The sequence below is a fragment of the Coregonus lavaretus genome, assembly GCF_964263955.1.
Source record: "Coregonus lavaretus genome assembly, chromosome: 23".
In the NCBI taxonomy this organism is placed as follows: domain Eukaryota; kingdom Metazoa; phylum Chordata; class Actinopteri; order Salmoniformes; family Salmonidae; genus Coregonus; species Coregonus lavaretus.
In genome coordinates this window covers 27,747,037-27,819,125 of record NC_140010.1, presented here as the reverse complement: position 1 = coordinate 27,819,125, position 72,089 = coordinate 27,747,037, and positions in this window count along the sequence as shown.

The following is a 72,089-nucleotide window of genomic DNA, read 5'->3' as shown; positions in this document are numbered from 1 at the left end:
AAGTGGTCTGTGGTCACCACCTGCAGAACCACTCCTTTATTGGGGGTGTCTTGCTAATTGCCTATAATTTCCACCTGTTGTCTATTCCATTTGCACAACAGCATGTGAAATGTATTGTCAATCAGTGTTGCTTCCTAAGTGGACAGTTTGATTTCACAGAAGTGTGATTGACTTGGAGTTACATTGTGTTGTTTAAGTGTTCCCTTTATTTTTTTGAGCATTGTATATATAAAAATACAAAAACAGAACCTGTCTAAACTACAAACCACAGACCAGACCCCTGAACATAGAACAATGAAAGACATAAAGGACGCACATGGGAAGAAGGATAATGCACTACAGTGAAGATGGAGGAAATCCATGTATCTTATATATAAATTATATGTTTCAATACATGTAAAATGTATATTAAATTATAATGGGTATTAAATGCACAGACCTCTGACTCTTTGGGTTGTTTTTATAAAAGTAATTGGACTAAAGGCAGATGAGTGCCCTTTAGAGTCTGTGGCTGGGTCTGAAATGGTACCCTATTCCCCATATAGTGCACTACCTTTGACCACAGCCCTATGGGCTCCTAGGGCTCTGGTCAAAAGTAGTGCACTATACAGTATAGTGAATAGGTTGCCATTTCGGATGTAGCCAGGGTGTAATCTTGTTGAAGTGCTGGTGGCAGTAGCTGCATCTACTGATGGTGGAGTGGAGTTTGGGCTTTAGGTTTTGCTACGGGCCAGGGGCCTTTCTCTGGGTGCACACAGGGAGTGCGTCCCTAATGGCGCCCCACAGGGCTATGGTCAAAAGTAGTGCTCTATGTAGGCTGTAGGCACAGGAGGTTGGTGGCACCTTAATTGGGGAGGACGGGCTCGTGGTAAGGACTGGGGTGGAATAGGTGGAATGGTATCAAATACATTAAACACAAGGTTTTCATGTGTTTGTTGCCATTCCATTTGCTCCGTTCCAGACGTTATTATGAGCCGTCCTCCCCTCAGCAGCCTCCACTGGCAGTAGGGTGCCATTTGCGATGCCCACAGGGAGTGGAGAGCAGAAGCGCTGCTTGAAGTAGAGGTGCTTATGAACGACACACATTGTTGTCAGCCCCAGGGAGAAAACTGAGCAGTTTGGCAACACAGACGGAATTTCCTTCTGTGATGTTATCTTGCGCAAGTGATTTAGATCCAGCAGAGAGAGAGAGAGAGAGAGAGAGAGAGAGAGAGAGAGAGAGAGAGAGAGAGAGAGAGAGAGAGAGAGAGAGAGAGAGAGAGAGAGAGAGAGAGAGAGAGAGAGAGAGAGAGAGAGAGAGAGAGAGAGAGAGAGAGAGAGAGAGAGAGAGAGAGAGAGAGAGAGAGAGAGAGAGAGAGGGTATACCTTTTCAGGCCTCTGACAGAAACACCTATTGACTTGGACTGCCTGTGTTTGAAACCTACTGTATGTTAACTTTACAATTACTACCTGCATGTGATCTTTTGTGAGATGTCATCTTAGTTATTTTTAGTGTCACTCACACTGATTTTGGCCTTACACCCATTTTTGTAACACCCAAATATTCAACCATTCCCAAACTGTCTTTGTCTTGTGTGAATTTTATTTGGAGGGCTTATAAACACCACCATGTTACAGTGGGGAAAAAAAGTATTTAGTCAGCCACCAATTGTGCAAGTTCTCCCACTTAAAAAGATGAGAGAGGCCTGTAATTTTCATCACAGGTACACGTCAACTATGACAGACAAATTGAGATTTTTTCTCAAGAAAATCACATTGTAGGATTTTTTATGAATTTATTTGCAAATTATGGTGGAAAATAAGTATTTGGTCACCTACAAACAAGCAAGATTTCTGGCTCTCACAGACCTGTAACTTCTTCTTTAAGAGGCTCCTCTGTCCTCCACTCGTTACCTGTATTAATGGCACCTGTTTGAACTTGTTATCAGTATAAAAGACACCTGTCCACAACCTCAAACAGTCACACTCCAAACTCCACTATGGCCAAGACCAAAGAGCTGTCAAAGGACACCAGAAACAAAATTGTAGACCTGCACCAGGCTGGGAAGACTGAATCTGCAATAGGTAAGCAGCTTGGTTTGAAGAAATCAACTGTGGGAGCAATTATTAGGAAATGGAAGACATACAAGACCACTGATAATCTCCCTCGATCTGGGGCTCCACGCAAGATCTCACCCCGTGGGGTCAAAATGATCACAAGAACGGTGAGCAAAAATCCCAGAACCACACGGGGGGACCTAGTGAATGACCTGCAGAGAGCTGGGACCAAAGTAACAAAGCCTACCATCAGTAACACACTACGCCGCCAGGGACTCAAATCCTGCAGTGCCAGACGTGTCCCCCTGCTTAAGCCAGTACATGTCCAGGCCCGTCTGAAGTTTGCTAGAGTGCATTTGGATGATCCAGAAGAGGATTGGGAGAATGTCATATGGTCAGATGAAACCAAAATATACCTTTTTGGTAAAAACTCAATTCGTCGTGTTTGGAGGACAAAGAATGCTGAGTTGCATCCAAAGAACACCATACCTACTGTGAAGCATGGGGGTGGAAACATCATGCTTTGGGGCTGTTTTTCTGCAAAGGGACCAGGACGACTGATCCGTGTAAAGGAAAGAATGAAAGGGGCCATGTATCGTGAGATTTTGAGTGAAAACCTCCTTCCATCAGCAAGGGCATTGAAGATGAAACGTGGCTGGGTCTTTCAGCATGACAATGATCCCAAACACACCGCCCGGGCAACGAAGGAGTGGCTTCGTAAGAAGCATTTCAAGGTCCTGGAGTGGCCTAGCCAGTCTCCAGATCTCAACCCCATAGAAAATCTTTGGAGGGAGTTGAAAGTCCGTGTTGCCCAGCGACAGCCCCAAAACATCACTGCTCTAGAGGAGATCTGCATGGAGGAATGGGCCAAAATACCAGCAACAGTGTGTGAAAACCTTGTGAAGACTTACAGAAAACGTTTGACCTGTGTCATTGCCAACAAAGGGTATATAACAAAGTATTGAGAAACTTTTGTTATTGACCAAATACTTATTTTCCACCATAATTTGCAAATAAATTCGTTAAAAATCCTACAATGTGGTTTTCAGGAATTTTTTTTCTCATCTTGTCTGTCATAGTTGACGTGTACCTATGATGAAAATTACAGGCCTCTCTCATCTTTTTAAGTGGGAGAACTTGCACAATTGGTGGCTGACTAAATACTTTTTTCCCCCACTGTATGTTGAAGTGGACGTAATATTTGTTGAAGACATTGACAGGACCTTTGAGCCAGGCAGTAGTAAGAACTCAACATTGCACCCATTTTATCACCCATGCTGACCCATGTCCATGCTTTTGGGTCTGTGTCTGGAAGCCCATAAAAGTTGTGCACATGACTGTTTGTGGCCACACTCCTGAGTGTCATACGCGTGCAGCTGAGAAAGTGTGATATGTCCCTCCATCTTTTACTACATATACATCTCCTGCAGTCCGACACATGCTAATATATTAGCTTGCATACTGTACAAACACATGCAAACACATGGTCTTTTAGGGAGGTTTTGTACAATGCACTTTGTTATAGAGATTGACCTGTTGAGCTCTTGCATCAAGGATATAAAGATATGAAATACATGCTAATAAAACCATGAAGACATTCTTTAATAAAAATTCAAAACACTGCAATAAATCTTGATGTGTCCAATGGAGTGGCTGGATTCCGATGCATGTGCATCATATGATAAATCACCCCAATTTCTCATCAACTACTGGGGTTGCATCCCAAATGGCACTCTATTCCCTATTTAGTACACGACTTTGACCAGGACTCACAGGACTCTGGTCAAACGTAGTGCAGTACAGTATATAGGGAATAGGGTGCCATTTTGGACTCAACCCTGGTTTGGAGGAAGTAACAACAGAACTGTAAATGTTTACACATTTTTAAATGGGACATCATTGTCAGCCAGGGAAAGTGTTCTAAGGCACTGCATCGCAGTGCTAGCTGTGCCACTAGAGATCCTGGTTCGAATCCAGGCTCTGTCGTAGCCGGCCGCGACCAATAGACCCATGGGGCGGTGCACAATTGGCCCAGCGTCGTCCAGGGTAGGGGAGGGAATGGCCGGCAGGGATGTAGCTCAGTTGGTAGAGCATGGTGTTTGCAACGCCAGTATGGAAAATAAAATAATGTATTTGCTAACTGTAAGTCGCTCTGGATAAGAGCGTCTGCTAAATGACAAGAAAAAGAAAGATGACGGTATCCATAGACTTGAGTGCCAGATGTTTTTATGTTAATTAACGATTACAGCAGCATGCAATGGCAATCATTTCACACATATACAGTGCCTTCAGAAAGTATTCATACCATTTGATTCATTCTACATTTTGTTGTGTTACAGACAGATTTTTTTTCTCACCCATCTACACACAATACCCCATAATGACAATGTGAAAACATGTTTTCAGAAGTTTTTGCTAATTTATTGAAAATGAAGTACAGAAGTATCACATTTACATAAGTATTCACACCGCTGAGGTAATACATGTTAGAGTCTTTCTGGGTAAGTCTGTAAGAGCTTTGCACACCTGGATTGTACAATATTTGCTAAATTATTCTTTTAAACATTCTTCAAGCTCTGTGAAGTTGGTTTGTTGATCATTGCTAGGCAGCCATTTTCAAGTCTTACCATAGATTTTCAACCTCTGAATGCTCTTACTTACATTTACTCCTGAGGTGCTGACCTGTTGGACCCTCTATAACCACTGTGATTATTATTTGACCCTGCTGGTCATCTATGAACATTTGAACATCTTGAAGAAGAATCTGGCCTTAATGGCCATGTACTCTTATAATCTCCACCCGGCACAGCCAGAAGAGGACTGGCCACCCCTCAGAGCCTGGTTCCTCTCTAGGTTTCTTCCTAGGTTCCTGCCTTTCTAGGGAGTTTTTCCTGCCTTTCTGTTTGGGGTTTAAGGTTTGGTTTCTGTACAAGCACTCTGTGACTGATGATGTAAAAAATTGCTTTTTAAATACATTTGATTGATTGATATATATCAGTGGAGGCTCCTCAGAAGAGGAAGGGGAGGACCATCCTCAGTGAATTTCATAAAAATAAAAATGGTAAAACATTGAAAAAGTTATCCTTTTTAGATAAAACTATACTAAATATATACACGTCACCAAATAATTGGTTAAAACACACTGTTTTGCAATAAAGGTCTAGAGTAGCCTCAACAGCACTCTGTAGGGTAGCACCATGGTGTAGCTGGAGGACAGCTAGCTTCTGAGAGAATGCCAAGAGTGTGCAAAGCTGTCATCAAGGCAAAGGGTGGCTACTTTGAAGAATCTCACATATACAATATATTTAGATTTGTTTAACACCTTTTTGGTTACTACATGATTCCATATGTGTTATTTCATAGTTTTGATGTCTTTACTATTATTCTACAATGTAGAAAATAGTAAAAATAAAGAAAAACCCTTGAATGAGTAGGTGTGTCCAAACTTTTGACTTTTGATATACTGAGTGTACAAAACATCCTAATATTGAGTTGCACCTACCTTTTGCCCAACAGCCTCAATTTGTCGATGCTGGCCCCTGTTGACTCTAATGCTTCCCACAGTTGTGTCAAGTTGTCTGGATGTCCTTTGGATGGTGGACCATTTTTGATACACACAGGAAACTGTTGAGTGTGAAAAACCCAGCAGCGTTGCAGTACTTGACACACTCAAAACGGTGCGCCTGGCACCTACTACCATACCACATTCAAAGGCACTTAAATATTTTGTCTTGCCCATTCACCCTCTGAAAGGCTCACATACACAATCCATGTCTCAATTGTCTGAAGGCTTAAAAATCCTTCTTTAACCTGTCTTCTCCCCTTCATCTACACTAATTGAAGTGGATTTAAAAGGTGACATCAACAAGGGATCATATCTTTCACCTGGATTCACCTGGTCAGTCTGTCATGGAAATGTTTTGTACACTCAGTTTATATATACATATATATAGCAGGCAGACAGGCATCCAGTTACTGTTTGATTGAATGTTAGAATGGGCAAAATGAGTGACCTAAGCTACTTTGAACGTGGTATGATCGTCAGTGCCAGGTGCGCCGGATCCAGTATCTCAGAAACGGCCACCCTCCTGGGTTTTTCACGTACAACAGTGTCTAGTGTTTACCGAGAATTGTGTGACAAATAAAAAACATCCAGTCAGCGGCAGTCCAGTGGGCGAAAACAGCTTGTTGATGAGAGAGGTCAAAGGAGAATGGCAAGAATCGTGCAAGCTAACAGGCGGGCCACAAACAGACGAATAATGCCGCAGTACAACAGTAGTGTGCAGAATGGCATCTCGGAACGCACAACTCGTCAATCCTTGTCATGGATGGGCTATTGCAGCAGACGACCACACCGGGTTCCACTCCTATCAGCTAAAAACAAGAAGAAGCGGCTCCAGTGGGCAGGTGATCACCAACACTGGACAATTGAGGAGTGGAAAAACATTGCCTGGAACATGACAGCGAGTTCAGTTTTCTTGAGCGGCCTGCGCAGTCCCCAGACCTCAACCCAATAGAGCATCTTTGGGATGAGATGGAATGGGCTGTTCACAGCATGAATGTACCGCCGTCCAGTCTGTAGCAACTGCGTGATGCTATCGCGTCAGCATGGACCAACATCCCTGTGGAACGTTTTTGACATCTTGTAAAATGTCCCGAAGAATCCAGGCTGTCCTGGAAAGGGGGGTCCACCCAGTACTAGATTGGTGTACCTAATAAACTGGTGAGTGTTTATAAATGGTTTGTGTAGACAGTATGGACATTATATTAATAGCGTTCCACAGGGCGGCAGGTAGCCTAGCGGTTAAGAGTGTTGGGCCAGTAACAGAATGGTTGCTGGTTCGAATCCCTGAGCTGACTAGGGGGATAATCTGTCGATTTGCCCTTGAGCAAGGCACTTAACCCTAATTGCTCCTGTAAGTCGCTGAGGATAAGAGCGTCTGCTAAAAGGTGTAAAGCAGTAGTTGTGTAGGGTGCAGTATATAGATATAAAGTGGGTAAACAGTATGTCAATATTATTAAAGTGACCAGTGTTCAATGACTCTATGTACATAGGGCAGGATAGAGAACCTGGTGGTAACCGGCTAGTGACAGTGTCTAAGGTTCAGGGCAAGAGACCGGCTAGTGACAGTGTCTAAGATTCAGGGCAAGAGACCGGCTATTGACAGTGTCTAAGGTTCAGGGCAAGAGACCGGCTAGTGATGACTGTTTAACCCTCCCATTGTCCTAGGGTCAAAATGACCCGCCACTGTGTTGAACCAACTTTATTTAATTTTTATATTTTTGGGATCATTTGTGAGAAGGAGGTAGTGAGACTTTAAAGAAAGTATCACTGCCTCCTTCTCACAAATGATCCAAAAAATATAAAAATTAAATAAAGTTGGTTTAACACAGTGGCGGGTCATTTTGACCCTAGGACAACGGGAGGGTTAACAGTCTGATGACCTGGAGATGGAAGCTGTTTTTCAGTCTCTTGGTACCAGTTTAATGGTACCAGCTTGACCTGTTGAGCTCTTCAAGCTTTGCAACACTTCATCAAGGTAATAAAGATATGAAATGCATGCTAATAAAACCATTAAGAAATCTTTAATAAAAATTCCAGACACTGCAATAAATCTTTATCTGTCCAATGGCGTGGATGGATTCTGATGCAAGTGCGTCATAATATAAATCTACCCTATTTATCACCAACTGGGGTTGCATCCCAAATGGCACCCTATTCTCCATTTAGTGCACTACTTTTGACCAGGACGCATAGGGCTCTGGTCAAAAGTAATGCACTATACAGGGAATATGGTGCCATTTGGGATGCAGACCTGGTTTGCAGGAAGCAACAACAGAACTGTAAATGCTTACACATTTTTAAATGGGACATCATTGTCAGCCAGGGAAAGTGTCAGATGACGTTATCCATAGACTTGAACGCCAGATTATGTTTTTATGTTAGTTAATGATTACAGCATCATGCAGCGTGGAATGGTAATCATTTCACACATATAAAAGCCATGATGTTCTATGGCCATATTTACTGCACCATATTTACTGTTGCTGTAGTTGCCAATAACACAGGAGAGACCATGTGACAAATAACACTTTGTCCTCCATGTAAATGCAATGAGACACACAACTATAGTAAAGCAATAGTACTACTCAAACAATATAACTAGGAGGAACTGGTGTGAATAGATTGCTGTGTTGATGGCCCTGCACTAGAAGAGAGAGACACAGAGAGCCATGTGTTGCAGACAGGGCAGACAGACGGGCTGGCTGGCAGGCAGGCAGGCTGCAGTAATAAGATGACAGGCATGTGCAGTGGATATTCAGCAAGTCTTGGAGAACAGTGGCAGCGGATAAAACTGCTTCTTTATCGTTTAAAGCTTCTTTACTGTTAAAACTGTTAACAATAAAGAAGCCGTTTTATTTAACTTCCACTGCCCTCTAAGAGTTGCTGAATTTCCTCTTCACTTCAGTTTGTTCCTCAATTCATGCACCTTGATTGGAGAAAGAGGTAGCACAAGGCAGGGTTCCCTTCCCTTTGGACATGTATGGGGAGGACAGGACAGACTAACAGTAATGACTGGCCATCCTGGCTGGCTGAATGGAGTGAGGCCCAGGCCTAGTCTATTTAGCAGTGTGATACACGATAGGGTCCAAATCCAAAGTGGAATGGCTGCAGGCTGCAACCTGTGCTAAAGAGGGTCACATGGGAAACAAAGGGGGTTCAGTCAGGAGTAGAGAGGTAGCACACACTAAAAGAACACAGGGCCAGACACTACATCTCAAATGGCAACCTATTCCCTATATAAGGAATACGGTGCAATTTGGGATGCAACCTAGTGTGTGTGTGTGTGTGTGTCTGTGAGTAGTGTGCTTTTGAAAGAGCTGCAGACAGACTGAACTTTCACTGAGACCGTTGTCTCTTCCACTGTTGCGATCTGCCAAAGGCAAAAGATGTGACTGAGAGGGTTTGAGATAAAATAACAGCCAGAAGACTGAAATTACTTTCCTGAATGTCTTGGGATTAACATAGAGAATAATAAATTACTATACTCTACTCTAGTGCCAATCTAGTAAAAAAAACTGAAACCTTCAGCTCTTCACTTCAGGCTTTGGAGTCATCATTAAATAGCTAGCTATATCCTGTGGTAATTAAGGATGAAGTAAAGGACAGTAGAGAATCTGGATTTATTTGATATTGATACCCATCATAGAATATACTATTTTGTCATCATTACCCATAAAGAGCTATAGGCCTACTATATATTATTTTGGTTTGCTGTTCACGTCGATGAAGAATGCATGTGCAACTGGATAGGTTTTCAAGCAGAGCCATTTTACATATGAATTGATAGACAGAAAGTCAAGACAATGACAGGTGTCATTCTCAGGAGAAGTCTGTCTGCCACCAGACAGAGGAAGAGCTATGTATATTTCACACGAGAACTGTTCAAATCACCAGTCCTGAATGAAAGAGAATAATAACATTACTATTCCAGCTGGGGGACAATGCTGTGAGTTTTCCCAGTCAGAGCTCCTCTGTAAAGATGTGAGAGTGTATCCTAAATGGCACCCTATTCCCTATTGTGCATTACTTTTGACCAGATCCCTATGGTCCTGGTCAAAAGTAGTGCTATAATTAGGGAATAGGGGTGCCATTGGGATGCACGATGAGAGACTTTCCCTTCATTATTGCCCGTAGCTCCAACACCTCCTCAGAACCAACCTAGCTTGCTTCCCACACTGTCCTCATGCCTGGAGAACACAGGAACGTTTCCCTCTTGAGTCAGACTACAGGCCGGTCTCAAAGGTCCCTTTAACATGCTGTCTACTTCAGCCTTTCTTTCACTCTCAGAATATACATCACTCAACGTCTCTCCTCCTCTCTCCCCTCCTCTCTCCCCTCCTCTCTCCCCTCCTCTCTCTCCTCTCCCCCTCCCCTCCTCCATCCCCACCCCTTCTCTCTCCTCCCCTCCTCCATCCCCTCTCCCCTCCTCTCCCTCTCCCCTCCTCTCCTACATCTCCTCCTCTCCCCTCTTCTCTCCTCCTCTCCTCCTCCCCTCCTCCATCCCCTCTCGCCTCCTCTCCCCCTCCCCTCCTCTCCCACATCCCCTCCCCTCCTCTCTTCACTCCTCTCTCCATCCCCTCCCCTCCCCTCCGCTCTCCCCCTCCACTCTCTGCTATTCATGGGGGATAGGTACTCAGGGATTGGCTGAGTCCCGGACTCGTAGGGTGCGTAATTAAGTCTCATTCATTCTTACAGTAGTGGAAAGAGAGCCACACAAGGCCACAGCAATTAGAAAGGCTGAGCCCTGAATGGGCAAGCTTAATCAGGCCACAGTGGCTGGGGCTTCCTGCCCATTAGGCCAAAAGGGAAGTGTTGCCATTGTCTAAAAACACAAGGAATGTGTATAGAGACACGGAGGGGGCGGGTGTTGGGGTGGTGGGTGCCTCCATTTAAGGGCCATTGGATGGAGAGATGTGGACTTAAAGAGCTTTTCACTGCCTTAGTCAAACTTCCTGCCATTTCCATCCACAACCATGTCTCTTGAATGTGGCTTTAACAAAGCCAAAGACCCCTCATTAATAGCTGGTTAATACAATGCGTTATACAGTAGGTTCTTTCAGTCCGTCAGTTATTGCTCATTTGTCGTTCTTTTGGTGATTGTCTTTGGTGTACTCTTGGGACTTTGTTCAATATCTGTTGTTGTAGAAGCGTATTCATTCATTGTAACATCCTATGTCTATTTTATCTCATCAGCTAAATGACTGTTTTGATCAACATGCCTTCCCTCTTTCTCGTGACGTAGCCTTCGCATAACCTTCACACCCCACGTATATATATAATGAACAGAAATACAATAGTGATATTCCATACAAACCTAAAAGGGAAATGCTCTGAAACATAAAACTTTTAAAATCCTCTTTAATCACATAATATGAGCAGAAAGTGTGGTGTTATCTCCATTGCATTCCCATTAGAAACTGTGTCTACCCCTCCTTATCTTTGTATGGGGAAAGCGCTGCTATGGATTATGAAGTGGATTATGCAAATGCCTTTAAATATATGCATGTAACAAAGGTTTAAGTTCGTGTAGTGCCTATGCCAGGAATGTATGAATACTCAAATATGATGATGAATATATTATAATTTAATGGAAAAAATATATGCTTGTTTTACAGTAGCATGTTAATCCATACAATTAACCACATTTGTAAATAACTAAAGTCTAATTTACTGTAATGAGAAATCTGTCTAGGTTATATAGTATTTATATCTGCCTATCTACAGGGTTATCATCTAGTCTAATTTTATTTAGGCTTTTACCCTCCACTGTTTCATCTAAAGAGCTAGTTGTTTACTCTGGCATTGTTGGAGCGTTAACATTCAGTGTGGGTTGATATTTGCTATTTAGAGCTTTTTTTATTTATGAATTTGAGAAACATTGCTATGATGCATATATTTATTTCTGTTGTATTTTTGACTTTGTTTTGTTTTACCCCATATGTAACTCTGTGTTGTTGTTTTTATCGCACTGCTTTGCTTTATCTTGGCCAGGTCGCAGTTGTAAATGAGAACTTGTTCTCAACTGGTTTACCTGGTTAAATAAAGGTGAAATAAAAAAATAAAATAAAAATAAATAAAAAATGCACCAGACGAACTAAAGGGAAGATAAGTGAAGTGAGATCAGTTTTCCCCCTCACTAACCAACTCTTTCATGTGTGTTTTCCACATTTATATTTTCGAGCAGATTTTGATCTGCAGTCATCAGCAGGGAAAGGTTGTTCACATCTATCTCCTTTCATTTCATTTCCATGTCACAGATGTTTTTGCCCAGCTCTCCTCAGTGGTTTATATTGAGAGTAGAGCCAAGACCCTCTCATAAAGCAGAGGCCTTGACGGTAGTCTTGTGTCTGACTGACGTTGGTGAAGGGATTACTTATCTGAGAGCCATTTACTATTTATTTGGTCCACTGTCATAGGGCACACATAAAGTTTAGAAGTTAGAGTAACCTGGAATTGAGTTATGTGCATGGATATACTGATGATGATTTCAGTAAAGTGCCTCATTGTGTAGTTTAGCCTCTAAAACATGAATGGATTTTAACAGGATTGCATGATGTCAGTGGCGCAACTTTGGTCTTAGAAGTGGGGGGGATATAATTTTATATTTTGTATTTATTTTATCCAGTCGGATAAACACTCCAAACAGCCTACCCGACTGCTCGGAGACGTCCGCATGGTCCTAAAGCACACTGTTGCCTCGTTTTGTATCACATTCCAATGACCGTACTCCTGAGTGGCGCAGTGGTCTAAGGCACTGCATCGCAGTGCTAACTGTGCCACTAGAGATCCTGGTTCGAATCCAGGCTCTGTCGCCGCTGGCCGCGACCGGGAGACTCATGGGCGGCGCACAATTGGCCCAGCGTCGTCCAGGGTAGGGGAGGGAATGGCCGGCAGGGATGTAGCTCAGTTGATAGAGCATGGCGTTTGCAACGCCAGGGTTGTGGGTTCGTTTCCCACGGGGGGCCAGTATAAAAAAAATATGTATTCACTAACTGTAAGTCGCTCTGGATAAGAGCGTCTGCTAAATGACTAAAATGTAAATGTAATGATAAAACTGGGGGGGGACAAAATGCAATTTCAGAATGTGAGCTATATTGTATGCTAAAAAAATAGGGAAATTATATTATTTTATACTAATACAATTTCTCAGATAAATACATTTTGTTTAACAAGTAATAAAACATATTATTAGAATAACGACACTGAGCCTTTTTCTGAAATGTTTTATGAGATTGGAGAACACATTGGGAGGGATCTTAGACCATTCCTCCACACATAATCTTTCCAGATCCTTGATATCCTTTGTCTGCGCTAATGGACTGCCCTCTTCAATTCAAACCGCAGGTTTTTAACTGTAGTGCTCTACTTTTGACCAGAGCCCTGGAAAAAACAAAATGTCACCCTATTCCATATATGGTGTACTACTTTTGACCGGAGCCCAGAGGACCCTGGTCAAAAGTAGTGAACTATATAGGGAATAGGGTGCCATTTGGAACAGCCTAGGTCTTTGCGGCTGGAGACGGAGCTGTTAGTCTTTGGGTGGCACTGGAGGAGAATTCAGCAGCTAATTGGTTTTGTCAGCAATCTAAACACAATTAATAACATTTCCTCCCACTAATTGTAGGTGATAATTATAGTTTGGGAGCTAATTTACACAAATCATTAACAGATGTGTGCTGACAAATAGCCTGATTTGATCATTTACAATCCCTCTCCATTGTCTTGTTAATTGGCCTGAATGTAAGCAGACACTCAGACATGTTTAGTTTCTCTAATTTCTCATTCACACTGAATACTGTTCTTCCAAACCCCTGAACAAACAGACAAACTTTAGGAAGGTCCAAAAAATCCTCTTAACAGCTGTATTCAACTACATTATAGGCCTTGTAAAGAAAATACAAACACTTGTTGACATGTTTGGTTATTAGCGCCATTATAGATCATGGTGCCTAATGATATTATTGAAAATGTGAATACAAGTGACAGAACAGAGCCAATGTTTGTTATGTATTGCCTAACTAACTAACTAACTAACTAACTAACTAACTAACTAACCAACTAACCAACTAACCAACTAACCAACTAACCAACTAACCAACTAACCAACTAACTAACTAACTAACTAACTAACTAACTAACTAACTAACTGTAGTCTCTGCAAATGTCACATTGACTTCACACTGTATTTGATCAGACACTTGCTTTGTGTGTGTGTGCTGTCACTTAATTGTTGTAATTTCTTCCCCTTGGGGCCACCCTAGATCACCACTTATCAACTCAGTTTCAATCTGTCTTTACTTTTCTTCTCTTCATCGGTGACTTTACGTGACACAGAAATATCTCCAGTTCACACTTTTCCACCTAACATCACTGTCAGAAGGACTGTCACGTTACATTAAGATGACGCCTCTGTTTGAGTAATGTGTGTCACGACTTCCTCCGAAGCTGCCACCTCTCCTTGTTCGGGCAGGCTTCGGCGTTCGTCGTCACCGGCCTTCTAGCCACTGCCGCTCCTCATCTCATCATTACATTTGTTTTGTCTTGTTGATTACACACACCTGGTTCATATCCCCTCATTAGTACTTGTATAAGTGTTCCCTCTGCCCCCTTGTCCTTATGTGTGATTGTTATTTGTGAGGAGAGTGTAGCTCGGTTGAGCTCCGTGTATTTTGTATTGCCGGGGTATTTTTCCCGTGTGCCTGTTTGGTTCCAGTGCGCCTGTTTTTGCACACTGGACTGTTTGACGCATTTCCGCGTAACTCTGTATTCCGGAATAAATTCTGTATTCTGTGATTTACCCTCCTGCGCCTGACTCCTTCAAATCACCCATCACAATGTGCTGTGGGTGGTCTGTTGCATTTCACCATTCAATAATAATACAAATTAGGACGGATTCCACATCATGATAAAGAGATGAATCATGCTGGCGACAGCTATTTGTTGGAGCTTTCACAGAGTCTAGGCATTACATTGGTTCCCCTATCCATTCCACTCCCCATCAGAGCACTTGACAGTCGACCATTAGGGTCCGGGTTTGTTAGGGAGGTTACAGCACCAGTCACTATGGTTACACACGAGACTCATCGCGAGCAAGTCTCCTTTTTTATTATTGAGTCTCCTGCTTTCCCTGTTTTGTTAGGTATACCCTGGTTAGCACTCCACAACCCCACCTTTTCATGGCCGCAGAGGGTTCTCACAGGGTGGTCGCGAGAGTGTCAGGGTAGGTGTCTCGGTGTTTCCGTTGGTGCAACCACGGTGGAATGTCCAGACAGTACCTCCACTGTGCGCATCCACCCCGAATACCTCGATTTGGCGCATGTGTTTTCTAAAACGCAGGCGACCAAATGACCACCTCATCGGGTGGGGGATTGCGCGATAAACCGCCGGGTAGACGCTGTGCCTCCCAGGAGTCATGTGTATGCCCTGTCACAGGCTGAAATGGAGGCTATGGAGACATACGTCTCCGAGTCCCTGTGCCAGGGATTTATACGTCCCTCCACTTCGCCTGCCTCCTCAAGTTTCTTTTTTGTAAAGAAGAAAGACGGCGGTCTGCGCCCTTGCATTGATTACCGATCACTGAACAAGGGGACGATATGATTTAGTTATCCTCTACCCCTCATTCCATCTGTGGTCGAGTCAATGCATGGGGCGCGCTTCTTCACAAATTAGATCTCCGGAGTGCGTACAACCTGGTGCGTGTCCGAGAGGGGGATGAGTGGAAGACAGCATTCAGCACAACCACGGGGCATTATGAATACCTGGTGATGCCTTACGGTTTGATGAATGCTCCATCCGTCTTCCAGTCCTTTGTGAACGAGGTGTTTCGGGACATGCTTGGTCGCGGTGTAGTGGTCTACATCTATGAAATTCTGGTGTATTTCGCTACGCGCGCCGAGCACGTGTCCCTGGTTCATAAAGTGCTGGCCCGACTGTTGGAACATGACCTTTATGCCAAGGCAGAAAAGTGTCTGTTTTTCCAACAGTCCGTCTCCTTCCTCGGATACCGCATTACCACCTCAGATGTAGAGATGGAGGGAGACTGCATTTCAGCGTAATTGGCTGACTCCAACCACGGTAAAGGAGGTGCAGCGCTTTATTGGCTTTGCCAACTACTATCGGAGGTTTATCCGGGGCTTTGGCAAGGTCGCAGCTCCCATCACCTCTCTGTTGAAGGATGGGCCGTCCTGGCTCGTCCGAGGTAGGGATAGGCGTTGTCCTATCTCAACGCTCGGGAACGCCTCCCAAGCTCCGCCCCTGTGCCTTCTTCTCCAAGAAGCTCAGCCTGGCGGAGCAGAACTACGACGTTGGTGATCGGGAGCTGTTGGCTGTTGTCCGAGCCCTGACCGTGTGGAGGCACTGGCTCGAAGGGGCGACACACCCTTTCCTCGTCTGGACGGACCACCGTAACCTGGAGTACATCCGGGCAGCGAGGAGGCTGAACCCTCGCCAGGCCAGGTGGGCCTTATTCTTCACCCGGTTTGACTTTACACTATGATACATCCCGGGTACGAAGTACGTGAAGGCAGGCGCACTGTCACGGCTGTACGACACAGAGGAGAGGCCCAGAGACAACACCCCCATACTCCCGGTCTCCTGCATTGTGGCACCGGTAGTATGGGCGATGGATGCGGATATAGCGCAGGCGTTACGCACAGAGCCACCTCCACCTCAGTGTCCAGCAGTACGTGCCTGCTCTTATCCGTGACCATCTGATCTACTGGGCACACATGTCCCCCTCCTTTGGTCACCCAGGTATTGGTCGTACAGTGCGCTGCCTGACCGGAAAGTACTGGGGCCTACCTTGGCTAAGGACGTGAACGTGTATGTCTCCTCCTGCTCGGTGTGCGCCTAGAGTAAGGCACCTAGGCACCTCCCAGCTGGTAAGTTACAGCCTTTACCAGTTCCACAATGGCCATGGTCTCACCTGAGTATTGATTTCCTTACTGATCTTCCCCTCTCTCAAGGTAACACCACCATCCTGGTCGTTCTGGACCGCTTTTCCAAAGCCTGCCGCCTCCTTCCTCTGCCCGGTCTCCCCACGGCCCTGCAGACTGCAGAGGCCCTGTTTACACACGTCTTCCGGTACTACGGGGTACCAGAGGACATAGTGTCTGACCGGGGTCCCCAGTTCACATCCAAGGTCTGGAAGGCGTTCATGGAACTTCTGGGGGTCTCGGTCAGCCTGACCTCTGGTTTCCACCCTGAGTCAAATGGGCAGGTGGAACGGGTTAATCAGGATGTGGGTTGACAGAAGGCCAACGCTGACCGCCACCGCAGTGAGGCCCCGGTCTTCTTACCGGGTAATAGGGTCTGGAAGCTGAGCCCGCGGTTTGTTGGAACGTTCAAAGTCCTGAGGAGGATAAACGAGGTTACCTATATGTTATTACTCCCACCAGATTATCGTATTAACCCCTCGTTCCATGTGTCTCTCCTCAGGCCAGTGGTGGCTGGTCCGCTCCAGGAGTCTGAGGTGCGGGAGGTCCCTCCGCCTCCTCTGGACATCGAGGGGGCCCCGGCATACTCCGTCCGTTCCATCCTGGATTCGAGGCGTCAGGGGCCTTCAGTACCTCGTGGAGTGGGAGGGGTATGGTCCGGAGGAGCGGTGCTGGGTCCTGGTGAGGGATATCCTCGATCCCTCCCTGTTGTGGGATTTCCACTGTCGCCATCAGGCTCGCCCTGCTCCGCGTCCTCCTGGCCATCCCCGAGGTCGGAGTCAGCGCGTTGCTGGAGCTGCGCGTCAAGGGGGGGTATTGTCACGACTTCCTTTGAAGCTGCCACCTCTCCTTGTTCGGGCAGGATTCGGCGTTTATTGTCACCGGCCTTCTAGCCACTGCCGCTCCTCATCTCATCATTACATTTGTTTTGTCTTGTTGATTACACACACCTGGTTCATATCCCCTCATTAGTACTTACATTTACATTTTAGTCATTTAGCAGACGCTGTTATCCAGAGCGACTTACAGTTAGTGAGTGCAGACATTTTCATACTGGCCCCCCATGACCCTGGCATTGCAAACGCCATGCTCTACCAACTGAGCTACATGTATAAGTGTTCCCTCTGCCCCCTTGTCCTTGTGTGTGATTGTTATTTGTGAGGAGAGTGTAGCTCGGTTGAGCTCTGTGTATTTTTTAGTGCCGGGGTATTTTTCCCTGTGTGCCTGTTTGGTTCCAGTGCGCCTGTTTTTGCGCACTGGACTGTTTGACGCATTTCCGCGTAACTCTGTATTCCAAAATAAATTCTGTATTCTGTGATTTACCCTTCTGTGCCTGACTCCTTCAAATCACCCATCACAATGTGCTGTGGGTTGTCTGTTGCATTTAACCATTCAATAATAATACAAATTAAGACGGATTCCACATCATGATAAAGAGATTAATCATGCTGGCGACAGCTATTTGTTGGAGCTTCCCACCCTGTCAGACAAAGGACTTGTTTAGCAGACATTGTCTCTGTCAGTAGCCAGACCAGATCTCCCGCTAAATACAACCCTGGTAAATGTGATGTGTCTTTCAACAGAATAGCTGAAATGTACCATTATGTGTAGTCAGAATATGACCTGATATGCTATTCTATTAAAAAGTGTATAGCAGCCCCTACTGACTAATAACATAAACAACAACTATTACCCACCAACCAAGTAGTGGTTTAAACATATTTTAGTGACCAAAATCACTACATGTGTACTTTCTAATATCATCCCTATTACAGTACATATGAATCAGTATTCAGTCCAGGAGTAGAGTGCTAGTGAGGCGTGGTGAGTGGTATGGCCTGCCACTTCCCTCCAGGGCATGTAGTCTGACTATCTGGCCTGTGCACGTCCAATCAGATGTCAGGCTGTGTCTCCGTGTGTGTGTCTATGTCTGTGTAGAAGAGGAAGACTGCTGTCTGTCTTTCTCGGTGCAGGCAGGCCCAGGCATGAGGCACCTCATGGGCCGGACTGGATATCGCCTTCAGCGATAGAGCAAGGCAGCCAGGCAAGAGTCAATATGGCCCCAGGCTAAAGCACCACGGGAGCGGGAAGGGGAGTGGGCCTGTTTCCCTCAGAGAAGGGTTGCGTCCCAAATGGCACCCTATTCCTTTAATAGTGCACTACTTTTGACCAGGACCAATAGGGCTCTGGTAAAAAAAAGTAGTGCACTATATAGGGAATAGGGTGCCATTTGGGATGTACATTAGCACACTGTGACTAGCTTCTCTGGCTCAATCTCCCACACAAGAAGAGAGCTGAAGGGAATGGGTGGTTTGACAGTGGCTTGATATCCGGAGTCAGAGGAGAAGGTACTGGTTGGTTATTTGGCATGCTTGTCTGATAGACCAGGGTGAAATCGGTTTTGACACCATGTCATATCACTTTGAATAAATGTTTGGTATCAGTGGAAAATGCAGGTAATGATGTTAATCTGTCCTCCAGGATTTGGTCCACATAGTCGTGTGTCCTCTTCTCATTAACTCGTTCTACCGTGACATAAACACAAGTACTAGCCGTTGTAACGTGTGTAATCTCACTAAGATGAAGAAGGATGCCCACAGGTTTCCAATCATATACTATACATATAAAGACATTCCAAATAAAATACTTGATTCTGTCTAAAAACCTGGCATCCTTTTGAAAATAACTACAATGACAATGAGAGAGGTTTTGCAGGTTACATGGTTGTTCTTCAGAGAACAGATACTTGCTCTTTAGGTTGGAATGTTAATTGGAGTGACTCACATCCCAGGTCTCTGTTCTGGGTGATTATGTATGCATCCCAAATGGCACCCTGTTCCTTACATAGTGCACTACTTTTGACCATGGCCCAGGGTCAAAATTAGTGCACTACATAGGGAATAGGATGCAATTTGGGACACACACTATGATTATGCTGCAGGGAGTCACCCAGACTAGACCATCTAAAGACCTCCTCAATTATAGAGTCAAACAAATCATTACAGAATTAAAGGAGTGACATGTGAAGTGTGTGTTTTAAGTTTCAAGTTTTAACCCAAATGTTTTATTTGATCCCAAATGTACGGTATACACCGTCCAACGAAATGCAAATATGGATTAACCTCTTAAGGATCAGACCCCTTTTTTCAATTTTCGCCTAAAATGACATTCCCAAATCTAACTTTCTTGTAGCTCAGGACCTGAAGCAAGGATATGCATAGTCTTGATACCATTTCAAAGGAAACACTTTGAAGTTTGTGGAAATGTGAAATTAATTTACATTAGATCTGGTAAAAGATAATACAAACAATCATCATCTTTGAAATGCAAGAGAAAGGCCACTGTATAATATTGCAGTTTAGGCATAATTTAGATTTTGGCCACTAGATGGCAGCAGTGTGTGTGCAAAGTTTCAGATTGATCCAGTGAAGCATTGCAATACTGGACTATTTTGTATTAAGTCTGCCCAAATGTGCCGAATTGGTCAATTGATACATTTTCAAGTACATAACTATAGAGAACATACAAAAATGATATGGTAATACAAAATGTAAGTTTACACACTACCAGGGATGTCATACCTGATGGATCATTAGCTTATACACTAACTTTCACACATGTAGATAGCCGGGCGGGGTGGGTGTGGAGCCAGAGACAGCAGGGGTTCAAACTGTAGAACCCAGTTCCTACATTTGAATATAAAAATTGATTTAATCAAACAATGCTACATTTGATCTCTGGGACCCTTAGGATGACAAATCAGAGCAAGATTACTGAATGTAAGTACATTATTTACCTTCAGAGGTGAATGTATCAAACCAGTTGCCATGATACGTTTTTTGTTGTTGTGCACTCTCCTCAAACAATAGCATGGTATTTTCTCACTGTAATAGCTACTGTAAATTGGACAGTGCAGTTAGATTAACAATAATTTAAGCTTTCCTCCCATATAAAACATGTCTATGTCCTGGAAAGTTTGCTGTTACTTACAACAGTCATGCTAATCACATTAGCGCATGTGAGCTCAACCGTCCCGTATACGGGACACCGATCCCGTAGAGGTTAAATACATACTAGACGTACTAGGCTTCTGTTGTTCTCTGTGTCTGTGACTGGTGCGTTACGTGTCCCATTACTTTATATCAGAAAGTTAAAGGCATCATCTTTCCTTGCGTTGACAGCCAGAGTGACTAGAATTTAGCTCTTGATTTTATACATTGATAGTTATCATGGTATACAGTGAGTGACAACGAAAACACAGTAGGTATAATCTCTTAAAACATGTAGTAAAACCATATAATAATGATGAACATGCATAGACCATGTCATCATTTCTATATGTAATTTTTCATTCTATGGAACAGTATCTTTACATTGCTGATTATATAAGCATCTGGGTCTTCACCATATGAGATCCTGGAGAGTTACAGTTCTGTGAAAATGTCAGATGAGTATGATGTTTCACTTCCCACGTTCCAGTATCTATAGGCAAAATATACAGGGTAACACAAAAACATACAGAGCATTCAAACATATAGACACCCCTGGGTGGCCTCGGAACATGGAGAAACAGAGAGAACATTCCTTTCAGTCAAGTTTATATTCTGGAAGAATCTGGAACTTAACACAATTACAGTGAAATGATATCAGGCTCCCACTGAAGAGAATGGATACACAGCAGGGATGTAGTTACTTCGATAAAAAAACACTTTTTTCCCTGTGAGTGAATGTGTTTTCCATCGTTGCAAGGCTCAGGTTTGACACATTTTTCCAGTGATGTTCTCCTATCAGCTCTTTGAATATATGGCTGGCTGGTTGCTCTTTTCAAATGGGAACTTGAGCTCAGCTGCAAAATAATTTATTTATGAATTTTCCGGTGATAAACTATTACGCGAGAAGATGAGTTGAGCAACTGACTGGAGATAGAATACAGTTGTAAAACAGATGGGATAGATGTAGTTGCTGTAATGAACAACTACTCACACACACACACACACACACACACACACACACACACATACACACACACACACACACACACACACACACAGATTATTGAAGAATGCCCACATCATACATATCCACGCATGAAGAAACATGCTTCCTCTCTTCCATTAAAAGCAGGTACATACTGAGTATGACAAATTTTTTATCAATGTAAAAAAAACTACAGCTAACGCCTTGGTAAATGTGTTACTAATAATTAGTATTTTCCCTATCATCATCTAAAACACAATGACAAAAAACATTTTCGACATGGCTCAATCTGAGTCTTGTGCGCCACTGACTCTTTAGCATTAAATCAATTAAGTCAAATAAACAACAGTAAATGCTTAATTACGGGTCCTTTTCCAACAATGCAGAGATAAAGTTAACAAAGATACAAATAAAAATAGAAATAGGGACATGAAGAATAAATACACAGTGAATAATGAATAACAATAACGTGTAAAAAAGTTGATGTGCAGGAGTACGAGGTAATTGAGGTTGCTACTGTATGTACATAAACAGTAGGTAGGGATAAAGTGACTTAGAAAGTGAACATGAACACATTCTCAGCTAGCAACAGCTTCTATTCATTTTAATAACGTAATCTGCAGCTTTCATGTTTAATTAATGTGAGGCATTGACTAGGCGTACAAAAGTCAATAATTCAGTCATGACAGATGCAGTTTGCATTTGAAGTGATTTCTATGGCAACAATCCATCCACATGCCTATATTTATATTCAGCACCCAAGATGAATTTGCATTGATAATTAGTGTTGTTATGAAATTGTAAAACCTAACTTAAGAAAATGATATTGTGTAAAGAAAGTCGGGTCTGTACTAGATTGTATGTTTATTACTCCCCTGTCACTCGGTATTAGGATGGCTTCCACAAACATGATTAGATCACTTTTCACTCAAAGCTCTTTGTATGAAAGCAGCTGAGCATTGCTCTCACTCACACAGGTCAGACTATTTATACAGTACTGTAGCTATATCTAATTATGAGCAAGAGGAATTTTAGCCAGAGGCTTTTCGAGAAAATTGGAAAATGTTTAAATATTTTGGTAAGTTACAAAAATATGACTTGACATGGCAGATGTGAAGGGTCCTAGTTTGAGAGACCTTTTCCTTCTTTATAGTGGAGGAAGGCCACACAGCACGAGATGGAGTATACTATCAGTAGCCGGGAAGATATAAACAATTCCAAAGGTAAACAACACCTGGTGCACTTGTATAAAACACCATTTGGCTTCCATCTGAAGTGTTCACCTGCATGGCACTGATAGATTTTTTATTCAGATAGCTCTAGTTTTCTCTGTCTGATTGAGCCTAAGTCATCGGAGAATTGACTGAATAGAAAATATACATATTTTTCAGTGATTTAAGAAAGGAAATTAATCATAAAGACTGTCGCTCTGAATAAGAGCCTCTGCTAAATTACTCAAATGTAAATGTAAAACAGAAAGTCTTCCCATCTAACCTGCCAATCTACCGAATGGAATATAAAACATGTATTTGGTAAAAAGAGATTCACACTGCCTTAATGCAAATTGACTCTAAACTCCATGTCCATGCCTCAGTCCACCACCCCACCCCATCCCTCTGGCAAATATTGTCTTATCCATTAGTGCAAACTGACAGAAAATGAGGGATTTCTCATTGTGTGGCTGGGCAGAGAAGTCAGGGGAAGAATTTCATTCAAGTTGGTCTTTGGGGGCTCAGTACACTTGGGGTTTTGTTTTGCTCCATTCAGATGCTGCAGACCATGGCTTCAAAGACTGCTTTCACAGAGCGTCACTGTAAAAGCATCTGAATAGAGAGAAAGGATGAGAGTTAACTGAGAACTGCTGGAGAAAAGGTTTAGGTGAAGTCTTCTATGATCTCGGCTCTGTTCCTCAAGTCCATCTCCCCCTCCATCTTTTCTTTTTTCAGTTGCCATGCTACCAAGTTGGTGTGTCCTATTTGAGTGAATCACAAAAAGAGTTTCATTTGAATGGATGAGGTTAGTCATGTATAGTATTCTAATCTATGTTACAGTTATTTTCTTCAGTCACCCTCTCAATTGATAATGAATGTAGTGTAGTGTGAAGGAATTTGTCAGGGTATCAGTCCATAATAGGGTTGCAACTTTCTGGTTATTTCCCCCAAATTCTCAGGTATTTCAGAAATTCCGCTTGCAGGATTCCCAGATTTTCTGCTTATTCCAGGAATCTTCCAACCAAGATTTCTAGAAAACCTGGGAATTTTGGGAGGGTTACCGGAATTGTACAACTCTAGTCCATAAGAAAGCTAGATATAAAACAGTTGGTCTGGTGCTTAGTTTGTAGGCCCTGATCACATTCCAAGCTGTGTCCCAGTGTGTCCAACTAAACAGTGTTGCTGACGTTCACACTGTTTTCCTTGGCCGCATGCAGCTCTCCATCCATCTCTGGCCTAATGATGTTGACAGAGTATCCAAGGTAAAAACCAAAACACCAAAAATGAAAGCTAACTAGGTAATCTTCACATCATTTTATGTGCATTTCTTAAAACCCAAATGACAGTCACACTACTAACACACTGCCGTTAGGAAAATCCAGGTACATGCAGCACCTGCCTGCATGTAAATTTGTTTTACTGCCAAAGCAATGTTTCATTGAATTCAACAGCCTCCAATAATCCCTGGATAAATACTTGTGCTACGTCTCAAATGGCACCCTATTCCCTATAGTGCACTACCTTTGACCAGGCCACATATGGAATAGTGTGCCATTTGAGTCGCATCCTCAGAAGCTACTTTGGCACTTTTCTCACCTGCCTTATTGCAGAGCAACTGTATTTCAGCCTCTGTCTGTCTGTCTGTCTGTCTGTCTGTCTGTCTGTCTGTCTGTCTGTCTGTCTGTCTGTCTGTCTGTCTGTCTGTCTGTCTGTCTGTCTGTCTGTCTGTCTGTCTGTCTGTCTGTCTGTCTGCCTGCCTGCCTGCCTGCCTGCCTGCCTGCCTGCCTGCCTGCCTGCCTGCCTGCCTGCCTGCCTGCCTGCCTGCCTGCCTGCCTGCCTGCCTGCCTGCCTGCCTGCCTGCCTGCTGTGAACTGGTAACCCTTGGCTACATGCCTACCTCCTCTCCCTAATCACACAACCACACTGCTGGTGCAAAGGGAAATGGAAATGAAATAGACTCGGGTTGTGTCCCAAATGACAACCTATTCATCATATAGTGCACTACCTTTGACCGGCGCTGGTCAAAAGTAAAGCACTATGTAGTGAATAGGATGTCATTTGGAACGCAAACACAGACTCAGAAGATATTGCACGTTATTCTGCAGAGGAGTAACCCAATAACCCATGCAGTCCTGGACTGGACAGTCCCTGGAAGTATATTATTTTTTAGTGTGAGCTACCTTGACATGTCAGCTGGCTGACTCATTCTACTGTTTAGAGAAAGAAGCATTCAATACAGAATTACCATATGTGCTTTAACAGTACTTCAGTTTCAGGTTTCCTTTCCCTTGTCCTTGCCAATGGTTCCATGGCACGTTTACTGTAGGCTATGTCTTGTGACAAACATAGAAATGAAAACACACATTCTCCATGGATGCAGACATAAGCAGACATAAGCAGACACATGAAGAGACTCACACACTGAATATATAGACATCCCTCAGAGTTGTCAGGAGCATGCCACAACTAGTACAACCATTTGTCTGGTATCTACCGACAGCAGCCACATGGTCTTAGTTGTTGTCAGTGAAGTGTGTGTAACCAGCTCACCTCAGGGCATGATGCCACCATCTGTATCCAGTCTGTAAACAGTGGGCTCCACTCCACACAAATAAATGGCTGCATCCCAAATGGCACCCTATTCCCTATATAGTGCACTGCTTTTGTTCACTACATAGGGAATAGGGTGCCATTTGGGGTGCATGCAATGCCTTGTGCAGGAGATATATTTAGATAGACCTGCTGGCTGCACGGCCACCAGCATCGGCCCAGGCCCATAGATCAGCATTGGATTACTTGGTTCAACCAGGGGTAGTTAACTCTAAAAGGAAAATTGCTTCAATTTAACGCTTAGCTTCTTATATGCTAGCCAGAACACCATGTAATGTGGTCCCTCAGGGCTGAGGCTCGGCTTACCCTGCTACTGATCCCAGCCATTGTACATTTGCCTAGGCTGGAAACTAGTCCAAGGAAAAACGACATGCAGCGCATTCGGAAAGTGTTCAGACCCCTTGACTTTTTCCACATTTTGTTACGTTACAGCCTTATTCTAAAATTGATTAAATTGTTTTCTCCCCTCATCAGTCTACACACAATACCCCATAATGACAAAGCAAAAATAAGTTTTTAGACATAAAAAAAAAAGGAATAATGAAAAATGAAATATCACAGGTGAACCTTTACCCCAGTCTGAGGTCCTGAGTGCTCTGGAGCAGGTTTTCGTCAAGGATCTCTCTGTACATTGCTCTGTTCATCTTTCCCTCGATCCTGACTAGTCTCCCTGTCCCTGACGCTGAAAAACATCCCCACAGCATGATGCTGCCACCACCATGCTTCACTGTAGGAATGGTGCCAGGTTTCATTCAGATGTGACGCTTGGCATTCAGCCAAAGAGTTCAATCTTGGTTTCAGCAGACCAGAGAATCTTGTTTCTCATGGTCTGAGAGTCTTTAGGTGCCTTTTGGCAAACTCCAAGCGGGCTGTCATGTGCCTTTTACTGAGGAGTGGCTTCCGTCTGGCCACTCTACCATAAAGGCCTGATTGGTGGAGTGCTATAGAAATTGTTGTCCTTCTAGAAGGTTCTCCCATCTCCATAGAGGAACTCTGGAGCTCTGTCAGAATGACCATCGGGTTCTTGGTCACCTCCCTGACCAAGGCCCTTCTCAACCAATTGCTCAGTTTGGCCGGGCGGCCAGCTCTAGGAAGAGTCTTGGTGGTTCCAAACCTCTTCCAGTTAAGAATGATGGAGGCCACAGTGTTCTTGGGGACCTTCAATGCTGCAGAATTTGTTGGTACCCATCCCCAGATCTGTGCCTCGACACAATCCTGTCTCGGAGCTCTACGGACATTTCCTTCGACCTCATGGCTCGGTTTTTACTCTGACACACACTGTCAACTGTGGGACCTTATATAGACAGGTGTGTGCATTTCCAAATCATGTCCAATCAATTGAATTTACCACAGGTGGACTCCAATAAAGTTGTAGAAACATCTCAAGGATGATCAATGGAAACAGAATGCACCTGAGCTCAATTTCGAGTCTCATAGCAAAGGGCCTGAATACTTATGTAAATAAGGTTTTTCTGTTTTTTGATTTTTCTGAATTTTCTAAAATGTCTAAAAACCTGTTTTCGCTTTGTCATTATGGGGTATTGTGTGTTGATTGATGATTTTTTTTTTTTATTATTACTTTTAGAATAAGACTAACATAACAAAATGTGGAAAAAGTCAAGGCGTCTGAATACTTTCCGAATGCACTGTATACTTAACTTTCCTGAGCTGTTGGAAAGTGTTAGTTGTGGAATGTTAAACTTGTGTTACAAAAGTTTATATCAGAAAAATTTTCAAGGTCCCACTGAATATTGTAGATGTACTATCGTGGCCAGAAGTGGCCATTATCATCTAAGGTTTGTAAAGAAATCCTCTACTGCCCTCATCTCATTAGGTGCACTGTGTCTCACCACGTAGCTATCCACTCTATCTATTTACATCATCATGAGTCTGTCTGTCTGTCCGTCTGTCTGTCTGTCTGTCTGTCTGTCTGTCTGTCTGTCTGTCTGTCTGTCTGTCTGTCTGTCTGTCTGTCTGTCTGTCTGTCTACCTGCCTGTCTGTCTGTAAACGTGTGCGTGTGTGTGTGTGAACATGTTTGTGTCCATGCCTCTGTCTGTCAGTCACATCCTATTGAAATGAATTATGATGTTAGATTAAGTGGTTGTGGAGGCAGATTAAGCATTAACCGCCCTATCATGCCAGGTATCATGAGAATGATGTGTTGCAGAGTTTACAGACAGACAGACAGACAGTGTTACCTCTGATCGCCCCCTATTTCCCATATAGTGCACTAGTTTCCCATTTCCCCTATATATTGCATAATTTTTTACCAGAGGCCTATGGGCCCAGGTCAAAAGTAGTGCACTATGTATGGAATAGGGTGCCAGTTGGGTACATAGTCTAGATCAGGACTGTCCAACCCTGTTCCTGGAGGTTTTCACTCCAACCCTGTTCCTGGAGAGCAACCCTCCTGTAGGTTTTCACTCCAACCCTGTTCCTGGAGAGCTACCCTCCTGTAGGTTTTCACTCTAACTCTGTTCCTGGAGAGCTACCCTCCTGTAGGTTTTCACTCCAACCCTGTTCCTGGAGAGCTACCCTCCTGTAGGTTTTCACTCCAACCCTGTTCCTGGAGAGCTACCCTCCTGTAGGTTTACACTCCAACCCTGTTCCTGGAGAGCTACCCTCCTGTAGGTTTTCACTCCAACCCTGTTCCTGGAGAGCTACCCTCCTGTAGGTTTTCACTCTAACTCTGTTCCTGGAGAGCTACCCTCCTGTAGGTTTTCACTCCAACCCTGTTCCTGGAGAGCTACCCTCCTGTAGGTTTTCACTCTAACTCTGTTCCTGGAGAGCTACCCTCCTGTAGGTTTTCACTCCAACCCTGTTCCTGGAGAGCTACCCTCCTGTAGGTTTTCACTCCAACCCTGTTCCTGGAGAGCAACCCTCCTGTAGGTTTTCACTCTAACCCTGTTCCTGGAGAGCTACCCTCCTGTAGGTTTTCACTCCAACCCTGTTCCTGGAGAGCCACCCTCCTGTAGGTTTTCGCTCCAACCCTGTTCCTGGAGAGCTACCCTCCTGTAGGTTTTCGTTCCAACCCTTTTCCTGAAGAGCTACCCTCCTGTAGGTTTTCACTCCAACCCTGTTCCTGGAGAGCTACCCTCCTGTATATTTTCGCACCAACCCCAGTTGTAACTAGCCTGATTCAGCTTATCAACCAGCTCATTATTAAAATCTGGTGCACTAGATTAGGGTTGGAGTGAAAACCTACAGGACAGTAGCTCTCCAGGAATAGGGTTGGAGATCCCTGGTCTAGATAGATGTCTGGGCAGATCCCAGTCCATCCTGATGTACATTCTGCTATACTGTAGCTAGCTAGGCAGCTGTTTGTCTGTCTGTCTGGTTGTCTGTCTGGCTGTCTGTCTGGCTGTCTGTTGTGGTACTGCTGCCAAGATGCCAGCATGAGGGAAAACCAAGCAGAGGATGAGTTCCTGACTAAACACAGGTGAGCTTGCTGTCTATTATACCGTTCTTAATTCCTCCAAAGCAAAGCAAAGTGGTTGCGTCTCAAATGGCAACCTATTCCCTACATTTTGCACAATGGGCACTATGGGCCCTGGTCAAAAGTAGTGCACTAAATATGGAATAGGGTGCCGTTTTGGACACACCATGGTATTTGTTGTAATACTATATTAATCACTGAATAACTGTTATTCAGCTTTATAAGTGGCAGTTTGGGTGGTAAAATGAAATGGTGCAAATGAAGTCAGAATGGTTTTTAATAACACGTTTTTACTAGGCTTCAGACGAGAATCTTCTCATGATGACAAGTCTCTCTGATTATCCTTGCTGTTAGAGAGTAGTTAGGTTGGCACCTGGAGATGTGAGAGAAAAATGAGTATGTTTGTCTGGGGTCTGGGTTAGTTTTGGGGTATTTCTCTACTGTATGCATGCGGGAAGTTACACACGCACACACACACACACACACACACACGCACACACACACACACACACACACACACACACACACACACACACACACACACACACACACACACACGCGCACACACACACACACACACACACGCGCGCACGCGCACGCGCACACACACACACACACACACACACACAAACACACTCACTGTAGTACTCTCTATGTAGTTTTCTTCTTTTTAGTATTCCAGTATTGAACGTCATGTTAGTGTTCAAGGTTGTGGTCATAAAGAGAGAGCACTGACTTCTCTTTTTATCTCTTGGTAATTTACCAGTCCAAATGCACAATATTCTCCAACAAAGAGCAGTTCAATTTGAATGTTCAGGAAAAATCTTCCTTTGTAACTTCAGGACTGTCCTTTTATGTTCTTTGAAAACAAAATGATATTAATGTTATGGGGGATTTTCCTCCCAAACCTTTTGATGTCCTTGGCTAGCTGGAGAGCACATGGTGTGCACCTTTCCTTTCCCTGGCCTGATGTCTGTGGAATATAAATCTGTCATAGCAGTATTACCTGGAGGCCTGTGGAACCTTTTATTTTTTATTTTAAAATTTTTAAATTTTGGGGGTAGATCAGCTTAATACTGCAGATAGATTGTAACTTCCATCAATGTAATTGTCTGCATCACTTCCAATCCCCCATGTTTTTTATATATATACTCCCCTTTATTACTTTTCAACCCCGCCATCCTTTCCCTACTTGGGGCAAATTAGTGAACAACAATGCTTAGGCCTCTACTTCCAGCTTATACTTACTATCTACTATCTAAGGCCTGTGGAACCTTAGCATCCCTTTCCATCTTCAGCATAATCATTTACTCCCTAACAAATGAGTCCTTGTGTATTTAAGAGGAAAATATTCTGCATAATAGCAAATTTGAGTGGTTACATTTCTGCAGCCCTATCACTCAGCTGTTTACCAAAAAAAGTGGAGGGGTAGACCCTTTGTTGTTGTTTGAATCCCAGATTGCCCCTTTAACTGAAAATATGCATAATAACTTCAACAGTAGGCTAAATGTTGAGGTTGACTGTCTGTACAGTTAGTTCAAAGCTTTCCTGATGAATTCCTATCTCGTCCACTGTGCACTAATGGTTATGAGTAGAATTTATGTTACATAGGGCGGCTATCTACTTTTCTGTTGGAATGATCATGTAGTCAAGGCAGTGTCTGCGCCACAGACCACCAAAACAAACGGTGTTAAGTGAAAGCATAGCTAATATGTTAACAACTAGCTGCTGAAGAGATGTCCATGTGCTCCTACTACTTTTGTCAACATGGAATAAATGTATTGTACATTGTCTAGAAGCCAGCTGAATAAAACTGAAATGATACTATTTATAGTTAATAATAATAATAATAATACATTGATCTTCTATAGCACTTTTCTAAAACCCAAATGCTCTGTTGCATGCGGTAGTAATGCATACTGTGGGGAATTTCTATATAAGTTACACAGAGGCAGTTTTCTTTGGACCGGAGGATATGTTCCTCGTGTTTAGAGAAAAGAGTGTCGCTGCCAGAACTTTCCGTTCTCTAGTTCAGCTGCCTGAGAGAGAGGGAGCACACTGTGTGGTCCTTTGCTTTGCGGCCAGGCAGGGTCATGTGACCAGGGTCATTGGGTCTGTTGAAGCACCTGAGGCAGGATCCAACATGGTTTCCATCCATAGTGTTTGTGTGTGTGCAACATCATCACTGCAGCAGCCCTGGGTTCAAATACTATTTGACATATTTCAAATGCTTTTAGTGTCTGCTTTAGCCTGCCATGAGAACCAGATGGGCGGGGTGGATGGTTTACAGTTTGTGACTATTCTATTGATTCAGCACACCAGGCAAGCTCAATCAAGCCCAGCTAAAGTATTTGAAATGATTTCAAATAGTATTTGAACTCAGGTCTGCACCGCAGAGCAGAGCTGCTAACAGCAGACAGGAGATTAGTGGTTTCAGTAGCTAACTGCTAATACCCACCCACAGGCTCTCTCTCCAGCTCAGCGTCTAGCCCAGCCTGGGACGAGTAGGCTACAGAAATACAACTAACCTGAATAGTCTTTGGTCACATTCATAAATGGGAAATACTTTATGAGAGCATAAGCCACAAAGTCTGTACATTGCTCAAATAATTCCTACTGGTTAATGCATCTTGCTCCAGTCCGTATCAAAACCGAGCGCTGGCCACCCACTGTTGTAGGATATTTGGCTAGCCAGCCCAGATGATAGACAGTCATAACAGCAGCCAGTCTGCCAGTCTTATAGTAGACCTAACCGCATCGTTTTTTAACAGCATTAATTAATAAGCCGCAAGGTTAAGGACTCTCCTTATGGTCTCAATGCAATTACAGTGTGTGAGGAGACGCCGAAAGAAGAGTATTTTCAGGGTTCTACTTAGCCAAGGCCGAGGCGGGCTGTTGAGAGGAAGTGTCTGTCCCAAATGACACCCTATTCCCTACATAGTGCACTATGTTTGACTAGAGCACTATGGGCCCTGGTCAAAAGTAGTGCACTATGTAGGGAATAGGGTGTCATTTGGAGTGAAGCCAGGACATCTTAAAAGGTCAGGGAAAACCAATAACATCTCCAGCCGCCAGGCAAACTCTCAGACTGCGGCAGGCTCCCACCGTGATGTCACTGACCCTGAACAGCAGCACAAAGCAGAGGCACAGCCTCTCAGGGGGAGGAGAGAGGATGATGAGGGAAGGAGAGGGAAATAGAGGGGGAGGGGTAAAGACAGGGAGGCGGGAGAGATGGGAGTAGGAAGAAAGAGGGACAAAGGAAGGAGAGGGAGAGATTGGGATGTAGGAGGTAGGGAGTGGAGGGAAGGAGAGAGAACGAGAGGAGCGGGAGTGGGGAGAAAAGGATGAGGGAAGGAGCGAAAGAGGGGAAGAGGCAGCAAGTGGAGAAAGGGAGAGAAAAGAGAGAGATAATCCCCCAACCCTGAGATAATAATTCAATTCCCCATCCCCATCTGTACAAACCACCAGAGTAGGTCCAGCAGCAGGCCTTCTTCCTACCTGTGTGAAGTTCCTCAGTACCTCAGTGTTCAGGGACTGACAGACAATGGAGATGGTCAAAAGTAGTGCACTACAAAGGGAATAGGGTGCCATTTGGGACACAGACAGACATACCTCTGGGGGATTTATTCTACATGAACCACTGTTTGTTCTGCTCAGCATGTCTTTATTTTCTGAAGAATTCAGTTGCAGCCAAACAGGCGTGTGTTTCAGAGAAAATGTGTAGGCTATAGTGATTCCTCAAGTCTTTTGTTCAGATGTATTAGTGAAAAGCATTAGTTTTGATTAAATTGATGGCTACTCATATTTTTTATATAACATGTCACAAACCATGTGCCTGCATGATGATCCACAGGTTTACCACTGCATGCCCTAGCTTTCCCATTAGCAAAATACAGATAATACAGCCTATTTCCACCCTAAAACAGGTCTGATGTAACCAAATCAATTATGTGGCAACGTGGTGGGTTGTGTGTCAGTGGAGGCTGCTGAGGGGAGAATGGCTCATAATAACGGCTGGAATGGAGCGAATGGAATGGCATTAAACACATGGAAACCATGGAAATCATGTGTTTGATGTATTTGATACCATTCCACTGATTCCACTCCATTACCACGAGCCCGTCCTCTCCAATTAAGGTGCCACCTGTGGTGTGTGTGTGTTTGTGTGTTTTGCACCTTTGCAATAACCTGAAAGCAGCCACACCTGAGTCTTCAAATCACATCTGTTTACGCACCATTTGCATTGAAAGGCTCTGGTGGCTCAGGGTGGAGCCTAGTCCAGGGGGAGCAGCAGCAAATTGGGGATTATTTGTCCATTTGCTGATTAAGAAGGATGGAGGGCTGAGGTACAGTTTCACGTTGTTTGTCAGACAGGGGAGATTACACGTTGGGGCCAGACCCCACCGGAGACAATCTGCATAAATCACACTGCACTAATCCAGACCGTCTCAGTTTCCCAATCCTCTTTCCGCTCCGCTCCTTCGCTCTCTATTCTATGCAGATGAAGCCGACTTAAACAAGATATTGTGTAAAGGCAGATAGACAGACAGACAGACAGACAGCTGGTGGGTTGACAGATAGAGCTGAGAATTAGTAGTCTTCATTACAGTCATACGAATCAGAATATAAGGGCACTGAAAGTGTAAAAAAATTAGAACCAGTGCTACACAGTTAAATATATCCTGTAGGGCTACATACTATAAGAAAAACATGGGGATATGACTGTTTAATGCAGATTATTTAGCTCTAAGGGTTTTCTCAAAACCAGTCTCTTGCGCCAATAGTAAATGACATGTTTTAATCTGGTGAAAAACTGGCAAAAACACTGCTCTTCCATGGCTTACATCTCCAGGTTCAAGTCCACCCAACCCAAAGCAGGTCTGTGTGAACGCATCAAGTCAATGTTAATTGGCATTCCTCTCTCAGTGGCTTAACCTTCCCCCCCAGTCCTAACCCGCCTTGGCTCACTCTCAAGCACACACTCACTCACGCACGCACACACACACACACACACACACACACACACACACACACACACACACACACACACACACACACACACACACACACACACACACACACACACACACACACACACACACACATACACACACACACACACACACACACACAGGGGATGGGAGGAGGGTGTTTACTCAGTGTCTGCCTCACCCATCTTCTATGACCACCAGCCTGTATAGGCCCCTCACTAAGGCCCCTCATCAACCAATGTGGACGGCTGAAACTAGAAGCCCCTCGCCCAGCCTGTCCTGGGACTCCACATCACTATGGCCCCTCATCACTCTGGCTGAGTCTCTAATAGCACCCTATTCCCTCTGTAGGGCACTACTTTGGTCAAAATTACTGCACTATATAGGGAGTCATTTGGTATGCATCACTTGCCTCTCAGCCACTGTGGAAGGCTGGAAGCCCCCACTCCACTCACCCTGCCCTGGGACTCCACCCCAGCATCCTAAATGGCACCCTATTCCCAATTTAGTGCATTACTTTTGACCAGGGCCCATAGGGAAAGCTCTAGAGAAACCCATAGGGCTCTATTCAAAAGTAGGGCACTATATAGGGAATAGGGTGCCATTTGGGATGCAGCCCACCACCACATCAGCTGTGTGTTTTCTTAAAGGGCCCTCCTTCTCAGAGGAAGCTCAGGGATTTACCAGCTAATGAGGCGGTGGCTGGGCTGGATCAGGGCTGTTTAAAGAGAAAAATTACCTTTGTTCTGCATTGGGAACTAGGGCTTTCTAAAAAGTAGCTACAACATCTTTAAAAGGGTTTAGTTTAGCCAAGCGTGAAATCCCCATTCTCTTACCCCGGTTTACATCCCAAATGGTACCCTATTCCCTACATAGTGCACTACTTTTGACCAGAGCCCTATGGGTAGTGCACTATATAGGGAATAGGTTGTAATTTGGGATGAAGATGTTGAATATCCTTATTCAAACACGTACCCATGAAATACATTTAAAAAACATGTCCTCCATCTCTCCTGTCCCAGGACATGACATGTGTTAGCTGGTGGTGAGTGTGTTTAGTTTCATGTGTCTGTAAATGTGCTTCTATCATCAGGAGGAACAGGAAAACGTACACCATTTCTTTAATTATCATCCTCTATTTCTATTTATCCCTCCCATCCTCACCTCATCCTCTCTCTCTCTATCTCTCTCTCTCTCTCTCTCTCTCTCTCTCTCTCTCTCTCTCTCTCTCTCTCTCTCTCTCTCTCTCGCTCTATTTATTTTTCTGCTATTTAATTTCTTGCTATCTCTCATTCTCTCTCTCTCTCCATCTCCCTGTCTATTTCTATTTCTCTCTAATCACCCCCTCTCTCTCTCTTTCTCACTCCCTTTCTACCTTTCTTTCTGTCTCTCTCTTGACTCCATTAGGCAAAGTGATGGGCAGAAGGGGAGGAGGAGAGGGAAGAGAGGGAAGAGAGGGAAGAGAGGAAGGAGAGAGAAGAGAGGGAGGAGAGGGAGGAGAGGGAAGAGAGGGAGGAGAGGGAAGAGAGGGAGGAGAGGGAAGAGAGGGAGGAGAGGGAAGAGAGGGAGGAGAGGGAGGAGAGGGAAGAGAGGGAAGAGAGGGAGGAGAGGGAGGAGAGGGAAGAGAGGGAGGAAAAGGAAGAGAGGGAAGAGAGGGAGGAGAGGGAGGAAAGAGAGGGAGGAGAGGGAGGAGAGGGAGGAGAGGGAAGATAGGGAGGAGAGGGAGGAGAGGGAAGAGATGGAGGAGAGGGAAGAGAGGGAGGAGAGGGAGGAGAGGGAGGAGAGGGAAGAGAGGGAAGAGAGGGAGGAGAGGGAGGAGAGGGAGGAGAGGGAAGAGAGGGAGGAGAGGGAGGAGAGGGGAGAGAGGGAGGAGAGGGAAGAGAGGGAGGAGAGGGAAGAGAGGGAAGAGAGGGAAGAGAGGGAAGAGAGGGAAGAGAGGGAGACATGGCCTTGACACAGACATCAGCTTGTTCCTGTCAGGCTGCCGCTGCAGTGCATGTGTGTGTGTCTGGTGTGTGTCAGCGCCAAGCCGTGCTGAGCCCTGCTGAGCCGTTGGTGAGCTGTCAGGAGCCACAGGGTGCAGGGACCCCCCGATGAAAGGGAGGCCCACAGAACTTGTCATCGCACCAGGGGCCCGCTGTGCAGCCGCAGCAGCTCATCTCCCCCCTGACTGCGCCTGCAGAATTAACACTACAACTGAACTGAGGAGAGGAACAGAGAGGAGCAGTAAGGTGGCATAGCAGCCCATCTCCTTTCCTCGTCTCCTCTCCTTTCCTCTCCTTTCCTCTCCTCTTGTCTCCTCTCGTCCCCTCTCCTCTCCTTAGATTACATCCTAGACAAGAGTAAAATGTGAAATTCCAGGTCAGAATGATTTAGTCAAGTTCTCTCGTAGGCTACATTATCAAAATAATGTTATTTTAAATGTACTTTTGCTGAGAGGAAAACGAGGAATGAACAACAGATAAAACAAAGTGTTGTCTCTAGTAGTCACTCACAATAATCAAGAAGTCATTCAGAATTAGAGCTGCTTGTCTGTCTCTATATAATGGAATGAAAAGATGAGGCAGGCTGTGTCCCAAATGGCACCCTGTTTCCTATAAAGTGCATTACTTTTGACCAGAGCTCTATGGGTCCTGGTCAAAAGTAGTACACTATAGAGAATAGGGTGCCATTTGGGTCGCAAGCGCAGTGTGAAGGAGAGGCTCTTTCGCTAGAGACATTCAAGTTTAAAAGAAATGTTCATGCAATTATTTATTCAAGAGCAAGATGTGTTTGTTGTGTTTCATTCATTCACCATTCAAATCTTTATATATTCAAGAGCTGTCAATCAGTATCACCTCCTGCAGTGAAATGTTTTTCTTAGAGGCCCAATGCATCCATTTGTATCTCATTATAAAATCATTTCTGGGTAAAAATTAAGTATCTTACTGTGATTGTTTTAAATTAGAATTGTCAAAAGAAACAAAAATAGCTTCTTAGCAAGAGCAATTATTCAAGCAAGAATTTTGCTAGGACTGTCTGGGAGTGGTCTGAGTCACCAGAGGGGAAAACTGAAAACGATCTGTTATTGGCAAAGATGTTTGGAACTCTCTTTCTTATTGGTCTATTATTGATGTCACCAGGCAGGCCAAAACTCCATCCCACCAAAACAGGCTGAAATTTCAGGCAGTCTTTTAAAACAGCTCTTACACTAAAAGGGCAGTTTCATAATTTTCACAATTTCACAGTATTATTTCAACCTCAGTGTGGAAATATATATAAAACACAGGAAAATCACGTTTTGGACTGCAATGGGCCTTTAATTTGTTCAATTTTGTGTTAATTGGTATTGGCTCTGTTTTGCCTGGCAGGTCACACTCCAGGTGTACCTAATTACTTAATTTATAAAACAGGTGTGTTCTAGAATGTTCTAGAGAGAGTCATGTCTGAGAGGTTGATTTTAGAACCTTGGAATGGCCAAGCTGGTTTGTTGTTTTATCTTGCTCTTTTTGCACAATAAATTAAGTGTTTCATTCTCATTGTACTTTTTAAGCCTTTAAGTGCACAAGGCGAGAGCCGGCCTTGTCACACGCAGTCATCACCGTAGCAGTTGGGTAAATTAAGGACTTGACCCCGTTACCAACAGGGTATCTCTCATTCTCTACCAACCATGACCATTTAAAACACCACTTATTTACATTTAGAGTGGCTCCTATGGCCTCTAATAACCCTTTAAAATGGGTGGATATGAACTTGATGACCGTTACTCTAACAGAAACAAATGTGTTTAAGTGGTGCTTTTAAAAGCTAATAAAAATGTCATTGAAATGTCATGGTCTGCGCTTTTTATGTTTTGCTAGGTCTGATCAGAATTGTCAGCAGTTTGACATCCATTCATAACTATCTGCCAGTACGATCTTAATGCTGTGGCCTAAAACACTCCTGTTTTTGCCATTAGTTCATGAGTGGAAAATAAGCGTGCAAAGTGAACTTGGCATGCGTTAGAAACCCTCTCTTTGCTTGGGACATAGCAATTGAGAAATGAGTTAATTTAGCGTTTTATATCTCTGTTACTAGCTAATAAAAAGATTACCTGACCCCCTTCCGTTATGAAACGGTGTTAGCTCCGCTGTGCAGCTCTGCAGTAGGAATTGGCAGCGCAGCACAGCTGTGTGTGTGTGTGTGTGTGTGTGTGTGTGTGTGTGTGTGTGTGTGAGTGAGTGAGTGAGTGAGTGACAGCCAGGCAGATAGTCTTGACTCCAACCAACACAGGACTCCATTGTACTGATCCTGAGTGCTGGCAACAGCTGGCCACGCGGCAGTTATCTCACAGTGGCAACAGCGATGACAGGAAGAGCTTTGCTTAAGCTCTGTATTCCCTATCACACATGATGACATGACAGATGACTCTGGAGGGGTTGGGGCTGTACTCTGGCACTGCTAAATATTCTGAAGACACACGTTTCCATTGACTTCTTCAACTTCACAAGTCAAAGGAAGATTTAACAGTTTAAAGGGGGACAAATATGATGAACATAGTTTGGAAGTTATAGGTCTCATGTTGCTAGAGGGAGGGAGCCAGGTAGGGGCACCAAAAGCAGATGGTAATGGTATTTAACAGGAACCTGAGGGAGTCATAGTCAACAAATTACATATCCAATGAAAAAAAAACATGCCAATCCATATTTGAAGTTCAGGTTCAGTGGCTTTTTTGCTTCTTTCAGTGTTCAGACCCATGTGAATATAGACTTTGGATAGTATTGTACTGCTGACATACAGACCCTCAACAAATATAACCGGATGTACAGTGCCTTCAGAAAGTATTCATACCCTTGACTTATTCCACATTTTGTTGTGTTACAGCCTGAATTCCAAATGGATTAAGTCAATTTTTTTCTCTCACCAATCTACATACAATATCCCATAATGACAAAGTGAAAACATGTTTAGAAATGTTTGCAAATTTGTTGAAAATGATATACAGAAATATTAAATAAGTATTCACACCCCAGAGTCAATATTTTGCACCTTTGGCAGCGATTACAACTTTGAGTCATCTCGGGTAAGTCTGTATCAGCTTTGCATATCTGGATTTGGGAATTTTCTCCCATTCTTCCTTGCAGATTTTCTCAAGCTCTGTTAAGTTAGATGGGGAGTGGCAGTGAACAGCAATCTTTCCACAGATTTTCAATGGAATTCAAGTCTGGGCTTTGTTCTGAAGCCATTCCAGCGTTGCTTTGGCTGTATATTTGGGGTCATTGTCCTGTTGGAACGTAAATCTTCACCCCAGTCTAAGGTCGTTTGCACTCTGAAGCAGGTTCTCATGAAGGATTTGCCTGTATTTGGCTCCATTCATTGTTCCCTCTATCCTTACTAGTCTCCCAGTCCCTGCCGCTGAAAAGCATCCCCATAGCATGATGCGGACACCACCATGCTTCACGGTAGGGATGGGTGATGAGCTGTGCCTGGTTTTCTCCAGACCTAGCGCTTTGCATTCCGGCCAAAGAGTTCAATTTTTGACTCATCAGATCACAGAATCTTTTGCCTTATGCTCTCAGAGTCTTTCACGTGCCTTTTTGCAAACTCCAGGTATGCTGTCATGTGCCTTTTTCTCAGGAGTGGCTTCCGTCTGACCACTCTCCCATAAAGCCCAGATTGGGGAAGTGCTATAGAGACTGTTGTCCTTTTCCCATCCAAGCCAAGGAACTCTGTAGTTCTGCCAGTTATCAGTTTGGTCGGATGGCCAGCTCTAGGCAGTCTGTTTTTTTTTCTCCCAATGATGGATACCACTGAGCTCTTGGAAACTTTCAACACTCTAGAAATTATTTTATACCCTTCCCCAGATATACATCTTATCACAATTATATCTCGGAGATCTGCGGACAGTTCCTTGGACTTCATGGTATAGTTTCTGCTCTGACATGCACTGTCAATTGTGGGACCTTATATAGACAGGTGTGTTTCTTTCTGAAATTATGTCCAAACAATTGGATTGGCCACAGGTGGACTCCAATCAAGTTGTAGTGACATCTCAAGGATGATCAAAGGAAATTGCATTCCAAATGGCATCCCATACCCTTTATAGTGCACTGCTTTGGATTACTTTTGGGCCCTGGTAAAAAAAAATAAAAGGCAAAAAAATGCCTTTCATTCACTAACATTCACACTTGACTCCCCCCCCCCCCATTACTAGCTCTAACTTTGCTGATAGCACTATGACTGTGATATGTGGTTGTCCCACCTAGCTATCTTAAGATGAATGCACTAACTGTAAGTCGCTCTGGATAAGAGCGTCTGGTAAATGACTAAAATCTAAATGTAAATATATATGGAGCCATTTGGGACACAACCTATGAGTGAGACAAGGCAGTGATCAATCATCAGCCTTGTATATTTATGAGAGGATTACGATTGGCTCTCAGCTTCCTGTCACCTTTGACCCTGTGTTCTATGGAGTTCTCCCCATCTGTTATTGGCTGTTGAGTGACGCTTGGAACTCTCTTTTTATATCCCCCCTATGGGCCCTGGTCAAAAGTAGTGCACTACATAGGGAATAGGGTGTCATTCAGGACGCATCCAATACCTTGAATGGCCTCTGGTGAGACATACAGCATTTAATGAGGAGACACATATCAAGAGCATAGATATATGAGCTGAGGTATGCATTGCAGGCTTATTGCTTCTGTGCCTAAGGGTATGAACGGGCCAGTTTCCCTCTCAACATTTGACAGTAATATCCCAGAGCGGTCACATGAGTGATTCAAACCATTTTAGCCCATGTGGTGTTTCATTTGGACAGGGCTTAAAGCTGAGTGCTGCAAGACTTACGTCGTTGTTGTGGACTGGTAAGATCTTGTCCTATAAATTTTGCTGGAACTATGACTTGTTTCATTCCTATCTTCCCTAATGGAAAAATCGAGAGGCTAATGGAAAGATAGAGTTGCAGTAATATTGTCCTTGGGGTTACAAGATAGTATCTTGTATAACCTCTCTCTATGAATTGCACTGGATGTACCGTGTGTGTGTGTGTGTCCTAAGTATTGGCTTAAGAGTCGATGTATAAAGTATGCAGTGAGATGACAAGGAAATGGATTTCTACCAGAGAGAGAGACACAAGGACCCCACTCTGATACCCACACACAGCCATTTTTTATTCCATATAGTGCACTATTTTTGACCAGGGCCCATACAGTGCCATTTGGGATGCAACCTTGAATTTCTTGCACTGTGGAGAACCAGTAAGAATTAATATATATGCATAAACTTGCGGTGAACAGTGCAACAACATGTATAATGAATGAACAGCTGAGGTTGTGGATGGGAAGAAGAGAAGGGAAGGTACTAGGCATTAGACGGTGTATTCCACTTTCTATTTTGACATATCATATGCTTGTGTTTCATGCATCCTACTGGGAACACACTGGTTGAATCAATGTTGTTTCCATGTCATTTTAATGAAATTACGTTGAACCAACATGGACTAGACGTTGAATTAACGTCTTTGCCCAGTGGGATATTTCATTGAGCATGTATCCATGTTCTGCTGGTTGCCGTGGGCGCCAGACAGATGTCTGTACAGTAGGACCTAATGACTCAGAGGCTGCTAAATGGTACTTTATTCCCCATAGTGCCAGAGCCCTCTTAGCCCTGGTAGCCTATGTAGGGAATTGGATGCCATTTGACACGTAGTCAGAGGCACCTGGAGAGGGAGGATCCTGTATACTATACCTCACTACCAGTCTACAGACACATCTGGCCCTGCCTCAGCCTGTGCTGTATCACTGACATTACTCTTCACTTAAGATACAATATAATACTTGCTTTATTGGTCCATTTGCTTTATTGCTGTCACAGTACACCGCCTGACACACAACACACATATCACTGACTAACCTGAACTCAGGGGTAGATGTAACATAGTAAACAAAAATCTGGGACACTCAAATTAGTATGATATGTTACGTTTGGTATTGTATGTATTAATTTGTGAATGTCCATCATCCATTTCTTATGATATGTTACGAATTACAATTCGTATCATATATTACGAATTGCAATTTGTACAATATGTTATGAATTTGAAATACGTATGATATGTTCTGAATTTGAATTTGTTGTGGCTAACGTTAGCTAGGTCGCTAGATGGCTAGATGGCTAACGCTAAGGTTAGCTAGGTGGCTAATGTTAGCTAGACTAGGGGTTAGGGTTAAGGTTAGGATTAGGAGATATGTTACAAATTCGAATTTGTTGTGGCTAACATTGATCAAAAGTTTGGCACTGTAAGGAATAGGGTGCCATTTGGGTTTGCAGACATAGTCACTACGTGCCCTAGAAATGAGCCACACATGAGTAGCTGTCACTCACCAACGAGGCTATTTTTGCCTATCCGCACCATCGAATGCAAGGCACCTGAAACAAACACTCATTTTACACTTTGGGGTCTGGAGTGATAATGAATGAATATTTGACTCTTATTTGATGGCACAATTAACAATACAACAATAGCAGTACTTTTTGGCTGCTACCCAATTTATGATGGAATTTGCAAGTTTGTTGCATTGGTCATCATGGATGATGACAGTGGCTTTCTCTTTGTGGTATTAGTGTTTGCGTCCCAAATGGCATCATGTTCCCTATTTAGTGCACTACTTTTGACAAGGGCCCATAGGGCAATGGAGAAAAATTGTGCACTACATAGGGAATAAGGTGCCATTTGGGATGCAACCAGTGTCCTGTCCTCTAGCAGGGCTGGGTTATCCTGTTTCCAGTGCTATTCTTGACCTGTCGTAGTCTGTCCTACTAGATCGGCTATTCCCAGGGGTACGCGCAATGCCGTCGGGGGTACGCTAAATAAAAATGTGATTCACATTTTCAAACAGTCCATTTAGATTTTCCAACGGGGCTATACATTTGGGTGATGTTTTTTTTGGGCAGTGGCCATGTAACGCTTTTACAACATACATAAGTGCACTGGTTATCAAGGGGCAAAGCATTGACAAATTTTTTTGAATTGAGAGACGAGCTTAAAGTTTTCTTTACTGACCATCATTTTCACTTGTCTGACCGCTTGCATGATGACGAGTTTCTCACACGACTGGCCTATATGGGTGATGTTTTTTCTCACCTGAATGATCTGAATCTAGGATTACATTGACTCTCCGCAACTATATTCAATGTGTGGGACAAAATTGAGGCTATGATTAAGAAGTTGGAGCTCTTCTCTGTCTGCATTCACAAGGACAACACACAGGTCTTTCCATCATTATATGATTTTTTGTGTGCAAATGAACTCAAGCTTACGGACAATGTCAAATATGATATTGCGAAGCACCTGAGTGAGCTGGGTGCACAATTACACAGGTACTTTCCCAAAACGGATGACACAAACAACTGGATTCATTATCCCTTTCATGCCCTGCCTCCAGTCCACTTACCAATATCTGAACAAGAGAGCCTCATCGAAATTGCAACAAGCGGTTCTGTGAAAATTGAATTTAATCAGAAGCCACTGCCAGATTTCTGGATAGGGCTGCGCTCAGAGTATCCTGCCTTGGCAAATCGTGCTGTTAAGACACTGATGCCCTTTGCAACCACGTAGCTATGTGAGAGTGGATTCTCAGCCCTCACTAGCATGGAAACTAAATACAGGCACAGACTGTGTGTGGAAAATGATTTAAGACTGAGACTCTCTCCAATACAACCCAACATTGCAGAGTTATGTACATCCTTTCAAGCACATCCTTCTCATTAACCTGTGGTGAGTTCTTCACAATTTTTGATGAACAAATAAGGTTTTATATGTAAGATGGCCAAAGAAAGAGCAAAATTATTGATTATTATATTATTATTTGTGCCCTGGTCCTATAAATGAAAATGAAATAAGAGCTCTTTGTCACTTCCCACGAGCCGTGTTGTGACAAAAACTCACACTCATTCTTATGTTTATTAAATGTATCGTATAGTGTGTGTGTGTGTGTGGCAGGCTTACAATGATGGCAAAAAACAACATTTGGTGCTAGAGGGGGTACACAGCTGGATGTTGAATGTTTGAAGGGGTACGGGACTATAAAAAGTTTGGGAACCACTGCAAAATAACTAGACTGATGCTTTTACTGCTGTCTTGCTGGCTCCAGTGTGATTTGACTGTTAGAGAGGTCACAACGGGCAATTATGTCAGTGTGCTCGACAACTGCTTCAGGTTTTAGTGCTCTCACCGGAGATATGACATCCCCCCCTTTCGCTTCAATTTGGTTTCATTCCACCCCATATTCAAACACTCACATGATCCCAATGCACAGGGTCTAAATTACATGCATGTCACTCAATAGTCCAGGGGGAATGTTCAATTTGAAGCATAGAATTTGAGAAATATGTTGTCTTACAGTTTTTCTCAATTGCTAAAACACAATTTCTGAAACCTTGCTCCATTTCCTGAAAACATTAAACACAAAACCTCATCTTCAAGCACTATTTACAAAACCTCTGACTCCTCTCGCAAAATGAAACATTCGCCTCAAAACAGTTTTACCTGTGTTTAAAATCAAACACTGCTCTCAAATCATAAACAAAGTGATCAAAATGATATACACTCTCAAGCAGTCAGTAAACAATACACCGAAAAATAGAAAACACATTGTTCAAAACATACAGTTCTCAGGGAGAAGTACATTTTTAATCTCAAAACAAATTTCATATTTTTCCGTCATTGTCTTTTGATGAACGAAAACCAGTTCTATCATAGTAGCTCAAAATTGATCAGAAATTACTACTCTGCTTTGCTCTTTGCAATTTTGTTTTTTGTTCTTCCTCCTACTTGTACCTCTATTTTTATAGTACTGTACCCTGCATCTCACAAACTTGTCCTTTGTCTCTGCGATACTGTAATTCTTGTTTTGTGTTGATATGAACCTGCAACCTGTCAAAATCTTTTGAGTAGTCAGTACTGTTAACAAATGGAAAGCACAATGTTCAGGGCCATACAATTTGTCCATTGTACAGTATACAGCCTACAATGCACTGTACTACAGTATACAATACTAAAAGGGACACAAATCTAAGGAGTGATCAATGTGCTTCTTCTTGTCTTTGGGCTGGGTCAGGCCAGAGCACTTTGTCGACATCACAAGCAATATTGTCCCTCCTGAGGCAACGGGGGAAGAAGCCTCTTGTGTGCCGTATCCAGCCCTGACATGATTCCTCACCTATATCACCACAGGCTAAATCCATGGCTTGCAGCAGATTACTCTGGTGCAGGGTTGTCTATCATACACTTTCCATCTCCAAGAGGAGAAAAACTCCTCAATCGGATTCAGGAAAGGCGAGTATGGAGGGAGGTACAAGTTCATAAACTGCCCATTGATGTTTCTGAATGCTCACACTGTCGATTCCCTGGAAGTGTGTGTTGTCTTGGATCACTCGTTCCTGGATTTCTCTGAGTCGTATTGCATTATCTTGAAGGACCATGCCAACTATAACGGCCTCTTGCTCCCGAGTGAATATAGCTGTCCTTCCACCTGCATGTGGCAGCCTTGCAATTCTACAAAAAGTAGTTGTGCAGTTACAAAACATATTCATGCAGTACAATACATACAGTGATTAACTTTACAAATGTCTATTGAAACAGCTGCATATAGTGTAGTACAGTAAATTTGCAATTACAAAAATATAGTATAGTACCTGTTCTCTTCTCTGAATGTCCTTACTATGGTGGACACAGAAAATCGGCTCAAATTGGGTTGCACTCTAAGTCCTGCTTCCCTCATTGTCAGTCCATGGACAAGAACATGGTCTATGACTGTTGCTCGAATTTCATCAGATATTTCCACTCTTTGTCTTCCTCTTCCTCTTCGTCCTCCTCTTCATCTTTCTTGCCCTCCTCCTCCTCTTCCTCCTCGTCGCCCACCTCGCATACGCACTTGTCCTCGTCGTCTCACATTGTTTCTTCTATCCATTCTCAGACTTTCTCCTTCCCACCTTCAACAACCTGTTTGCTCTCTGAACTGGCTTATATTGGTTGTGTTGCATCATTTGAAACAGGTTAAATCAATTTTGAGTGTTTGTGTTCAGTCAATGACATGTGTTCTCTATTTGTATTTGATTGTTGCCACTTGTGTTTACCAGTATGGATGACATGTGCATTAGAGTGCAGAAGGTGTTTTGAGAATGAGAATGTGTTTAGAGTTTTGCTGAAAAGTGAGATCTGCAAATTGTGTTTTACCATGTGAAGTGGTTTAAGGTATTGACAACAGACTGCATAATTAGCTAAATGAGTCGAGGCAACTGAGAACTTTGTTCAGCCAATGGGTTTTAGTGTTTTAGCAATTGAGAAAAACTGTAATTGAGTTATACCCGAAGCACACAGTAGCATTAAGAGTTAGATAAGCAAAGTATGCGGTGGAGGATTTACTGTGTAAGCATTTTGACTCTGCTCCTCCACTGCTCTTCAGTAACGACCCAATGTCTCACATCTCTTTCATCACTTAACTCTAAATCTAACTTAATGGGCATTGAAAAGTTGACTGTAAGAAAATAAGTTACTGTACCTTATGCAGATCCAGAAGAGAGTGAGAGAGAGAGAGAGAGAGAGAGAGAGAGAGAGAGAGAGAGAGAGAGAGAGAGAGAGAGATTGACTAGATGAGGAAACTTTAGATGTGATGATGATTTGATTAATATTTATACATTTAGACAATAGTCTGGACTCAGACAGCTACAGGTCTGTCTGCTGATTGACGTAGGTTGCATCCCAAATGGCACCATATTCCCTATATAACACACTACTTTTGATTAGGGCCAAATAGGGCTCTAGTGTAAAAAGTAGTACACTATGTAGGGAATATGGTGCCATTTGGGACGCATAATAAGTATTATGTGCTGTTATAGGTGCTAAAGGATATTTAAAACGTATCCTACCGTTCCTCTGCAGCTTCAAAGGCCTGTGACAGTCACCTAAATAAACAAAGGAAAAATATGAAATGACTCCAACAATGAAAACACTCAAAAATAATATGATCATGAACTAGTCCAATGATTAAATGTTTTAATAGAGAAAGCTGGAACAGTTTTGATGACCTAAGCTAAGTTCCTTCCTGGGGGTAACAGCATTTCAAGCCACAGTACAGCTCTCACCAGGGTGCTGCTTATTGCGTCCAAAATGGCACCCTATTCCCTATATACTGTAGTGCACCACTTTTGACCAGAACCCTATGGGCCCTGGTCAAAAGAAGTGCACTACATAGGGAATAGAGTGCCAATTGAGACGTAACCTATGTGTACCACCATCACCCTCTGACGTGGCACTTCTAAGAGGGGACCAAAAGAGAATTCTCTGGTCTGACAGTGCTTATACTGTAGATGCTTTATTAGTTTTGTAAATGGGAAAAATGACAGATTTTTGTGTGGAAATGTTCAATAATAATATTTTCTATAATGATTTGACACAATACTATAGGCCTATCTTTACTCTTTAATAAACCACCAAGGTTGGTTGGACTCACCAGTTATGGTAGTTTAATGATGATCAAATCTTTAATCTGAAAATGATCATATATACATACTGAGAAGCTGGGTCCCATTTCATGTTTTTATTGATTAGATTCTGTCAAAGAGACCTAATTCTGGGGTTTTAGAAGGAATTCATCCAAACTGTTCGAAATGAAAATATACGTAACTCGGCCATGTAATGTAATGGATCCTTGGGAAAGCTTGGTTTCCATGGCGAGAAAGGACATTCAAATTAAACTGTGCTGAAACAACAATGACAGAACCTGTTTATATAGACTTTCATATATATAAAAATCCTAGCTAAGCAAATAAATCTTCCCTCGGTGTCTGTTACAGTTCAATGGAGTGATGAACTGTAAAGCCCAGTAGTTTTATACCACTGGAAAATGTAATATATCGTGTTTGTTTTTAAAATTCATAGAAACCATGAAAAAAAGGCATGTTATCTAATCATGTACAGCAGGGGTTGTTAAACTTTTTCAGCTCGAGACCCAAATGAGAAATGTACTGTCCTCCTGTGACCCAAATCTTACTCCAACGACCCAAATGAAGAAGAAATAGTTTGTGATTATAGATGTATTATCATAACTTGCGACCCACCTCTCATATGCCCAGGGCCCACTTTGGGTCCTGACCCATAGTTTAAGAAACCCTGATGTACAGTATAACTTGTTCTACTGTTCTCTTAGTCTGCTCATTTCTTCCACACCTTAGTAGTGTAACTGATAACGTTGACCTCCTAGCACTAGGGAAAGCCTTAGGGTGCGTCCCAAATGGCCTATGGGCCCTAGTCAAAAGTAGTACACTTTAAAGGGAATAGGATGCTATTTGGAAGCACACCTAATCTCTGGACTGGTCTTCTACAGCCAGTGGGGTTGAGGCTGTCCAGATTAGTTGACAAGATGGCACTGACAGACACTGTCGCCCTGTTTCTAGCTCCTAGCCAACGTTGCAGTATTCTTATTATTCTTCATACATTATTTGCTTTTAACTTTTCTTGTATTATTACCTACAGCTGAAAATAACTTTGGGATATTAGATCAGCGGTCACTTACCAGATATTATAGCAGAAATTCGACTTCCCTCCGCCAACGCCGGAGAAGAGGAAGAGGAAGTGTGGCCCTAGTCAGACTCAGGAGTATATTACTCGCTAACATTTAGTCCTTGGACAATAAGGTAGATGAACTCAGGGCGAGGATCTCCTTCCAGAGAGACATCAAGGACTGAACATACTCTGTTCTACCGAATCATGGCTCTCTCCGGATATATTGTCCCTGTCCATTCTCCATCCATCTCGTGGACAGGAAAAAAGAACTCTCCCGGAAAAAGAAAGGAGGAGGGGTTTGTTTCATGATTAACAACGCATGGTGTGATTGTGGTAGCATACATGAAGTCAAGTCATTTTGTTTTCCCGATCTGGAATATCTCACCATCAAAATCAGACCGCCTTACATCCCGAGATAATTCTCTTCGGTCATTGTCACTAGCTGACACCGTGACGGCTCTCAAGAACCTACACTGGACTATGTGCAAACTGGAAACCGAATATCCTGAGGCCACATTTATTGTAGCTGGGGACTTTAATAAAGGAAATCTTAGGAAAACCCTACCGAAATTCTATCAACACATCTCCTGTGCTACACTCGCATCACAGACACTGGATCATTGCTACTCTCCCTTCCAGGATGGCTACAAGGCCCTCCCTTGTCCTCCCTTCGGCAAATCAGATCATACCTCCATTATGCTCCTCCCCACCTATAGGCAGAAACTTAAACAGGAAGCACCCGTAGCACCCGTAGTAAGGACTGTTCAACATTAGTCTGACCAATTGGAATCTATGCTTCAAGATTGTTTTGATCATGCGGACTGGTAAATGTTCCAGGTCGGCTCTGAGAATAGTATCGACGTATCCACTGACTCGGTGAAGTGCATAGATGATGTTGTTCCCACTGTGACGATTAGAACTTATCCAAACCAAAAACCGTGGATAGATGGCAGCATTTGCGCAAAACTGAAAGAGCAAACCACCACATTTAACCATGGCAAGGTGACTGGGATAATGGACGTGTACAAACAAACCAGCTATGACCTTCGTAAGGCAATCAAAGAGTAAAAATGACAGTACAGGGACAAAGTGGTGTCGGAATTCAACGGCTCAGACACGGCCACGTCATGGACACAAACACCTCACTCCCAGACAAGGCACAGTATATAGTGCACTTTCTTTGCCCGCTTCGAGGAAAACGTGGGCAACCACCGCTTACGAGGACTGTGTGCTCTCGTTCTCCGTGGCCGATGTGAGTAATTCATTTAAGAGTGTTAACCCTCGCAGGGCTGCCAGCCCAGATGGCATCCCAAGCCGCATCCTCAGAGCATGTGCAGATCAGCTGGCTAGAGTGTTTACGGACATATTCAATCTCTCCATATCCCAGTCTTTTGTCCCCACTTGCTTCAAGATGTCCACCATTGTTCCTGTACCCAAGAAAGCAAAGGTAACTGAACTAAATGACTATCGCCCCTTAGCACTCACTTTTGTCATCATGAAGTGCTTTGAGAGGCTAGTTAAGGACCATTTCACCTCCATCTTACCCGACACCCTAGAGACACTACAATTCGCATACCGCCCCAACAGATCCACGGACAATGCAATCGCCATTGCACTGCACACTGCCCTATCCTACTTGGACAGGAGAATTACCTATGTAAGAATGCTGTTCATCGACTACAGCTCAGCCTTCAACACCATAGTGCCCTCCAAGCTCATCACTAAGCTCAGGGCCCTGGGTCTGAACCCCTCCCTGTGCAACTGGGTCTTGGACTTCCTGACGGGCCGATCCCAAATGGTGAAGATAGGCAACAACACCTCCGCCATGCTGATCCTCAACACGAGGGCTCCACAGGGGTGCGTGCTCAGCCCCCTCCTGTAATCCCTCTTCACCCATGACTGCGTGGCCACGCACATCTCTAACTCAATCAAGTTTGCTGACGACATAACAGTGGTAGGCCTGATTACCAACAATGACCAGACAGCTTACAGGGAGGAGGTGACTACAGGAGACAGCAGAGAGAGCACACCCCCTTCCACATCGATGGGGCCCCAGTGGAAAGGGTCAAAAACTTCACATTCCTCAGCATGAACATCATTAATGACCTGAAATGGTCCCTTCAAACAGACAGGAGGCTGAAGAAATTCAGCTTGACCCCTAAGACCCTCACGAACCGCAGGGCTTTTCAGAGGGTGGTGTGGTCAGCCCAAAGCATCACCAGTGGCACACTGCTTGCCCTCCAGGACATCTACAGCACCCGGTGTCACAGGAAGGCCAAGAAGATCATCAAGGACCTCATCCACCCGAGCCACAGCCTGTTCACCCCGCTACCATATAGAAGGCGGCGACAGTACAGGTGCATAAACAGCTGATAAACAGCTTCTATCTCTAGGCCAACAGTCAACACTAGCCGGCCTCCGCCCAGTACCCTGCACTGAACCTTAGTCACTGTTAGTAGCCGGCTACCACCTGTTACTCTACCCTGTACTTTAGAGACTGCTGCCCTATGTATATATAGTCATTGAACACTGGTCACTTTAATAATGTTTATACTGTTTTACCTACTTTATATGTATATACTGTATTCTAGTCATGGCTCATCCTATTTAACTACTGCAGTACACACCTTTTCAATTCATATACTGTCCATACTGTCTATACACACCATTATATATATATATATATATATATATATATATATATATATATATATATATATATATATATATATATATATATTCCGGATTCTGACTTTGCTCGTTCTGATATTTCTTCATTCCTTTCTTTTTTATTTTGGGGATTTGTGTGTGTTACGAACCCCGTGGCTTTAAAAGTCTAGGGTGGATGGAAAAGAGACCCGTAACATAATTCATGCAAATTAGAATAGTGACACGGAAACAGTGAGAACAAAAATACACCGACAACCATAAGCCACCGTCAAACACAAAATGTTTATTATGAACACACGGTAAAGGTTTGGGAAAAAGGGCTGAGCAGGACCCAAGGAATGAAATAATAATGTCAAAAACTCCTAAACTGATCTTGCCTGCCTCAAGAACCGCTAAGCTACTGCTAACCATACAAAAATACAGTGGGTGGTCCACTCAGGTCTAACTAGTGTTTTTAGAGAATGTTTTTTCTATGGGTAATGTATGCCCAAGGGCAACTTGCTAAATCCCCCTTTTCCCAGGAACACACAACATAGTTAGCATATTGAGTAACCAGCAAATGAGTGCGTACACAAAAACCAGGACACCACAGTATCCATACTCACAAACAAAAATAGTCTCTGTCAGCAAACGCAACTGACTGGCTTTTAAAACAATGGGATGTGTGATGTGAGTGAAAAACCAGAAACAGGTGGTGCAATGCAGAGGAATGTCCACTGATTGGTCCGCCTCAGCAATCAGCAGACGAACGGATGTCAGACAGGTGGGACACCCCAACGACCACCAATCAGGAACACCAAGGACACCTGTGATTAGGGCAGAAGGAGAGGAAAAACACAAAAACACATACAGGATACCTGTATCCGTAACAGTGTGTATTGTTGTGTATTGTTGTGTATTGTTTTGTATTGTTTTGTATTGTTAGGTATTACTGCACTGTTGGAGCTAGAAACACAAGCATTTCGCTGCACCTACGATAACGTCTGCAAATCTGTGTATGCGACCAATCAATTTTGATTTGATTTGATTTAGTTTGAGAAGCTTGCTGCTTCATGCTGAAAAAGGGTTATGGATAATGTGGCCACCATGCCTGCAGCTTTCTGTGAAGCCTCTCTCTATCTCTTCTCTATGTTTTCCCAGCCTATATATTTTCTGGACTAGGAGCTCCAGAGCAGTAGTGAGAATCAGGTCTGCAGTTTGGGATTCTAACTAGTACTGTCTCTCATTCTCAAACTAGACTGCACAACTTTTCTGAATATAACTGGCAAATTGTGAGAAAGCTGTAGGCTTTAGAAACAGAGCCTTGTGATATTGTGATATTTTTTGTATAAATAACAATGTTAGCTTGTTTGTGCAAAAACATGCAATTTTTTGATTTTCAGAAAGTTTGTATCTTTTATTGGTTTTTGTTGGGAGATAACTTATATCACACATTTTTATATAACTCAAAGCTGAGTTTATTGATGTACAGTATGTGTGAGTGTGTATGTGTGTGAGAGAGAAAGAGATGGAAAGCATGGAATGCAGAGGAGAAGAAATAGTGGGATTTTCTCCTTCCCATTTTTCCTGTTTCAGTAGATATGTGGTGTGAAAGACCCATTCTTTCTCTTCCAGCGCCACTGGCAATATCAGCACTGCTCCCGCTTTGTTAGCTATCTATTTATTTAGCAGTGCTCGCTAAATGGCTTAGTGACAAATTAGAGTGTAATGATAATGACCGCGATAGTTAACATAGCCCACTTTTCAGAACAGAGGTTGGATTTTCCAATGGTCCTTTTCTCCCTTTCTTATCCTGACATATTTCAACCTGCTGAATGTGAATGACAATTACTGCTCCTGAACTGAAAAGGCCCCTGAACTTTGGAATTGCGTCCCAAATGGCACCCTATTAACTACATAGTGCACTACTTTTGACCGGAGCCCTATGTGCCCTGGTAAAAATATGTGCACTACATAGGGAATAGAGTGCCATTTGGGACACAGTCTGGGTTCTCTTGGTGGGATAATGTGGGAAATTTACCAAAAGAAGGAGTGAAACAGAGAGCGGGTAGCTCCTTGGAGAGACAATAGCAGTGGAGTTTTCAGGGGGCCGGCAGAGTTAGAAAGGGGGTCAAGAATCAAAATGGGAATGACATTTACCATCAGCAGCCCTGATTCGCGGCCATTGATTCCCTCCCAAAGCCTGATCTGAATCTGAATTGCAAATTAGGCAGCGCAGTGGCCTTTCACAAGTCGACAGGCGGGCTGAGGCTGCGTTCCCACACAGCCCGGTTCTGTCTCAAATGACACCCTATTCCCTATATAGTGTACTACTTTTGACCAGAGCCATAGAGCCTAAGTAGTGCACTACATAGGGAATAGGGTGCCATTTGGGATGCACCCTTCAGCCCCCTTGCCCCATGGCCTGGAACCTAGCAGCGGTGGTGGATGCTGTGCAGCACTCTCCCAGGCTTGCTCCTCATAGCAGAGAGACACATCGGGCCATTGTTCCATTACACACTGAGGAGGGGCTAGGGTCAGGAAGAAGGCTCAGAGGGGACTGCTTTGACTGGGTTTAAATAAAGGTGTATTCTGACCCATATAAGCTGCTGGCACTTGGCTACATGTTTGTTTTTATTTTTATCAACCCGAAAAGCGTTTCCGTTTCCAGTGCATTTATAAGCAGGATTTCGTAGGGATTTACTGTAAATTAATGCTATTGTTACTTATGTAAATGTTTTCCTTGAATGCATTGAAAAATGTTGGAGGGATTTTGTTGCTTCCCATTGGTCAATTTACACCCACAGAACCCTACGTATTCGAAGAATCTAAAATCATTACATTTTAGTCATTTAGCAGATGCTCTTATCCAGAGTGACCTACAGTTAGTGAGTGCATACATTTTTCATACTGGCCCCCCGTGGGAAACGAACCTACAACCCTGGCGTTGCAAGCGCCATGCTCTACCAACTGAGCTACAGGGGACCAAATCATGGCACTGTATTCCCTACATAGTGCACTACTTTTGACCAGAGATCTATGGGCCCTGGTCAAAAGTAGTGCACTACATATGGAATAGGGTTCCATTTCAAACACATCCATGATCCAGGGTTAGGAAGACAGATAGATGCTCCCTGACATTACTTACAGTATATATACAAAAGTATGTGGACACCCCTTCAAATTAGTGGATTTGGCTGTTTCAGCCACACCCGTTACTGACAGGTGTACAAAATCGAGCACACAGCCATGCAATCTCCATAGACAAACATTGGCACTAGAATGGCCTTACTGAAGAGCTCAGTGACTTTCAATGTGGCACCGTCATAGGATGCCAGCTTTCCAACAAGTCAGTTCATCAAATGTCTGCCCTGCTAGAGATGCCCCGGTCAACTGTAAGTGTTGTTATTGTAAACTCTAGGAGCAACAACAGCTCAGCCGGGAAGTGATAGGCCACACAAGCTCACAGAACGGGACAGCCGAGTGCTGAAGCTGGTAAAAATCGCCTGTCCTCGGTTGCAACACTCACTACCAAGTTCCAAACTGCCTCTGGAAGCTTCATGAAATGGGTTTCCATGGCCGAGCAGCTGCACACAAGCCTAAGATCACCATGCACAATGCCAAGCGTCGGCTGGAGTGGTGTAAAGCTCGCCGCCATTGGACTCTGCAGCAGTGGAAACGCGTTCTCTGGAGTGATGAATCACGCTTTACCATCTGGCAGTCCGACGGAAGAATCTGGGTTTGGCGGATGCCAGCAGAACGCTACCTGCCCCAATGCATAGTGCCAACTGTAAAGTTTGGTGGAGGAAGGGCTGTTTTTTATGGTTCGGGCTAGGCCTCTTAATGCTACAGCATAAAATGACATTCTAGACGATTCTGTGCTTCCAACTTTATGGCAACAGTTTGGGGAAGGTCCTTTCCTGTTTCAGCATGACAATGCCCCCGTGCACAAAGCGAGGTCCATACAGAAATGGTTTGTCGAGATCGGTGTGGAAGAACTTGACTGGCCTGCACAGAGCCCTGAACACAACCTAATCGCCCAACATCAGTGCCCGACCTCACTAATGCTCTTGTCGCTGAATGGAAGCAGGTCCCCGCAGCAATGTTCCAACATCTAGTGGAAAGCCTTCCCAGAAGAGTGGAGGCTGTTATAGCAGCAAAGGGGGGACCAACTCCATCTTAATGCCCATGATTTTGGAATGAGATGTTTAACAAGAAGGTGTCCACATACTTTTGGTCATGTAGGGTATTTCTGTATCTCTAAGTCCAACAGCAGATGTTGGACAGAAGCAGCTCGGCGCAGGAAGGGAAGGAGAGCCAACAACAGCAAGTTAGTAGACACTGGAAACATTTTTGCTTTAAACATTTTGGAGAAGGCAGGCAGACAAGAGAAAATACCACACTTTTCAACTTCTTGACTCAGACAAACATTTGTGGAGCCAGTCTAGGTGCCAGTCTGGTTCTGCCTTCCTGGCCAACTCCTTAATCACTCTCTAAACTAAACTGAAAAAACAACACTGGAAATTACATCACTTCAGAATCTGTAGATGCTCTTTTTGCAGATAGACAATGTTATGCAATTTAACATGAAGTTAACTAATCTTACAGTATTGTGAAATGTTACTTACATAGCTTAGCCTACATGTTATTTTCACTCTTGTTCCAACACCATTACGAATGTGATGTTATTTTTCTCGCACTTCGTTGCCTTTATATATAATTTTAAAGAACACAATGTATAACCATGAAAGGATGACAAGTTATCTCTAAAGACTTGTGGATAAAAGCGTCGGCCCTATGTGATTAACAATACATGAGAGCTGTCTTTTGAGCCTGCCATAAATTATAGACCCTTAAAGACATTTTGTTAAGGCTTTTAATATCAAGCATTTTATTGCCTAGCCTTGACATTGTGAGTGGCATTGGGGTTCTCTGAGTGTGTGAATGGTTTGTCTTGTTCCCACTCAGGCCAGGGCCACTAGTCCTTAAGTTGTTTTTAAGGGCAGTGGGAACCGCATGGTGGTTTTATAAAGAGCCATGTGAATGGAGGCTGCCTGCTCAGGCCTTTGTGAGCCTGCAGCCAGTGTCGTCACTGTCGTCTCCTGTCGCCTTTATGTTTGGGTGCCTCTGAGATGGATGTGAGAGTATGGAATGGGCTCATATTCTGAGTGGAAGAGTTTTAATTAGCTTAATCACTGATGTGGTTTATTTGAGGTTCAAGAATGTGTTTTATACATGTTACAATAAGTTTGAAATAATGTCAGTTATTATTGAAAATAATAACTCCCAATAGTTTTTTCGAGTGCACTTTCCATGTTTAGCATTGAATCTAATTGAGTTTCAATTTGCAGCAATCAGCTAAGGACACTGTGTTCTCATCCATGATGTCATAATGAACCTGTCATCCCTTTGCCTTTCGCTAAATGAGGAAAGCAGTTGGGTCTAAGTAGGTGTATAGTTGATGGACATGTGTCTATTGGGTCTTTGTGACCCAATCAGGGCTAAGTGAACTGTCTGGCTGAGGTAGACTCCATGGGGTACACACACACGTTTGTTTTACTATCCTAGTGGGGACCAAACAATTGATTCCCATTCAACATTTTTTGCTATTTTCCTTAACCAATAACCCTAAACCCTAACCCTAACCCTAACCCTAACCCTAACCCTAAACCTAACCCTAACCCTAGCCCTAACCTTAACCCCAACCCCCTAACCCTAAACCTAACCCTAAACCTAACTCCTAACCCTGAACCTAACACCTAACACCTAACCCTGATTCTAACCCTAACCCTAATTGTAACCCTAACCCTAAATCTAACCCCTAAGCCTAAAATAGTATTTTTCCTTGTGGGGACCGGCGAAATGTCCCCAATTGTCCGAATTTTCCTTGTTTTACTATCATTGTGAGGACATCTGGTCCCCACAAGGATAGTAAAATCAAAAACACACACACACACACACACAAACACACACACAGCTACTAATGACAGTAGATTTCACAGCCCTCTAGGTGCTAGAACAGCCAGTCCGTACATAAGTCTGATAAAAAAATTCCCACAATGCCATCCCTTTGAGAGCTGACAGAAGTTTTTGACAGTGAGAGTAAATTCAGTTCCCAGACTTGCTGGGATGCAGAGCAGCAGGAAGGAGCAGAGCAGAGAGTGTGTGTGTCTCTTTGTGTGTGTGTGTGTGTGTGTGTGTGTGTGTGTGTGTGTGTGTGTGTGTGTGTGTGTGTGTGTGTGTGTGTGTGTGTGTGTGTGTGTGTGTGTGTGTGTGTGTGTGTGTGTGTGTGTGTGTGTGTGTGTGTGTGTGTGTGTGCGTGCGTGCATGTGCGTGCGTGTGCGTGTGTGTGTGTGCGAGAAGCAAAGCAGCAGGAAAGCCTTTCCATACTTCAAGGACCCCGGCAGACTGCAGGATGGCCTGTCACAACTATTAAACCTGATAGTAAATTCATTCTGCACAGCTGCGTTAAAATGAAAAGCTCAATAACCACTGAAAGCATTGAAAATGAACATGCCAACTTGTCTTGCACAGACAAATATATTAGTTTGTGGATGGTGAGGGGTTGACTAAACTATTAAGAAGGTACCATTTTCTCCCTGAACAGTTTCTCAATGAACCAATTGAGAGTAGACGTTTCTGTTCTGTGTCACCAGGCGGTGTCAGAGGAAGGCCCTCAAAATTGTCAAAGACTCCAGCCACCCTAGTCATAGACTGTTCTCTCTGCTACCGCACGGCAGGCGGTACCGGAGTGCCAAGTCTAGGTCCAAAAGGCTTCTCAACAGCTTCTACCCCCAAGCCATAAGACTCCTGAACAGCTAATCATGGCTACCCGGACTATTTGCACTGCCCCCCCACCCCCACCCGATCTTTTTAAGCTGCTGCTACTCTGTTAATTATTTATGCATAGTCACTTTAACTCTACCCACATGTACATATTACCTCAAATAGCCGGTGCCCCCGCACATTGACTCTGCACCGGTACCCCCCTGTATATATAGCCTCCCTACTGTTATTTTATTTCACTTCTGCTCTTTTTTTCGCAACACTTTTTTGTTGTTGTTTTATTTTACTTTTTTACAAAAAAATTGTTGGTTAAGGGCTGTAAGTAAGCATTTCACGGTAATGTCTACACCTGTTGTATTCGGCGCATGTGGCAAATACAATTTGATTTGTTTTGATTTGATTGTGTCTCATTTTATCACCATTATTGTTGATTACGTTGTCTGTTTCATTGTGTGTCTGTATTGAGGCCATTGGTTAAACCCCATGGAGAGGCCATCCTGGGTGTCTAGCTGGAATGGTGATACTAACCCTGGAAGCATATATATAAATCAATGTTCAAAAGATTGCGATACAGCTCCACTTCAAAAGTATAGGTTACGTACCCCACAGTTCAAGTGCACTTCTCTCATCCTTGTGGGGACAGCCTTGCCTGCCCTCCCCTGCTTTTAAGCTCCCTCTGATCCACATCTTCAATGTAAAGGTGAAATGTTTCCCATGAAATATTCTCTCGTGAAGCTAGCTGGTATGTTCTCTTATCTTACAAAAGCAATGAGATCTGTGAAAACACTGGGACTTTGTGTGAGTCTTCTTGTGTGAGAGGAGTGCTAGAGCCACTACACATTAAGCTGGAATCTGAGTAATGTATGTATCTTTTGTTAGATTCTTTCTGTCCCTCCCAACCTCTCAGTATGGACCCCCTGGGGCCCACAGGGATACCTGGGCTGCGTCCCAAATGTCACCCTATTCCCTACATATAGTGCCCTCCTTTTGTCCAGAGCCCAATGGTGCACTATATAGGGAATAGGTTACCAATTGGGAAGCGGCCCTGCTCTTTGAAGCCATCTGTTGGGAAAACCAACCCGCACTCTGAACCAAGAGTGAGACAGACAGACTCAGAGAGAGAGAGAGAGAGAGAGAGAGAGAGAGAGAGAGAGAGAGAGAGAGAGAGAGAGAGAGAGAGAGAGAGAGAGAGAGAGAGAGAGAGAGAGAGAGAGAGAGAGAGAGAGAGAGAGAGAGAGAGAGAGAGAGAGAGAGAGAGAGAGAGAGAGAGAGAGAGAGAACAGCTCCCTGCTTATGTTTGGTGTGGGAATACACTGGGAATACATTGGGAATAAATATTCCTGTGACACGTGCAATAAGGCTCCATCGGAACGTAGTGCAAGTGGAAGTATCAGATCACTGCTGGAATGAGCAAAAGATGTGGACTGGAAGGATTCAGGCTGATTGCCATGGACATTTGTCCCTCTGGCTTTACTTGATTTGCTTTTCAGTTCAGTTTTTATTGCCATATTCCATGACTGTTTTACAACGCTTCGACAATTATGTTGACTACACCAACGATACAAAAACTTGCAAAAATAATTCATCAAGGGGGTCATACATGGTTTAATACAGCTTTAATGTACATAATTTACTTCTGTGCATCATCCCCGTGGGTAGATTTGAGGATCAAGTAGCTTAGACGAAGGAGATAAGACGGCCATTCTTGTTCGGCCTTTCGCAGTATTGTTGAAATTTCCTGTTGGCACGCTGGTTGCTAGCCTCACTTTCCCTCTGTGCATAGATTACACGCTTAAGTGTTCACTCTAATTTTTTAACACATTTTGCTCTCCAATGACCTCATATTATACCTATGGTTAATTACAGTGTAAATAGAACTCTGTAAGTGCACTGCCCATTCATGTTGTGTTAATTCCATGTGGGGGTAACCCTCCTCGGGCAGACGGGAGGGCTGGTGTGGTCTCAGATTGACAGAAAGTCAACCACCTCCTCCTGAGGACCAATTTGCTCCAAGGCTCTCTGAGGAAATGCCTGTTGCTTACATTGGCCCCGCTTACCATTCAAGCCCAGGCTACAGCAGGCAACAGTAACCTTTTCCAGACCGGTTGGCTCGCAGACTCACTGAAGACACCCCGACAAAAAATGTTTTGTTGCATTTGTACAGTTCTTGGTTGCATCCCAAATGGCACTCTTTTCACTATAAAGTGCACCACTAAAAGTAATGTACTATAGGGAATAGGGTGTTATTTGGGACGCGGGACGCACACCTTGTCTGTCTCTTCTGAGCCCTAGACTACGTACGTGGTTTGAGGAGTTAGCGAGTTAACTTTGGTCAACTCTGACTTCAGCTCTGGTTAATCAGTACCACAAAAGTGGCTAACCTTTTAGCCAGGTACATTTCTATGGCAATGAATCCTTCAGAACTAACCTGCTCCCGGGCAGGCTAACTCAAGGATAACTCCATTTATCCTGAGCCACGAGTTGAGGACCAATGAAATCAGATTCCCTCCCTCTCGAAAAGATTGCGTCATCATCCCCTTTATTTGAGGAAGACTGATTCAATATTGTATTAATCAAATGTGTTTTGTGTGCTAAAAAATACTAATGTTAAAATACATTGCACATTTTGTAACGATAGAATGCATTTGAAACTTCACGCACAGATAATTTTTTTTATCGATATGAGTGGGAACAAAGGGCCTTGTGCATTGATAAGCACATCAAAGCACACCAAAGAAAAGACAGCATTAACGAGAAGCAATAAAATAAAAACAGCACTTTAACAAGCCTATTTCACACCATAGCTTTCTGAATTTGCAAGATAACTTTTCTTTCATTTTGATTTCAGTACAAATGAAAATGTGGCACTGACTCGCACATGTTGATGTTTCAGCATAGTCTCAATGAAGAGTTTCGTGTTCGACTAGCCATCTGCGACATGCACAGCAGTTACAAGCCTGCTAGAGTTAGTGGCAGGAGGATGAGCAATATTCACAATTTTAGTATGGTCTGTTATAGTTCTGTTAACCTCTCTCAGCCCTGACTATCTATAGGTCAGAAGCCGTGGTTACGCCTTGCATTAACGTGGTTGTCGTCATCAGATCAAGGTGATCGAGATTTGTTGCGTCTACAAATTGAATAAAATGTGTCAGATTCCCTGGTCCCTCCCTGTATGCAATTAATTCAATCTGCATTGGCCCTCCCTTTATGACACAAGCTGTGTTAATAAAAATGACACTTAGGCCCTAATGCACACAGTATAAACAGAAACAGGTTAAGTTACAGAGTAGGCTACAAAGTGCATATCCGAATGGCGCAATGGTAACGGCGTCTCTTTCACTCATTGAGGGTTGATAGACTGATATACTAGTATTACAGAATTTAAACTGAACTACAAATGTATTGGGGATGCATGGGACGGACTATGATGGAGTTGCAGCAGAAGAGCGCAGTGCATTACAAGTGTATGGTAAGGTATAAAGTGTAGGCCTAATGTTCCCCCTGTACCTTTAGATCCAGCCAGAGTGGACTTTTATAACATTTCCATAGACAAGCCACTATTATAATACCACTGTATTACTTTAATATCTGATATAGCAACTGAATTCACCTTACAAAAAAAGTTCATAAAGCGCTCAGCAACTTTCCCTCAATATTGCCACAGCACTGTCCAGAAGGAACGGTGGGCAGGTGGTGGGATTGTCACCCAATACCCCGTCCGGCTCTGAATAAAATGGGCATTGGGTGTTCCCACTCCTGCTATTACAGTTCTTGGCCTTTCTGTACAATGTTTTCAAATAGCATTGGATGTGGGAACGGCAGAACCCTTTTTCTCTCATTTGGGACGATATTTTGTCATAAATATCTTTATTTCTATATGCATTATCTAATTTCAATTGGACTGTGACATCCGACCAAAATGCTTAGCAGGACAGGAAAATGGTCCAATTCACACACTTATCAGAGGTCATCCCTACTGATCTGGTGGACTGACTAAGCACAAATGCTTCGTTAGTAAATGATGTCTGAGTGCGCCCCTGGCTAGCCGTGAATTAAAATAACAAGAAAATTGTGCCGTCTAGTTTGCTTAATTTAAGGAATGTGAAATTATTTATACTTGTACTTTTGATACGTAAGTATATTTTAGCAATTACATTTACTTTGGATACTTTTAGACTTTTACTCAAGTAGTATTTTACTGTGTGAGTTTCACTTTTACTTGAGGCATTTTCTATTAAGATATCTTTATTTTTATGACAATAGTATGACAATTGTATACTTTTTCCACCACTGGCTTTTTTTGACACACCTAGAGGGGAAATTTTTTGCCTATACAGTATCAATTGCGACCCGTCATTCAGAGCCCCACCTGTTTTGAGCCTCACCTGTTTAGCTTTTTTGTTGTTGCCTGTTTTGCATGTTATTTTGGCATTAATACGTGTCACGTATCAGTTTGCAAACAATGTAAATAAATAAATATTGAGTTAATAAAGCTGCATACATGGTCTCTTTTTTGCATTCTTGAGTAAGGCAGCTCCAAAATGCAGGTGTTTCAGTCTAGCTCAGTGCTTTCTGTGGTGGGGGGGCAGCCAGCAGAAAATACAGAGCATAGGGGTTGGTAATCTTCTCTAGTTGCGCCGTGATTGGCTCAGTGTTCTGTCACTCATGGGAACACTATGTCACTGCAAAATCTACAGGGAGAGCTAGAAAGTTCAAGCCCCCTTGGGTGCTGCCATAGATTTATATTGGAAGTGCCCATCCAAAAAGGCTCAAGGTCATTGGCCACAGATAAAATGACGTCAAATCACGTTATATCTACCGTAGCTTTGATTGGACTGATCATGTCAACATAATACTTTCAAAATCTTAGCTAGCAAGCTAGACAAGCAGTCATCATCATGAATCACGTCGACAAACTACTGGCAAATCCTTTTCAATCCTTGTCATATGAAGAGAAATTATAGATAAAACGAATCGGTGCTCATCGGCCATTGGACATAAACATTACACAACAAGTTGAAAATCGCAAATTCAACAATGGGTGGTTTGGAAGGAATCAGTGGCTAACTGCAAGCGTTGCAAAGCAATCACAATTCTGCCTCCCCTGCTATTCGGTGGAGAGGGTGCGTGGTCAAAGTTTGGATTTAAGGGTCTCTTTTCCAAACTTAAATGATAAACATTCACATGCAACACAATGGGCCAGAAAAACTTGAATACATTGGCCATGCTGTCAATTCAGTTGTTATAAATTGATTTGCATTTTAATGAGGGAAATAAGTATTTGACCCCCTCTCAATCAGAAAGATTTCTGGCTCCCAGGTGTCTTTTATACAGGTAATGAGCTGAGATTAGGAGCACATTCTTAAAGGTAGTGCTCCTAATCTCAGCTTCTGTCCACAGAAGCAATCAATCAATCAGATTCCAAACTCTCCACCATGGCCAAGACCAAAGAGCTCTCCAAGGATGTCAGGGACAAGATTGTAGACCTACACAAGGCTGGAATGGGCTACAAGACCATCGCCAAGCAGCTTGGTGAGAAGGTGACAACAGCGATTATTCGCAAATGGAAGAAACACAAAAGAACTGTCAATCTCCCTCGGCCTGGGGCTCCATGAAAGATCTCACCTCGTGGAGTTGCAATGATCATGAGAACGGTGAGGAATCAGCCCAGAACTACACGGGAGGATCTTGTCAATGATCTCAACGCAGCTGGGACCATAGTCACCAAGAAAACAATTGGTAACACACCACATCGTGAAGGACTGAAATCCTGCAGCGCCCGCAAGCTCCCCCTGCTCAAGAAAGCACATATACAGGGCCGTCTGAAGTTTGCCAATGAACATCTGAATGATTCAGAGGAGAACTGGGTGAAAGTGTTGTGGTCAGATGAAACCAAAATCGAGCTCTTTGGCATCAACTCAACTCGCCGTGTTTGGAGGAGGAGAAATGCTGCCTATGACCCCAACAACACCATCCCCACCATCAAACTTGGAGGTGGAAACATTATGCTTTGGGGGTGTTTTTCTGCTAAGGGGACAGGACAACTTCACCGCATCAAACGGACGATGGACGGGGCCATGTACCGTCAAATCTTGGGTGAGAACCTCCTTCCCTCAGCCAGGGCATTGAAAATGGGTCGTGGATGGGTATTCCAGCATGACAATGACCCAAAACACACGGCCAAGGCAACAAAGGAGTGGCTCAAGAAGAAGCACATTAAGGTCCTGGAGTGGCCTAGCCAATCTCCAGACCTTAATCCCATAGAAAATCTGTGGAGGGAGCTGAAGGTTCGAGTTGCCAAACGTCAGCCTCGAAACCTTAATGACTTGGAGAAGATCTGCAAAGAGGAGTGGAACAAAATCCCTCCTGAGATGTGTGCAAACCTGGTGGCCAACTACAAGAAACGTCTGACCTCTGTGATTGCCAACAAGGGTTTTGCCACCAAGTACTAAGTAATGTTTTGCAGAGGGGTCAAATACTTATTTCCCTCATTAAAATGCAAATCAATTAATAACATTTTGCCATGCGTTTTTCTGGATTTTTTTTGTTGTTATTCTGTCTCTCACTGTTCAAATAAACCTACCATTAAAATTATAGACTGATCATGTCTTTGTCAGTGGGCAAACGTACAAAATCAGCAGGGGATCAAATACTTTTTTCCCTCACTGTACCATAACCCCACCACCACCATGGGGCACTCTGTTCACAACGTTGACATCAGCAAACCGCTCGCCCGGTACAGTTGAAACTGGGATTCATCCGTGAAGAGCACACTTCTACAGCGTGCCAGTGGCCATCTAAGGTGAGCATTTTCCCACTGAAGTCGGTTACGAGGCCGAACTGCAGTCAGGTCAAGACCCTGGTGAGGACAAGGAGCATGCAGATGACCTTCCCTGAGATGGTTTCTGACAGTTTGTACAGAAATTATTTGGCTGTGCAAACCCACAGTTTCATCAGCTGTCCGGGTGGCTGATCTCAGACGATCCCACAGGTGAAGAAGCCGGATTTGGAGGTCCTGGACTGGCGTGGTTACACATGGTCTGTGGTTGTGAGGCCAGTTGGGCGTACTGCCAAATTCTCTAAAATGAAATTGGAGGCAGATTATGGTAGAGAAATTAACGTTAAATTCTCTAGCAACAGCTCTGGTTGATATTCCTGCAGTCAGCATGCCAATTACACGCTCTCTCAAAACTTGAGACATCTGTGGCATTGTGTTGTGTGACAAAGGTGCACCTGTGTAATAATCATGCTGTTTAATCAGATTCTTGTCAATCTGTCAGGTGGATGGATTATCTTGGCAAAGGAGAAATGCTCACTAACAGGGATGTAAACACATTAGTGTGCAAAGCTGTCATCAAGGTAAAGGATGGCTATTTGAAGAATCTCAATTATAAAATATATTTTGATTTGTTTAACACTTTTTTCATTACTACATGATTTCATATGTGTTATTTCATAGTTTTGATGTCTTCACTATTATTCTACAATGTAGAAAATACTAAAAATAAAGAAAAACCCTTGAACGAGTAGGTGTTCAAAAGCTTTTGACCGGTAGTGTACATAAAGGCGGAAGAATTTCAATTAGCTCATTATATTAAAGTTGTACAGTTTTTTTTTTTTTTCCTAGGCTACAAGATTAGACTAAAGTGACAACCATTTAACTGGACCAACACATCAGTGTTCATCCCAAATTGCACCTTATTCCTTATAATGCACTACTTTTGACCAGACCCCTATGGGCCCTGTTCAAAGTAATGCACTAAATAGGGGATAGGGTTATACAGCCACAATGTATCTTTTTGTCTTTCCCTGCGTTAAAGGATTGAGGATATCTCCTGGGAGCGCTGGACTTCCTTGGGCTTGAAGCAGCAGCCGTAGCTCTGCAATGGTCAACTTGAAATTACAAGGTTTGGGGGATTTCACTCTAGGCCAAAAAAGCACCACATATGTGTCTGATAGAGTCCTACTTTGTTCAACTCATCTGCCATAGACATTGGTGGACACATAAGTAAGCACATTTTTTGCACGTATTATGGAGTGTTTGCGTACACTCAAAAAATTAGGGGTTCAACAAGGGTTCTTCTAAGTTCCACAAAGTTCTTCGAAGAACCTTAGGGTTCTTGGCACTGAAAATTGCCCCCAAAAGAACCCCATAGGAGGTGGGTTAATTGAGGAACCTCCTTAGTTGGTGGGGGTTCTTGCAGGAACCTAACTGCCCAACAGAAACATTTGGATTTGAATTGGAAAGGACAGCAGGTGCAGGCACTTAACTGAAAAATGTAAAGATCTCCTCAATTTAAGGTAAGGTTTGTTCCTTGTATCTAAATTGATATTGTTTTATGATGATACCATCTATTTTTTCATATTTGTGCAAGTCTTTCTAAAACAGAAAATGGACACAATTCAATTGATATCAATCAACAAAGAGGTACACTCTAAAAATAAAAGGTTCCTGGAGTATCCTTTAGGGGTTCTTCAAATTGAAACTGTGGGGGAACCCCTTCAAAGAACCCCTTTTAATGGATCCTCAAATAACCTTTTGAAGAACCTTATGGGGTAAATTTTTGAACTACCCCCCTTCTCCTGTTATTATTATTATTAATAATAATACGCATAACAATAACAACAATAACACAATATTTTAGTTCTCAGTGTTTATTATGATTTTAGTGGCAAAGCAGAATTTAAAAAATCTAAATATGAGGTAAACTCCCAGCAGAACCCCAAGTCCAATGGCTATATCCTCTGGCATGTTGATGTTCTCCATATCCATAGCCAAAATGATTTTGCAGTGCATGGTGATCGAACATGTTTCCTGTTATATTTATCAGAGGTGTAGGGAGGGTGAAGTCTGTGAATCCCAAAAATAGTTATTATACAGATGATTAACAAAACATGCACACAACATAATTCATACCTTGGTTTTTGTGGTAAATGTGTTTTTGTGGTAAAAAACTGTTTTGATAATGGTTTTCATACACATACCTTGTCCATGATGTAGAGGCCTATGGGATATTCATTGACGAGGTAAGAAAAGAGGATGGTAAATGTGATCTGCATAACATACCAATACCAATTGAGATACCTTTGTATGCCTCCTCGTCTGTATACCTGCAGACACAGACACAAATGTGAGCAGTTCAGTCATCTGCACCCAATACAGCTAGCCTTCAACATATTCTTATAGCCTACATATTATTTTGCACTGCAAAATCATTCTGGCTATGGATACGGAGAACATCAACACGTTAACATAAACACGCCAGAGGATACAGTATACCCATTGGACTTGGGGTTTTGCTGGGAGTTTACCTCTTATTTTCATTTTTTTATTCTGTTTTGCCACTAAAATCATAATAAACACTGAGAACTAAAATATTGTGTTATTGTTGTTATTGTAATGTGTGTTATTATTAATAATAATAATAACAGGGGAGGGGGGGTAGGTCGAAAATGAACCCTAAAAGGTTATTCAAAAGGTCATTTGAGGATCCATTAAAAAGGGTTATTTGAAGAACTTATAGGGATTCCCCCACAGTTTCAATTTGAAGAACCCCTAAAGGATACTCCAGGAACATTTTCTTTTTAGAGTGTATGTAGACAGGGCCGGCGTTATGGGCGTTATGGGCCTGGCCCACCGTACCTTCCTCCTTGCCCGTCCAAATAAAATATTGAAATATTGATGCGCGCCGACAGAAAGACGCATCAATCTCAGTTAAAGCATCCGCGCGAGCAACACAGCGCCCCTCTGTCTCAGTATGTTTAGACCATGTATCTGATGCTGTCTGGACCAAAAGAGTACGGCATGTCATACTATTTCTGGCCAGACAGCGTCAGATACTTGGACTACATGTAGAGGGGCGCTGTTTCACTCGGTCAAATGCTTTCTCCGGAAGAGGCAAGCGAAAGAGCTCACTCTCGCCAAAATCTGTCCAGTATATGGCCAATGCGTTTCTATGGGAATAATATGCAGACCTAAGCTTGTCGCCTGCCTTCTTGCCTTTGGGACAAAGACTCCCATTGTTAGGGCCGAGACATCTCATCATTATATACAGATCTCTGGTTTCAGCCTCTTGTGAATTGGAAACAAAAGTTGGCGGGTGCATGTGCACTGTTAGGATGCTAGATTGCCCTAAAGTAAATTGATGTTTTGACAGAATTATATAATTACTCCTGTCTAAATAAATTCATTCAAAATACTTAACCGGGAGCATGATTTAGCCACAGAGGATCATTAGCTTCTTTTTTTTTTAATAGCTGTGGATTGTTTCAAATCACAAGTGTTTTTGGGAAGCTGGAATTTGGGTAGTAGGTATGTAAATGTAATGTAAATGTCTAGCTGATTGATTTGCGGCTGTCAGTGAAAAGCCTCTAAAATATGTGTGAAGATAGTTCCTCAGTATTGGAAAAATCTTTCCAACACTCCCGGCCTCGATAATCACAAAGCCTCAGTGTGAAAGAGCAAAATATCATGATCTGATGATCCCGTGTAGCTCAGTTGGTAGAGCATGGCGTTTGCAACGCCAGGGTTGTGGGTTTGTTTCCCACGGGGGACCAGTATGAAAAAAAAAAAGAAGGAAAAAATAAGATGTATGCACTCACTAACTGTAAGTCGCTCTGGATAAGAGCGTCTGCTAAATGACTAAAATGTAAAATGTAATGATCCCATATATCCAGTGGAAACGTCATAAAAAACAGCTTTCTGTCCCGAGCTCACTGGCGCACGAAACTTTGAGGGCCCGGAATAGGCTAGTTGATACAATATTGCAAGTTCGTTAGCGACTGATTTTTATGATTAACCACGTGACAATGAAGCTCACAAGCTGCCTATGGTCTTTACTATTACAGATATTTAAAAAATGCTCGCAAGCACGTGCACACATAAGAGGTCCCGTGGAAAAACTGCCCGCCTATGGAAATCAAAGGCCCTTCTAACTGATTTGTTCTGGCGCATGGTCTATATGTAGATTCAGAAAAAAATACTCCTGTGCAAGCTCTAATTCTATCCCCTTTTCTAGGGCACTAGACGGAGGCTCTGGGACTTTGAGAAGTCTAAGCCTAAAGTCAGGGAGCCAGGAAACAATCAACACAATTCAATAATCACCAGCTAGGACTGTTAGTTCGCATGGAGTCAAGGCGTTTCTCTGTGTTTATTTTCCTTGGATCCAATTGCATTTGCTTTTTAATTTCATGGCCAAGTGGACCTCCCTGACTTCCTGGCCTCCCACTCGGGGTCGGACCCCCCTTCCCTCCTCCCTGACAACACACACTGCGGGCACAAAGGTCACGCCACTCTCCCATAAGCAACGCATACACATGATGATGTGGTCCCAGGCTGCTGGCTGGCTCACACACGCATTCACACACACAAGCACTGTGCGCACACACACACACAGATAAAGTTGTCCTTTGCTCACTTCCATCTGTGTGTTTCCCCTGACATCCTCCATGTAGGAAACGCACACGGCTGTGGCTATCAGTGGATTCTCTGCACTGCATAAAGATGTCGTCAGACAGCGACTGTAAATCTCACTTAAAGCACTGTGAGTCTTTAGGGAAGAGGATGAGTCGTGTTCAAGAGGGAGACACAAGTAGTTTGTCAATGCTTCATCTCCCATCAGGCTGAGGGACATTTACTCTGTTTCCAGCACTGAGACAGTGAAATGAACAGGTTGAGAAGTAGCAGTGGATTATGGTTCACTGTGTTTACTGAGGAAATGGAAACTGTGGAAATTCTCAGGAAGTATACACACGCACACACGCGCACACACGCGCACACACGCGCACACACAGATCCACACACACGCACACACACGCGTACACACACACGCGCAGGCACGTGCACACACACATGCACAGACACACACACACACACAGATGCTGGCCTACCTTCTGTAACACAGTAGATCGTGAGAGGAAGCCACAACTCCAGTGACTGTGAGACCGTGTGGACTCTGCTGAGGTCTCCAAAGTGTGCAGGCCCTGTCCAACATCAACCCAGCAGTGAATGTAAAATCACAACCACATTATAAAACAGAGCTATCCATCATTGTCTTGTTCAGACCCCCTATTGACTGAATGGGTAAACTCTCCCGGTGAGCCCGGCTCCAGTTGTTTGTGTATGTATGCACTGCAGGTATATGCAGGATGTTTTGGTTTCTGCGCTGCTGTATGCTAAAGGCATTATTGGCAGAGAGTTGTCATGTCGGACCACCATAGGCGATCCTTAGCTTGATTTTGCTGGTTAAGAAGAGAATGAAAGGTATTGCTGTGATCTACTGTATGTGTGTTAACCATACACTGCACTGGGAAATCTTGGTTTCTGAAATTTTTTGTTTGGCACCCTATATGATGGAATGAGACATATTATAAGATGTTCTCAACATGAACTGTAAACACATCACTGAATGCTATTTAATCATCTCTAACCCAATGATTCGTTTGATATGCCAGGATTAATCATACACTCTTCTCCTGATTGGCTACAACAGGGACATGACGTTTCCTGTATTGGGTAATTCCTGTTCAGCTTATTCACTGACATTTGGCCTTTGGCAGTCATAACTATTCCTATACTCTCTCTCTCTCTACTCTCTCTCTACATTGTGCAATGCTTTTCCAAGGTGTGTGCCAGATGCAGACATGCATTGTGTCCCAAATAGCACTCTATTCCCTACATAGTGCACAGATTTTGATGGGTCCAGTAGGGAATAGAGTACCATTTGGGATGCAACTACAGTCATACATAGTTATAGTAATGATAACAATCATGGAGTCTGTGCACTTACAGTGCCCCCTAGAGACATTGAGCTGTAATATAGAAGCTTTGTAGTGTGTGTGTGTGTGTGTGTGTGTGTGTGCGTGTGCGTGTGCGTATGTCAAGTTCGTTGAATACAGGCTTGGACCAAGGTGCAGCGTGGAATGCATACATGTTTATTAACTAAGTTAACACACGACAAAACAACAAAAGCAACGTAACGTGAAGCTCACAATGGCTACACACAGACAAGCCAAACAAGAGTCAAGATCCCACAACATAGGTAGGCAAAATGGCTACCTAAGTATGATCCCCAATCAGAGACAGCGATCGACAGCTGCCTCTGATTGGGAACCACACCTGGCCAACATAGATCTACAAACATAGAATGTACTCATAGAAATACACACCCTGACCAAACCAACTAAAAAAAACGGTCTCTTAAGGCCAGGGCGTGACAGCGTACATGCGCACATATATTGTGTGTGTTCTGTGTGCTCGTGTGTCTGTGCGTGCATGTGTGAGTGTGTGTGACCTGTGATGTCTAAGCTTTGTAGTGGCTGTTAATGCTGTAGATGCTGAGGGCATCTGATTTATCTGCTGAACTGCTGGTGCTCCTCCCTGCGAGCAGACTGTCTGCTATGAGGAGGCTGACTATGACGACTCTATACACTTTGACTGAATGATGTCAGAGATGGCGTCTCAGATGGCACACTATTCCCTATAGTGTATAGTGCATTACTTTTGAGCAGAGCCCTATGGGCCCTGGTAAAAAGTAGTGCACTATGTAAGGAATAGGGTGCCATTTTGGACACAGAAAGAGTCCTGGTCAGGCTCCTTGGTAGTTCAACCACAGAACAGACCAACTGGCACTGTGGATGACTGGGCCAAGGAAGGGTCTTGGCAAGAGCGGTAAACTTTGGATGTTTCTATATCCTCTGTGTGTGCACAACAGACGGATTTGCATGTCTTAATTACATCAATTAATATGCAAAATATTATTAAAAAATATATAAATATAAAATATGAACCTGCAGGGGTAGAAGACCCAGGTATGAGTTTTTCTCTCCTTTCAGCCTTAGCTTTTAAGGTGCAATCTGGGATTCAAACAAAAACAAAGCCACAAAGCTGCCTCTGTTTTGGTACACAACTGAGGGCTGGGGAAATGTAACTCATCTTAATTTCATAGACAGAGCTATGGATGCAAGGCCATACTGCATTTATGTGGTCCTCTGTAGCTCAGCTGGTAGAGCACGGCGCTTGTAACGCCAAGGTAGTGGGTTCGATCCCCGGGACCACCCATACACAAAAAAAAATGTATGCACGCATGACTGTAAGTCGCTTTGGATAAAAGCGTCTGCTAAATGGCATATTATTATTATAAGTTATATTGTTCAAGAATCAATGACTATATGTAATTAATTTTAAAGTCCAAAAATGGATGTACCAATTTCAGATCTCCCCTTTAACAAATGCTGCATGTTGGTGTCACCGGAGACCTATGACTAGTCCTGATTAACTGGTAATGCACAAGCCCCTCTGTGTCTGTGTGTAATTTGGCCCTGCCAGTTTGCATGCTGAGTCGTTAGTTCATACATACAGCCATTCACT